Here is a 72,089-nt window from a genome sequence, read left to right as displayed (position 1 = left end):
TCTTAGAATGAATGAATATCATCAACCTCAACCTAGAAGAACTAGAAAGGAAAACCCAAAGGAGACTAGGGTAGACTTACCTCATTTTTATGGGAAGGAAAATGTTGAAACATATCTAGAATGGGAGATGAAGGTGGAACAACTTTTTGCTTGCCACATTGTTAGTGAGAAGAGGAAAGTACGCCTAGCTACCTTAAGTTTCCAAGGGAATGCTATGTATTGGTGGACTGCCCTAAAAAGAGAGAGACATCTCCATAAGGACCATCCCATTACATATTGGAATGATCTTAGGGGAGCCTTGAGATGTCACCATATTCCCTCATACAATAGGAAGTTTATGGACAAGCTCCAAAGACTTCATCAAAAAATCTAAGTGTAGAAGAATATTGGCAAAAGATGGTGTTATATATAATTAGGGCACGGATTAAAGAAAAAATTAATATGACCATATCAAGGTTCTTAAGTGATCTTAATCGTGAGATAAGAAACAAAGTTGAACTTTTACCTTATAAAGATTTAAATGACATGATTCAACTTAGCATTAAAGTTGAAAAACAAATTTTGAGAAAACAATCAAGTCAAAAACAAAGTTCATACTATGTATCTTATGACAAGGATGAGTTCCAAAGAGGGGAAGAGCATATAAAAGAAACATCTCTAGAACCTTCCCAATACCTATCCAAATATGAGCATATCTCACACACTCGAGCTAGATAAATTCAATGTTTTAAATGTCTTGGTAAGTGTCATTTAGCATCTCAATGTCCCAATGAAAGAATATGATCTTAAGGGACAAAGATGAATACAATAGCCAAGAAGAAGAAACTAGTGAGAGTGAAGAAAATGAGAAAAAAAAATAGAAAATCAAGAGAAAGTCCTTAGGGACCAAGCTAAGGTGTGGGAGAAGAGTGTTCCTTCACACAAGGTCATTCAGAAAGAAGAAAAATTTGAAAATAAAATTGAAAATATACTTCTATCTGAACAACCTTCAGGCCTCCTTCTTTGTAAAGGAACACTTATGCACTACCACACTTGCTGAAGTTTGTGAACTACCTCCTCAAGTTAAAATACTTTTAAAAGAATTTGGTGATGCATTCCCTAAGGAAGGCCCCCGTTGGACTTCCACCTTTTAGGGGTATAGAACATCAAATAGATTTAGTTACGGGAGCTAGTCTACCCAATAGACTAGCTTATAGAACTAATCCTGAGGAGACTAAGGAGATAGAATCACAAGATCAGAAATTGTTGGAGAAGGGTTGGGTTCAAAAGAGTCTAAGTCCTTGTGTTGTACCTGTTTTGTTGGTGCCTGAGAAAGATGGCAAGTGGAGAATGTGTTGTGATTGTAGAGCCATCAACAATATCACAATCAAATACAGGCATCCAATTCCTAGACTTGATGATATGTTGGATGAATTGCATGGGTCCATTATATTTTCCAAGATTGATCTCAAAAGTGGATATCACCAAATAAGAATTAAAGAGGGTGATGAGTGGAAAAATTCTTTTAGGACTAAGTTTGGACTATATGAGTGGTTAGTGATGCCTTTTGGACTCACTAATGCACCTAACACTTTCATGAGACTTATGAATCATGCCCCTAGGAAATTCATAGGTAAATATGCAGTAGTTTATTTTGATTATATGCTAAGATCTCAGCAACAAGTGAAGGTCGAGTTATCTGTAGGCATCTATAAAGATAAAATTTTATGTGATGTAGTGCCTATGGAAACTTGTCATGTCTTATTGAGACCACCATGGCAATTTGCTAAAAACTCCATGCATAATGGTCGTACCAATGAGATTACCTTCACACATGAAAAAAATAAATATATTTTTTATCCTTTAACACCTTCTTAGGTGTTAGATGGTCAAATAAGATTAAAACTGAAAATAAAAACTGAAAAATCACTAGCTCTTCTAGAACAAAAGGTAGTGTCTCTAGTAATAAAAGTCTAGAGCAAGGGAGGAAAAACTTAGAAAAGAAAATTATGTACTCCTCTCTAAAGAAATCTTGTGAAAGGTTGCCAAAAGCAGTAGAAAAATAAGAGGAATGGCAACTTAATAAGACTGATTTTTATACAATTGTTGAAACTAACTCATTTGATTTGTTTGATGACTCCAACATTTGATCCTGGAGGACGAGCATAGTTTTCAAACCAGGAATAAGGTTGTTGTTCGAGATCAACCCTGTAGATCTGAGGACATATCCTCTTAAGAAGGAGGAGATGATGGCAGAGCCCCCAGCCACACACAACCACATAATAAGGAGGATGAAGACCTATAGGTTTTTTATTGATTTATTTGCAAATATGGGTCTAATTGGGCTTTTGTTTATTTTTCTAGGCCCAATCAAGAGGACAACTCCAACGTGAAGGAAGGCAGTTTCGTCCTGCACCCCTACATTTTTCTCCTACACCCCCACAATGTTATGCAAAGACCAAACAGTCCCTATTATTTTTTAAAAAACCCTAAAATGCACTTGAACTGTATTTATTTTTTTGCATTCTGGATTATGGAATCCAGAAAAATTTTGGATTGGCACTTCCGGTTAAATTTCGGATCCACCAATCCATAATTCAAAATATGCATTTCACATTTAAAAATCCATCATTCAAAAAAAACATTCTGGATCCACCAATCCGTAAAATAAATATGCACTCCGAATTCAGAAATCCATAATTCAAAAAAAAGCATTATGGATCCACCAATCCCTAACAGAATTAGGCTTCTGGATTCAGCAATCAGGAAATCAATAATTTATGCAAAATTTGCTTCCAGAACACCCCCTCATCCGGAAAAAAAAATGATTCAGTTTCAGATTGATGAATCTATAGCACACTCCTAGATCCCTATTTTCGGTAACCACGGTGCCCTTTTTCAAATAAAAGGTCAAGGCCAATTTCAGGATTTAGAAAATTGTGGGGGTGCAGCAAGAAAAACATAAGGGTGCAGCAAGAAGAAGTTGTGAAGGAATGTACAAACATATCCAAGAAGACTACCAACTCATCAAAACATAAACTAGAGTTTTGGTCAAAAGACACAAGAAGACTGAGTTTTTGTTGACTAGTCAACATTATTTGTGGGTCAAGCTTTAACATAAATAAATGGTAGTTTCTTCTTGCACCTCTACATTTTTCTTACTCCACCCCCACAATGTTGTGCAAAGACAAAATCGTCCCTATAAATAACCTGTACATTTTTTTTGCATTCCGGATTATGAAATCTGGTAAATTTTTCAGATTGACACTTCTAGTAAAATTTTGGATTGGCGCGTTTGGTAACCTCCCAAATTGGTGCTTCTAGTAGTACATGAATGGATCCATAATTAAAATAATCATTCCAAATTCGTCAATCCGTAATTCAAAATATGTATTCTGGATTCAGAAATCCATAAAAAATCATTCCAGATCCACCAATCCGTAATAGAAATTATGCTTCCAGATTCAACAATCCATAAATCAACAATTTATGCAAACTTTGCATCTGGAATACCCCATCATTCGGAAAGCAACATGATTCACTTTCGCATTGATGAATCCGTAGCACACTCCCAGATTCCTATTTCAAATAAAAGGTGAAGGCCAAGTTTGGGATTTACAAAATTGTGGGGTGCAGGAAGAAAAATGTAGGGGTGCGAAACTGCCTAAATAAATTGTATAAATTTGTTTAGGATTTCATGGACCATGTATTGGGCCTAGTAGCATAAAATAATTGAACCAAATATTTGGGTCAAGTAGCATAGGTTTTTTGGCTTGTATTTGGGTCAATAGTAAAATAGGTCTAGTTAGGGTTAAAAGTGACTAGTTGAGGTAACAATTGGGCTTCTTTGAGCCCAATGTAAACCTAAAACGTCTAGGGTATATTGGAGGACAAAAATTACCTTGGCATGGAGCACATGGACGTCCACATGGCAGCCTAGAAGTGAAGAGGATTTAGCATGGAACGTGTGAGCTCAACATGGAAAGCATGGCACCTTCTCATTAAAGAGTTTTATTTTGAATTTTCAAATTTTGGCTCCAAAATATTCAGCCCTCTCTCCTATAAATTGAGGTGTTTATCTCTGATTTTGTAAAACTTTTTTTTTTACATTTCAAAATATATTATGTAGAAAATTTTATTTTTTGAATATTTCTAAAGGTACTTTTCGAAACATGAAAATGAAGATAGTGTTCCGACAAATACTTGCTGAGATGTAGAGTGTTTTAAAACGTACTCCTCTAAACACTTCTCTCTTTCACATTTTTTAGAACATGAAACAAAACAAAAAAGATAAAGTGAAAGTAAATATATCATTTTAAATAAATAAAAAAATAAAAGAGGTTCATTTTGTGGAATATGGAATTGTAAATAGCAGGAACCTAATAAGTATTAGGTCACGTGCCCAAACCATGCTTAGGCCCATGCTACACCGCTGAAACTCTATTGGTTTAAGGCTACCTGTATATTTTCAAATAATAACATTGCCCTTATGCTCTTATAAAAGAATAAAGATTCTTTCATAGCAGAAATAGTCATCCACTTTCATGTGACAATCCGTTATAATAATATAATAATATTTTAAATTAAAAAATAAATAAATATAATTAAAATATTAATTTAGTGAATTTTTAAATAAATATTAAAAATTAATTAAATGAAAATTAATTTAAAAATAATAATTAATTATTATATTAACTAAATTAAATATTATTTTAAAAATTAAAATATTTATTAATATTTAAAATATTTTCTGTTATTAATAAATAATTTTTAAATTAATATTTAGTTAAGTATTAAGATTTTAATTATTATTATTTTCATTTTAAATTTGATTATTAAAAATTGTTAATTAGATATTAATTTTAAAATTATTTTTAATTTTTAATTTTTAATTTAATTAATATAAAAATATAAAAATTAATTATTTTTATTTATAAAATTAGTTTTTAGTTAATAATTTCATTGTGGTGAAATGTTATTAATTTTTAGTTAATAATTTTTTTACCGTCTGAAAAGTATAAAAAGCTTGAGGGGTACACATGGTTTAACTAGTTGGGGGAATTGTTGACTAGTAACTGTGGCACGTGGTGGTTCGCGTCGGAAGGAATTTTTTTTGTATGAATGGCCTAAAAATATCTAATGTAGGTTGGTCGTGCTCAAAAATGGTTTTAGAATACAAAGTGTGGGAGTATAAAATATTTGACACTATATTTTCTCTTAAATCCATTTAACAACTACATATAATAACAAAATATTAAATTAAGTTATTTAATTAAAATATTAAATTAAGTTATTTAATTAAAATATAAATTAAATTCTTATATAAAAAAATAATAAAAGTAGTTGTTAGATGAGAGTATAAGTTATAAAAGTTTCAAAGTATATATTATGTCCCACGCTTAATATCCTTCTAACAAAAATTATTAAACAAGCATCTTTTAAACTATAAATTATGAGTTCCAAGAGTATATTGGTGTTAAATATTTTTTTGTCAATAATATTAGAGTTCGGTGATTTATTTTTATATCTGAGTTATATGACTACTGAATAATTTTATTTTTGTAAATTTTTTATATCGAAAGTCTTTCTAACATGAATTTCATACAAGTGTTTTCTATTATAGTAAATGGAGATATAAGTACGAGTCATAATTGAAGTATTTGTGGTTAAGAAATATTTCGCTCTCAAGAGAGAACGCACCAATCATACAAAGTCAGCAAGGTGTGCCACGACCTATGCTTTTACGCTAAAAAGAAAAAAAAAATACTTGCCCAGACATGATAAGTCATATTGTAGAACCCAAACTCATTTAATGTTGTATGAAGAACATTTAATGCATCTTCATGCTTGAATGCGAACATACGCAAGGGAAAAAGATGAATGGTGAATAACCTCACAACGACTCAAAAAGGATGTAGAACAACTCTTTTCTTCTCAACTCTATATAAAGAAGATCTTTGTGAAGAAAAAAGGTGGATAAAATTCTTACAAAGGAAATGGCAACAAATTCTTGTAATCTTAAACAAACCTTAGTCTTTGTTTTTGTGAAGAAGAATATTTTTTGTCTTCATAGCAATCTAGAAGAATGTACTCAAAGTTGTATCTGTCTTAAGATGTTATTCTCTTTTACTGAGTAAAATATGTTATTGTTTAGATCATAACTATTAGAGATCCCAGATCTACTAAGAATAAAGTTGAATTATAATTTATAAGAGGGGTGTAATCTTCACCTTACAAGTTGATTTTGAAGTTGAGTTAAGCATAAAATCACTTACTAAGATAGTATCAAAATCATTCAAAAAACAATCCTAGTAAAGTTCTTTGGCATTATTATAGCATTGTTATTCAACTCTTGCTAAATCATCCATAAATATCTAATTGATGTACATTCCTCAGCGTGATGGGTGTGTTGGAGATCCTAAATCGGCTATAAAAAAAAGCTAATTTCTACCTTACAAACCAATTTTATGAAGTTGAGTTAGACATAAACCCACCTACTAAGAATAGCATTTGTTTATTAAAGTGTTTTAGTCAAGAGTGATCGGGTCCAAACAATAGTTGTACTAAGCCAGAATCTTTATGGTGTTGATCAAGAGTTGAACGTAGTTTAGATTTGTCATATGAACCAGTCTAAAAATAATATGTCTAAATCTTTCTAATCTCTTATATTTTAATATTGCATGTTATTTATTTGCATCTAATCAAAGAATCAAAGTTTTGCAACAAATAGTTTTTCAAAGCATTTTTTTACTATGTATTGAAGTTGCATTTAACGAAATTTGTCAAACTCATTTTTGAATAAAAATAGCTTGACGATGCGTTTGCCTACTTAAACTTTGTTTATTCAAAATTATCAAACATTATTTTACAAAAAGAAATACACAAATAATCATTCTCTTTATGTATTTTTCCTATTTTCACAATTTGATACCAAATATCCCTAATGTATTCTCACTCAAATGAAATTAAGAGATATGTCACGCTTAGCCACCAAAAACCCCACTGAACCTCACAACCAATCCTGCAAAAAGAATACCACTAAATTCAGCACCTTAGGAACCAATCCTCACGGATTCCTATGTAAGAAAATAATATATGGCTCAACTAAATCAAGAAGGGGTGAATTGATTTTGAAACATTTTCAAAAGATTTGTCGTTTCTTCAAGTTCTTTTAAAATTGATTAAATTTGAAAAACAAAATGCAATTAATTTAGGAATCAAAATTGATAAAAGATTAGTTAACAATGATATAAAGAAGATAAGGAAAGAGAAAAATTGCACAAAAATCTATTTTGGATTTAGATCACAAATGAACACTTAGTCTCAGTTATTTGAACTTAGAATAATTGAATACCACTATATTCAAATGGTTGTAAAAACACTCACAACAACAAAAGACAACAAAACACCACAATATCAACTCTTAAACACACTCAATATGATATGTTCAACCCTTAGGACACATCAATAGGATAAAAAAATCAACTCTTCATGACACAAGAGGATATTCATTGAAACACATTCCAACCACTAGGAAAATGAAAAAAAAAAAACATATTAGAATTCACAATAAAAACAAAAACACAAGGTTTACTCAATGAGCACGACACAACCTTTTTTGTTCTTAAACTTTAAAATACTATTGTCAGTTGAAAGTAATTCAAATAATCTCAAAAGAATGGATTTCAAAGTGGTATGAGTTTTTCAAAAGATTGACACCAAGCTTCTACTTATAGAATTAAAAAACATTTATTTAAAGAAAATTCAAATGCATTTAATCAATTATTTCATGTTGATAGATGATTATTGTCACTGAAACTTGAAAAATAGTTACAGCATTTTCTTTTTTAATCGATTATGATATGTGTTAATCGATTAATTTTTTTTTAATTAATTCATAAAAAGAAGTTAATCGATTATGCAATATTTTAATTAGTTAATTTCTGAATTTGACCTCTGGTTTAATCGGTTAACTGAACTGAAAAACTGATTATGATGTTTTACAACCTCTCATGAATAATGTAATCGATTTCTTAAACACTTGATCAATTAATAAAGTCATGAAATATTTTTCTTACATTTTTAATTTTAAAAAACAATTTTCTTTTAATTGATATTAGTATAGGGTATGTGTTTAATTTAAAATCTTGTAAATACCTTTTATGAAAAACGTGAAAGCTTAAAAACTCTCAAAAACATCTTCATGAGCATGTTGATCACAACATCTTCATTGAATGTTTCTACTCTTCAAATCCAACATCCTCTTCTTACCTTTGAGCTATTCAACAAAACTCCAACCTATACTTTTAACAAAATTCAAGAAATCATTTTACTTGCCTCACACATACCCTCTTCCTTATTAACATCCAACTAGAGTTCAAGAAACCTTTAAGAACACAAATTTTTATATTATATAATCAATAAACTTTATATTCATCAAAGTTGATATAATATATAATTCCTAAAACATATAAAATAAGACTAATTGAATTATCGTCTTATTGTTGTTCTTTTTTTTTCAAAATCTGAAATGTACAATAAAAATTATAACTCAACTATTATACTCTAGAAAGATATCGAATATATAATAATTAGCGTAAATCACACTGATTTCTTTTGATTTCTCCTTCATATATATTATATTTTTAATAAAATGATACACTAATATTATCTCTCTTATAATTTTTTTAAAGGAACATTGTCATCCTCATTTTGTTTAAAAGTATCAAATGAACTAAAATTTAAATAAAGATTATAAATTTAAAAATTAAGTTTTAAAATATAATCGTTCTATAAAAAATAGAACATTTAAATTATATAGAAAATACTTTCATATTTTTAAGACGAGACAAAAAAATGTAATAACATTTTATAAATAATTTATTTTTTATTTATAATTAATTCTTTAATTTATATATTTTAGAAATTTAATTTTTAATTCTCATAATTTTTAATGAAAAAATTATTTATAAATAAAATATAATAAAAAATATTTTTATTAAAAGATAAATATTTATTTTAAAAAATTAAAAGGAACATTTTATCAAAAACATACTCTTACACATTTAAATCCAATTGCGGGCTAGAAGCAATCTGTTTTCTTCTTGTTGGGCCTGGATGTAATAGTTGGCTACACAGTGTTGGATTGATAACCAATTATTGTGTTACAATAATATTACTAGTCTAAATATTGGGTCTGCTAATGTTTTCCTTAATCTGCTAAGAATAAATAGGCAAATTCATCCTCCACCTCCATACATTTTTGGTGATCTATATATCATTGTGAAAAGTAAATTGATTTTAATTTTTTTAAAATTTAAATAATCTTAAAATGAAATATAATTTCACCTTTTTAAATAATGTCAGTTGCACTTCCATACTCTCCTACTTTTCTTTCAGTCGCATACTTCTCTTGTAATCAAAACACTTTTATTCTTATCCGGTCACAGTGTTTGAAAGAATGGTTTCATTTTTTGAACGCATGTAAAAGGATTGCCGACAAGATTCGTTGCATTTGGCGTCAATTTTTTTTTTTAATTTTGTATTTCATTTTTGCACTTGTGATTTTTTTTTTTTACCTTCCAAAAAAGTGAAACAAAATAAGTGAACAAAAATACAGTTACCACCACTAAAAACACCATAAATCTTATCTCAATCACTAACATTCATTGCCACCACTTGAAAATAAAGAAGGTACCATACTCACAAAAATATGGTTAAACTTTAAAAGAAGTACGGTGGTTTAAGTAAAATTTTCTAAATAAATAATATAAAATGAAACATTTAAGAGATATTTCAATTGATTTAATCATGTTAAAAATAAATTGTTATCCCTCTCGTCATCGTATTTAGGTTCGATAGTTTTCTCTAACTAAAAATACATGAAAAAAATGTATCCTCATAACATATTATTTAAGTTCTTAATTTGAGTTTTGAACTCTAATGCGTATTTTCATTTAATATTTAAGAACACCAACTTATTTCACTCCAATACTAAAACTCATCTTAAATTCTTAATTTAATTTTACTGCGTTCCATTTTATCCTTTTACTATCAGAACTCGCATTTTAACTTTAAAAGATTTTTTCAATACTTAACCAACCTTCATTATAATTGCTTCCATAATAAACTCTTATCAGAAAATCTACGAGGAAACGTTTGCTTCTATGCAATTTTTACGTGCTTAGCTTAACTTAAATAAACTTACTCTTACTCATTTGTTTACAATAATTTGTACAACTTTCAGTGACATGAAATCAACATATTTAAAAACTTATCATTTACAAATATAAAAACTACATTTTTTATTTTATTTACATAAATCGGAAACATGTTTAAGAACATATAAGAGGAAAGCTTTCTAACTTTTCACCACAAAGATGTGTATTGAACTAGAGTTGTGAATTCAATTAGACAAAGACAATTTTCTAAGGCTTAAAATATTTATGCAACCATTTTTTCAAATAATTTTATTAATATAAATGATCAAAATAATATTTATGTTTAAGATAAGGCTCAATATTTTTAAGATACATACATTAGCTACTTACGGGGAATTTTGAACTTATATAATCGGGAATGAATATTTGATATGATATATTTTTATTTTGTCAATGGTGCAATAAGATCACGCAATATAAAGTATGCATAAAAATGTTGTTATACATCGAAAGGCCTTTTAAATTATTTTTAAAAATATAAGGAAATTGATTTTGCATCTGCATTAGAATCTACTAAAGGAATGACTATTTAATTGGATAATAGAGTCCAAATTCAATGAAAAATGTTCATATGAAAAAAATTATTTTGATAAAACTATTAATATGAGATAGCTCGTTTAGTTGAAGGTTGTTTTAGTATTCATTATATTTTGTATATATTATATGAACTAATTTATTTTGTTGAGTCAACATTCAAAGAATTTTTAAAATATGAAAACATGTTTAATTTTTTTTATTTGATTTAAACAAATTTAAAATTTTAGAGTAAGATAAAAATTTAAAAATATTGTTTTAATCTTAAAAATATATTTTGAGTTTTATAATTATTCTTACGTTAATGGTCTTGATTTATTTTCGTAATTAAAAAACTTAAATAAAATATGAACATATAAAGTTAAGGTATCATTACAAATATTAAATTTTATTCATAGCCTTTTGATTATTTTTCTAAAAAAAATTTATCAATAATAAAAAATTAATAAATAAAATAAGACATCAGGTAATTGTTTAAACCTTTTTATAAAATATATACTATTTAAGCTTAACAGATACAGAATTGGGCTACATACAAACAAGTTGATGTTAGAATACCCAACCAGCATAACATAATCCATATTCAAACTATTTTACTACATCAACAAACAACAAAATTAAAATTTTTTTACAAGTCCATATTAAAATAACATATTTCTTCATAATTGGCGTACCAAAGAAGCAATAAATTATTTTCCAAATATATTTATTTCAAAAGTTGAAATTTATGAAATCATATATGGCAGCAAGTATACATAAGTAAATTGAGTTAATTCAATATATTACTTTAAATTACCTATAGAAAGCGACATGTGTAGAATTATTTGATTAGAAAAGCCTAATAAATAATTATATAGTTTATAGTATTAAAGCAATAAAATAGAAAAGTGTTAATCTGTGGGTGGAACCTTTAATCGAACATGTGGAGGAAGAGTAGTGGAACGTTATGTGAACTCTCAAGTAAAGTGAGTGGCACTGTAATAGTAACTCAACATGCAGACTAAAATTATTTTAGTGTGAATGCTTATAGAGGCCTCGCGTTCCTCGCAAGTAATAAAAAATAGAAAAAGCATTTTTGTAAAACGTGTTTGAAGTAAGTGTGAGAATGGCCATATAAGGAAGAGCCCATATAGCGGTGGATCTGTGTGGCTTCACTGCAACCAATGGCAACCTTGATCGGTTGCCAATATTACTATCTCTTGTTCCTTCTCTGGTTTCTCTCAAGTTTAACCTTCTTTTTGGACACTCACGTTATGCTTCTACGTATGAAAGTAGTCCTATTTTGTAACAGACCAATGTCGCCTTCACTGGGGATTCATGCAGACTTCCCCACAGCACACATGCTTGCTCTTGCTTTTAATTCATAGTTCTTATTTCATATCATACCACCTTCTTCAACTCTTGTTAGGGAGTGTTGTGAGGCCTAGCTTCTTCTCAAATCCAATGTTTTTCTCAACTTTAGAAGAACTCAGCCTCTGCTTATGGACTTCTTCTGTAATCTAGTTTTACTCTTTCCTACATTCTGTTGCTTACTTTTATTACTCTTTGCTACGTTGTAATAATAATAATAATAGTTGTGTAAATGACAACATTTCCTCAAATTTGAGAGAAACCCAAGTTTGATGACATTTTTACATTACTTGTCACCAACGATTTGATAAGGATATTCTCATGATAGTCTCATAACGCAACGTTAATAAGTGGATTTCAAACTTAACATTATAAAATTAATTTATAAAATCGATTTATAATATATTTAACATAAGTGGATTTCAAACTTTTTCAAACTTAACATTATAAAATTAATTTATAAAATCGATTTATAATATATGAAGAGGTTTACATCGCTTATATATAATATATAATATATAATGAATGGTCGCTTATATATAATATATAATATATAATGAATGGTCGACGTGGGATAGATTTCCAAACACCTGCGATTTGAAAATTTTAAAGCCAAGTTGAATCATAATAATAATAATTAAAAGCACTCTGTTCTCTTATTTTTATCACATGATGGGGAATTATATTGTTTCTACCAGATCTAGTGCCCACTCCAAAGTAAAAAATCATTCAACAATTGTTCTTGGATTAGCTATAAACATCCATTTGTAATATAAAATTATGAAGAAATCAAGAGAAAAACTGTTTTTTTTTTCAGAAAATAATTATCGATGCAACCCAGGTGTTCGCAAGATGCACTGACTAAAAGACAAGACGAAATGATGTATTTTATGATGGTACCATGTGGCATATTAACATGCTCCCTCATAAATAGTGAGACAATAACTGGTGATATTTGCTTCAAAGGGTATGGTTCCAATTCCATGTAATTTTATAAAAGAAATGAGATTATTCTCTTACTTGAAACTATTACACGCAAAGTTGGAATGTTTACGCCAATTGTGAAATATTACACCAAATTTACTCCTAGAATTAGATTTTTTTAAAATTACATAAGAAAGTCGTGCTCAGTGTGTTCAAAACAGCTAAATAAGTTATAATTTTAACATGTTCAATAGTCTCGCACTAATTAACTTATTGGATAGTCTTACTCTATTAAACATTTTAGAGGCTCTTTGCTTGTTAAATCGTATTTGTGGAACTCAATTGAGTGATGATCTCAAGGAACAGAACATGTTTGATGGTCCAGGCTTCTTATACATATTAGACGATCTAGTTTTTATCATTATTATTATTTTAGACGATCTCGTCTTTGTTTTTGTGGTCTGCTGTATCAAGAAGTTTTTAAACTCAATTTTTATGTTTTGAATTTTTTTTCAATAATCTTGAATGATTTTGAAACTTGTAATAATGCTATTAATTCATATAAATAAAAGTTTTGGCTAAACATTTTGATTAAGCTTTTCAGGAATTCAAAACTAAAACAGAGGCTCTTGAAAACTGAATATTTTTGTATTCTCGATGTTTTTTAATGAAATGTATCTTCTAAATGAAATTTATCCTATTTCAGATACTGATACGCAACAACATTCTAACATATTTCAAGATAGAAAGGTTTCTGAAAACATAGTTTTAAACCGTAAAGATTTTGAAAATAGAGAGACAAATTTGATTCAATTTTGAAATTATGATTTGATAAATTAAATCTCAGATAAAGTTTGATACACTTCAACATTTACCAGTAACTTTTTGAAAGGAAACTTTTTGAAACAATATTACCAGTAGATGTTTGATATAAAAGTTTTTCATAAATGATTATGCTTCTAAATTTAATTGATTCTACTCGATTCTAATTGATCTGTTTTGATTAGACTATAACTCAAGTCACAATTGAGTTATTTTAAAAAGTAGTTTCAGCATTTATAATCTGCAGAAGATATAAAAGCATAAGTTTTAGTGTCTAATGGAGAAATGAATGTGCTACAGTGCAAAATTTGCATAGACTTCGGCTATAGCATATTCAAGTTTCAATATTTCTTGCGTTTAAAATATGAAATACCAATCTCGTCAGACAATCTAATTTGTCGATTTGTTAGACGATTGTCCATTAGTAGGATTAATGGTTGCAATTTTCTCTTGTTGCATAAATTCATTTGTGTTTTACATGGTATTTTACAAACTAATATTGTTTCAATTCGATTTTATATTCACGCATTGCTTTCACTTAGTATAGTTTTATTTTCAGTTATTTTCTATTTCATAAATTTTATTGTTTTTTGTAATTTTCTATCTTCTCCCTTAGTTTTAATTTGATTAATGAGGATATAAAGCAGTAAAAATATAATATACAAGATGCGTATTTGAGAATTCAACCTAGGTTAGTCTTGTATTACATTTGGAGAAGTTTAGTTTTTTTTGAAAAACTATACGCGATAAGTGGTTATCAGTCTACTATACAAAGCTTACATCTAGGTCTTAGGTTCGTTTAGAAAGTAAGCTAAACAAACCCGAACCTCTGCTTCACCATCAACAGAACCATAAATTGGATCTTTTATCTGTGCTTCAACTTCTGAGGCAAGAATTTTTCACTGCATCCTCCCTTTTGTGAGGTTGGAATTTATTCAAATTGACTGAAGTCGTCACATCCCTAACGACTTCAACTTTTACAAAACAAAACTTAAACACCAATTAACATTAAACAAACTCGTTACCATTACTTCTTCAGTCTTCTTCATTGAACCAAAGTCGTGTGTTACCATTAAGATTTATGTGAAAATTTTGTATTGAATTGAAATCATATTCGTAAATAACGACTTCTTAAGAATGAAATCGTATTATTCGTCTTTATGTAACTTTTTTTAAATCTACTCATTCTCGTAAATTTAGTACAAAATTGTAATATTTGAATAAAAAATCATGCAAAATTGATATATGAAAAGTGTGGATTTTACATTAGGCATACCATAGCAATTAATTTGCTTGACCTAAACTCCATAAAATTAAATCATAAAAACTGAAAAAAAAGTTATGAGAGAATTTAAAAAATGATGATCTTAAATTACTAAAACATGCTTAGATATTTTTCTATTAACATTATTATAAAATTTTAGTTTGTACATGTATCTAGAGGAGAAAAATAAAAATTAAAAAATTAAATTTTCATAAATTATTAATTTAAATGAATTAAAACATTAAAATAATTAGATGGAAAGACATCTATAAACTAAAAAATATAGAAAAATAGAAACTAATTTTAAAAAGAAAAAATAATTAATAATTATATTAACTAAATTAGATATTATTTTATGAACTAAAAAATTATTGATATCTAAAATAATTTTTATTATTAATAAAAAAATATAAATTAACTGTTAAATTAGTATTTAGATATCAATATTTTAGTTATGAAGTTGTAAATATCAATTAATTTAGATTCTAAAAGTTAATAACTAAAATTAATTTTTATTTAATAATTTTTTTATAATAATATATCTTTATTTATGTTATCAATTAAAAATAATTGAGGTGTTTGTAGGGGCATGTACCATAGTCATTCTGAAAACTATTTAAACTTTTTATACTTTTATGAATTCATGTATAATATTTTAAAAGATAAGATAACTATAAAAATGTTTTGTAAGTATTAGCACAGAACACGTAAAGGGACAAAAAAAAATTCAGTATGAAAAGATTTAAAATAGATGAAAATGAGTATTTTTCTTATTTTAAATTAAATTATCTATAATATATAGTGAAGATTATCCTCATAATTATTCTGTAACTGTTATCATCTTTTTATCAATTTTATTCTTGAAAAAAATAACAACAGTTTAATCTATAACAGTATATATAAGAAGATTATGGTACCTGTATCGATATTGGGGGCTGAGTAATGTTGATCCACGTCGATACAAGGTATCTACTTCACTCTTGATTGTCCTATTCTTCTAGTCTCCTTCCTCTTCGCGTGCCTCGGTCGGCCGGCGGGGGTACCTACGATTGCACTCCGACGCTCAAGTCAGCGATGGTGCTCAAGTGAGAATTCTCTGATAGTAGAAAAACGTACCTTTTTCCCCCTCAGAAGTCCCTTTAGTAGGTTGACTTGGACCTTGGTCATGTGGGTCAAGCAGTTGATGGTCAGAGACATGTTTAGTGGTTTCTGGGTCGTGCTTGATGGTGTCCTGAAAATTAGGGGAGTGATCCAGAGAACGTGCTTCGACTTAGTCAATGGTCGTTGTAACTGCTTTTCACTTCACGCGAAACAATCGTAGTGGATTTAATTGGATTTAATTAGATTTATTCGACGTAAACCACTCGGTCGTTCGGCGCCGACCGGTACAGATGGTGTTTAGGGTTTAGGGTTTAGGGTTTATGGTTTAGGGTTTATGGTTTAGGGTCCTGAAAATTAGGGGAGTGATCCAGAGAACGTGCTTCGACTTAGTTAATGGTCGTTGTAACTGCTTTTCACTTCACGCGAAACAATCGTAGTGGATTTAATTGGATTTAATTAGATTTATCCGACGTAAACAACTCGGTCGTTCGGCGCCGACCGATACACTTGCCCCCCAGGCTCGAGGGCATGGATGACCGAAGAGTCGTATAAGACGCACGACACTTTTGGGGTGGTGCTCGCTAGCTGGCATTATTAAATGCGTGGCAGAGATGTGACGCATGGCAGGGTTGCGATTTCGAGAGGCTGTCCCATCGTGATGCTTTCAACGGTGAGGAACTCGTGTCGTTTCATATGCCGAATGCGTTTAGCCGTTGGATTGGGTTTGATCTGACGGTGCTGGACGAGTGTTGGGGTTTTCTTCTCTCACTTCTCACCCTATAAATACCGCTTCATTTGAACTTTTGAGGGTTTCTAAACTTCACTTGCTCTCAGTCTTACATTGTTTGTTCCGATCGCCGAGTGCTGAGTTTGTTGCCCGTGTCATTTTCTTCATTCAAGGTTAGTCATGCCTTCTTCTATAGAGTCTTCGAATGTTGTAGATTCGTCGATGACTCGTACTGCTTCTAGCGGTGCGAGTCAGTCGTCGGACGGCCCAAGCTATGATTGGGTTGATCCGTCTGTCCTTCAAATCCCTAGTAAAATAAAGTCTTCGAACGACTTAGATGAGTTTCTTGTTGTCCATAAGAATTTTCTAGCACCAGACTGTCCGACCGAGGTGCTGGGTGTTGATATATGTGGTGTGACCGACCGTGTCTGTCACGGTCGGGAGAATGCTCCTCATGACTTTCTGTGTATAGTACTTTCTTTTCCCACTTGCATATGAGTTTTCCCTTTGATGACTTCACTCTCCTAATTTTCAGGACACCATCTGTACCGGTCGACGCCGAACGACCGAGTGGTTTACGTCGAATAAATCTAATTAAATCCAATTAAATCCACTACGATTGTTTCGCGTGAAGTGAAAAGCAGTTACAACGACCATTGACTAAGTCGAAGCACGTTCTCTGGATCACTCCCCTAATTTTTGGGACACCATCAAGCACGACCCAGAAACCACTAAACATGTCTCTAACCATCAACTGCTTGGCCCACATGACCAAGGCCCAAGTCAACCTACTAAAGGGACTTCTGAGGGGGGAAAAGGTACGTTTTTCTACTATCAGAGAATTCTCACTTGAGCACCATCGTTGACTTGAGTGTCGGAGTGCAATCACAGGTACCCCCGCCGGCTGACCGAGGCACGCGAAGAGGAAGGAGACTAGAAGAATCGGACAATCAAGAGTGAAGTAGATACCTTGTATCGACGTGGATCAACATTACTCAGCCCCCAATATCCATACAGGCACATAATCTATGCCAAGCAACAGGAACTTGCATTGCCCTTTTCCGGGTGTGAAGGGTCCGATAATATTCATTCCCCATTTCACAAATGGCCAGGGGGATAGGATGTAGTGCAGATGTTTTGGTTTTTGGTGTGATAGGGTGCCGAACTCCTGACACTTCACACATTTTTGAACGTATTCGGTGCAGTCTCCTTGCACGGTCGGCCAGTAGTATCCAGCTCTTAAATTTTTTGCAGACATAGTCCGTGCTCCTGAATGGGTTCCGCATATCCCTTCATGTAATTCGGTCATTACATAGGTGACTTGCTATGGACTAAGGCACTTTAGGAGAGGACGGGCGTATCCTCTCCTGTAGAGGTCTTGGCCAATGAGTATGTATCGGGCGGCCTGTAGTTTCATTGTTTTCTCCAAGTGTGGATCGCATACTCCTTCGGTCAAATATTGCTTTGTGGGAGTCATCCAATTAGGTTGAGTGTCGGTCGTCATGCATTCTTCGGTACTAACACTAGGCTGAGCAAGGGTTACATGTATGACCGACCGATGGACTCCTTTCTTTTTTAGGGTGGCCAATCTTGATAGCGCGTCCGCCCGAGTGTTATTTTCTCTTCGTACGTGTTGGAACGAGATTTCCTTGAACCTGCTTACGAGATTTTTTACAAAATGAAAATATTGTTGAAGCAACGTTTCTCTTACCTCGTACTCCTCTGTGAGTTGTCCGATGACTAGACGGGAGTCACTTTTACAAGTTATGTTTGTTATCTCTAACTCGATTGCTAGATGTAAACCTGCGATAATTGCTTCATACTCGGCCTGGTTATTTGAAGTTTTAAATTCGAACTTCATGGCTTGTTCGATAACAATTTCTCCCGGACCTTCGAGTACGACTCCCGCTCCGCACGAACGATTGTTCGAAGATCCGTCTACGTATAGCGTCCACCGGGGTGTTTTTTCTTCGGTCGAATGAGGAGCGAGCTCTGCTGTGAAGTCAGCAAGGGCTTGGGATTTAATGGCCCCCCTAGGCTGGTATTCGATATGGAATTCAGACAGTTCGACTGCCTAATCTATCATTCGTCCAGCCAGGTCAGGCTTGGTGAGGATCTTCATAATGGGATAGTTAGTCTTAACTATGACCTTATGATTTTGAAAATACATCCGCATCCGTCGTGCGGTGACGACCAAAGCCAGTGCTACTTTTTCCACCATCTGATACCGAATCTCCGCGCCATGCAAGACTCGGCTGACAAAGTATACCGGTCGTTCTTCTGCTTCAATTTCCTACACTAGTACAGAACTTACTGCTTCATTGGAAACAGCCAGGTAGACTACAATTGCCTCACGCGCGTTCGGTTTCTGGATGACCGGTGGGGAAGCTAAGAATGCCTTTAGCTGTTGGAAGTTCTGTTCACATTCATCCGTCCACTCGAATTTAGTGGTTTTCTTCAGAAGTTTAATAATAGGTCTCGTTCGTTCGGCAAGTTTAGGGACGAACCGCGACAGCGACGTAAGACGACCCATTAATCGTTGGATTTCTTTGAGTCCGCTTGGACTTCTCATTTCCGTGATGGCCTTACATTTTTCTGGGTTGGCTTCTATGCCCCGATGGGTAAGCATGAAGCCTAAGAACTTGCCGCCCTCTATACCGAACGCACATTTTTCTGGATTTAATTGCATGCGGTATCGACGTAAGGCTTGAAAAACCTCTTTCAAATCGGACATGTGTTGTGCGCATGAATCCGATTTCACGACAATGTCGTCGACATATACTTCTACGTTCCGACCGATCATGTCGTGAAAAACATGGTCCATTAGTCGCTGATAGGTGGCTCCGGCATTCTTGAGACCAAACGGCATGACTTCGTAGAAGAAGTTATCAGAATCTGTTCTGAATGCAGTCTTTTCTCTGTCACGGTGGTACATCTGTATTTGATTGTATCCCGAATAAGCGTCAAGGAAACTTAGGATTTGATGACCGGCCGCACCGTCGACCAGTCGGTCGATTGTAGGCAATGGATACGAGTCCTTTGGGCATGCTTTGTTAAGATCTGTGTAATCTACACACATTCTACATTTACCATTCGCCTTTTTGACCATCACCACATTAGCTAACCACGTTGTGTAGTGGGCTTTCTGAATAAAACCAGCTTGAACTAGTTTATCTGTTTCCTCCCGTGCGGCTTTGCGTCGCTCCTCACCAAACTTTCTTTTCTTTTGAGCGATAGGCCTAGCCTCTCTGTAGACAGATAACCGATGGGTGATAACATCTGACTTTACACCTGGCATATCTGCAGCGGTCCAAGCGAAAAGATCAGCGTTTTTCGTTAATGTCTTACCGATCATGTCTCGGTCGTCCAGCTTGAGAGATGTTCCCATGTATGTTTTGCGGTCTTTGTCGCGGAGGAATATGGGTTGAAGATCTTCCCCCGCTTCCATTCGAGGATCATCCAGCCAGGGATCGAGATCGACTAAGGCGACTAAGTGTCTCCTAGATTCTCTTCCTTTAGAACGTCTTTCTGGTGACCGGCCTCTCCGCTCTGTGGTTCGGTCGGCCAACGTGGTATAAAGCCTTCGGGTTGGCTCCACCTTCAGGCTAGCTACATAGCACTCTCGTGCTATTTTCTGATCTACATGTACGGTTGCTATATCTCCATTGACCGAGGGGAACTTCATAGCTAAATGAGGGGTTGAGACAATGGCTTTCAACCTGTTGATAGATGGACGACCGAGCAGAATATTGTACGATGTGTTGGCGTTGACGAGTAGGTATCGTATGTTGATGGTCTTACTGAGGTAGTCGTCGCCGAATGTAGTGTATAAATCAATAAATCCTCTCGTATCTACTCTTTCTCCTGAGAAACCAACTATCTGTTCGTTGTAGGATTGTATCTCTGCCTCTGAGATTTTCATCTTCTTAAATGTTTCCCAGTAAAGGATGTCGACCGAGCTACCTTGATCTACTAGGACTTTTGCGATTTTGAATTTGTCTATCTCCACCGTTATTACCATGGGGTCATCTTGAGCTGGATCAATTGCTGTGAAATCATCGTCGGTGAAAGTAATTGGTGGTATGTGCGGTCGGCGTTGTGTGGAGGTCGAATGAACGGATTGAACTGCTCTCAAATGTTTCTTCCTTGCGGAATTAGAACATCCTCCACCTGCAAAACCACCTGCAATGTAGTTAATCTCTTGAGGGGGCTGGCTGAGTGATACTGGTCCAGCAATTGTATTGATGACCGCACGAACTTTCTGCTTAGTTCGAATCCTACGCTCAGGGCTTTCGCTTTTAGGTCTCGTTCGTCTAACCGGACTTTTGTTTCTTTTCCTTCTGTTTGAACGATAGTGATCGTCGCGGGTCCGGTCGTCTCTTCGTCCCGAACGTTCTCGGGGATCATGATCACCCTGGGGTGACCTGGGTGCAGTAATGGTAGTCTTCACGAACTTGCAGAGATGACCGGCATGGACGAGCTCTTCAATTTTATCTTTCAGGGCTTGGCATCCTTCGGTCGTGTGGTCGTAGTTACGATGGTACTGGCAACGTTTACTGGTATCAGCATTGGGGGGAGTTTGCGACTGCTTTAGTGCCGGAATCAATTCAATCTGTAGTGCTTCGTCTAGAACTTTACCCCTTGGTACAATCAATAGGGTGTTGTTGTGGAAGCGGGGACCCCTATTGGGGCGATACCGATCCCGGTCGGTCGGCACTATGGGGGGACGAATCCCTTTACCTCTGTCCGTGTTTTCAACATGCGTCTTTCGATGATAATCAATGTGTTCTTCTATCTGCATGAACTTTGTCGCTCTTGTTCTTAATTCATCCATATTGCACGGAGGTCGTTTGATAAGACTTTCAGTAAACCTTCTAGGTAGTATAGTCGAGACCAAATGATGCATGGCTATGTCTGGATTAAGGTTACGAATGCTCGTGCACACTTTGCTAAATCTGTCCATAAATGTTCGTAAGGATTCTCCCCTTTCTTGTTTGACATTTAGGAGGGACATGGAGGATGTCCGATGAGGTCTACTTGTGGCATACTGTGTAGTGAATTTCAATTCTAAAGTGTCGAAGCTTGTAATGGAATTGGGTGGAAGGTCAGAGAACCATCCGAGGGGGCCTTCCCTGAGAGAGGTGGGGAAGACCTTACACCACACCGTCCGATCAGTCGTGTAAAGGGTCATTTGTGTTCTGAATATATTCAGATGTTCGTCCGGGTCTGTGGATCCGTCGTAAAGGTTTATCGTTAGGCCTCTCCATTTTTCAGGGAGAGGGGTGGCTATGATATCGTCGGTGAACAGATGGCCTCTCGGATTTGTTACCCTGTTTGGGGTTACCTGCTTCACACTCTGATGGGTGTGCTGAACGAGTGATGTGGGAGGCATAGTTTGGGCTATTGTTTGGGCTATTGTCTTTGTTCCTTACTGATGTGGTGGTGGAGAAGGCGCACACGAATGCCCTTCACGTTCAGATTGCTCGAGTCTCTCCATCAATCTTTTGTTCTGCTCTTTTAACTGAGTTATCTCTTCCGCATGCCGCTGGCGTTCCTCCTCCTGTCTCTTCTTCTCTTCGTCTTGACGTAGTTGATCGGCGACTCCCTTCTGGAGCAACTCCTGCATCTGAACCTGGAGGGTTTGGAGTATCATCATGTGTTCTTCTGTTGCAGTATCATTGTTGTTGTTCGCCGTTGAACCCATCCTCGAGCGTTGGTACCTCTAGGTCTGGGAATAGTGATTACTTGCCCCACGGTGGGCGCCAATTGTACCTGTATGTGGATATTGGGGGCTGAGTAATGTTGATCCACGTCGATACAAGGTATCTACTTCACTCTTGATTGTCCTAGTCTTCTAGTCTCCTTCCTCTTCGCGTGCCTCGGTCGGCCGGCGGGGGTACCTGCGATTGCCATCCGACGCTCAAGTCAGCGATGGTGCTCAAGTGAGAATTCTCTGATAGTAGAAAAACGTACCTTTTTCCCCCTCAGAAGTCCCTTTAGTAGGTTGACTTGGGCCTTGGTCATGTGGGCCAAGCAGTTGATGGTCAGAGACATGTTAAGTGGTTTCTGGGTCGTGCTTGATGGTGTCCTGAAAATTAGGGGAGTGATCCAGAGAACGTGCTTCGACTTAGTCAATGGTCGTTGTAACTGCTTTTCACTTCACGCGAAACAATCGTAGTGGATTTAATTGGATTTAATTAGATTTATTCGACGTAAACCACTCGGTCGTTCGGCGTCGACCGGTACAGATGGTGTCCTGAAAATTAGGGGAGTGATCCAGAGAACGTGCTTCGACTTAGTCAATGATCGTTGTAACTGCTTTTCACTTCACGCGAAACAATCGTAGTGAATTTAATTGGATTTAATTAGATTTATTCGACGTAAACCACTCGGTCGTTCGGCACCGACCGATACAATTCTCATCATTATTCTCGTGTAAAGATTCTATTTTATTTTATTTGAGTGTACATGTTTTGTGCTCACATTTTTTTCCACTTTTATCCTTTATATATAATATTAAAATATGAAGAACTTCAAAGTTACTTATTTGAAATCAGAAATTTGACCTTGTGATTGAAGTGTGTGATTATAGAGGGAAGAGAAGGACTTGACAAGAAGAGTTCTGTCACAAGAATCAGTATCTTTCTATCTGCTTTTTTTATTTCTGAAATTCTGATTTCACCTTTATCTTCTAAAATTGTAATTAAAACATGTGAAATGAAAAGGACTGAACAACACATGCTACATGAAAAAGCGCTTTCATTTTGGAGTTCTGAAGAAAAAGAATTAGCACACATGAGACCAAGGAAATGAAGAAAAGGCCCAATGGAAAATGCTGATTTTTATATTCTATTGTGTGACAGTAGAATTACATCACTATTTGAAAGTCTTTAATCATATCATAGAAAAAATAAAATAAAAAATTATGAAGGTGTAACATTTTTGGGGATCAATTTTTCAGCCATTTTAATTTTGAAGTTTTTTTGCACTTGCCTTCTTCTTCTTCATTTTTTATTTTCATTCTAATTCAGTTCTTCTGCTTAGTCCTTTTGTTATTATTTTTGGCAACTCTTAAATTTACACTTTATAATCTCCAATCAAAATACACTTTTTATACAATTTTTACAAATTTTAAAATCTATAATCAATTTTTTATTAGTACAAAAGTAATAAAAATATGTTTATAATCTCTCTGTTTTTTTGCAATTTTCTCCTTAAACTGTGTTTCTGCTTTTTGGCATTTACGTCAAGATTTTCTTATCATAATACAAAATTATTATTATAATAATAATAAAAATTATAAAGGATTTTGAATGAAGAAAAAGAAGTTAATATGTCCCTTGTTAATATTAATTAAAATAAAAAAATTATTAAACTATAAGAGAATTTCAAACTAATACTGACCTAAATATTAAAAACAAATTAAAATAAACATAATTATTATAAATTTATCATGTAATAATATTATATTAATATTTAAAATATGTGAACAGCCAGAGTTTACTATTTCTGTTTCTTTCTTTTTATTCACTCCTAAAAAAATTGTTTCTTATTTAGATATATGAATAAGAAAATTGGGAGTGGAGTTGTCTGTGTTCTTTAAAAAAATTGTGTATTTACCTTTTTTATACTAACAAAAATTAAATATTTAATTTTATAATAAATATTACTAGATTTATAAAAGAATAACTTCATAAATTATAATTATAAAATAAATAAATAATTTTTTTTTAGTATTTTATCCATAACTATACCTATAATCCATAATCATATATAAAGATGACACACATCTTTTTTTATACAAAATTTCTTACAATTTTAACCTTTAAATAATTACTTCTAAAATTTAAATAATTACTTCTAAAATTTAAATAATTACTCACAATAAAAAAAAATTATACAATAAAAAAGTTATCTACAATAAAATTAAATTTTTTCTTATAATTAATTTTCTTAAAAAATTATAATTTAATAATATTTTTTTTCAATGGTTATCTATAATCTATAATCTATAATAATTTTTCTTTTTATGTGCACAACATCTTACCATTTTCTGGAATAAAATTGAAAATTATTTACTTTTATAATTATTTTTAATAAAAAAATTATAATATTTATTTTTATAACTATTTTTTATAACAATATATAAAGAAAGATACACCACTTTTATATAAACAATTTCTTAGAATTTTACACTTTAAATCATTAATTTTTTAAATTCAAATAATTATTTACACTAAAAACCATCTACACAATAAAAAAAATTATCTAACAATTAAATTAAAAAGCCACTTACACAATAAAAAAAATACCTACAATAAAATTTAAAAGGTATTTATTTTATAATTATTTTTAATAAAAAATTCAATAATTTAATAATATATTTTTTATTTTAATAGTTAAAGAACTCTTTGTACACTTCTTATACACAATTTTTTATTTCTAACAATTTTACCTTTTAAATAACCACTTTTCTAAATTCAAAATTATTACTCACAATAAAAACAACATACACAATAAATTATTTACAATAAAATTTAAAAAAATTATTAAAAAAATTATTTTTACAATTTAATAATACATTTTTACTTCAATAATTATATAATCTATAACAATTCCTCTACACTATTTCATACAAATATATCCTTTAAATATTTTTTTCTTAAATTAAACAAGTATTTACACTAAGAAATCATCTACATAATAAAAAAATTACCTAAAATAATTTTTATTTTTATAATTACTTTTGATAAAAAAATATTATAATTAATATTATATCTTTATTTTAATATTTATTATAATAATATTTTTTTTGTCAAAGAAAAAATCTACAATATTTAGATTATTTATATTTTAATAAATGAAAAATAATTTATTTATTTATTTAATAAAATAAATAATTTCGTAATTTCTCTTTATTTCAAAATAATTAAATAAATTTTCTTTATTTCAAAATAATTAAATAAATTTTCTTTATTTCAAAACAATTAAAAAAAATCTTTTTTAAAAATAACAGCAATATATATAATCATTTACTTTGTAGAATGTGAATAAAAATATATAGTAAAATTTGTAATGATATTTATAAGTTTAACATATATAAATTCAAGCAAATTATAATTATTATAAATATATAATGTAATATGTATATAAAGGTAACACAAATAAATGTTTAAAGATATTTATAAATCCTCATTTCTTTGCCCTGAAATTAAGCAGTTTTATTATACTATACTTGATTATACATCTTGGACTATTGCTACAGGTTCTTTTATTAATTTCTGAAATTGATAAATTGTGTTCTACTACTTCTTTAGCACATATTGCAGGGATATCTGATAGTTCTAGCATTCCAGATACAGTTTCTCAGTTTTGGACAGGTTGTGATTGGAATATTGCATTGTCTTTACAGCAGATGCCTCATCTTTTTAGTCATATCATAGTCAGGGTGGAACATGATAATCCTAATTGGATTTTAGATGAGTCTAGTCGTTTCACTCTTAAATCGGCTAGGACTTGGTTCTTGGAACCAGGAGTTCCCTAAGGTTGGGGTCAATTAATTTGGTCTTCATTTATTCTGCCTTCCAAATCTCTTGTACTTTAAAAAGTTTTTCATGGGCGGCTTCCTACAGATTAGCATATTCATAATAAAGGTTTGTATATTTGTTCTATGTGTACACTTTGTGAAAGCACGAAGAATCTATTCCGCATTTATTTTTTGAATGCTCTAATTCTTTGGGTATTTGGAGTTAGGTTCGGAAGATTTTTTCTACTTCTCATTCTTTAATAAGGATGATGTTCTTTCTTTTATTAAGAGTGATGGTAGTCCTTTGGTTAAATTCATTAAGCTTGATGTGATAACTTTTTCTATTTGGATGATATGGCGTATGAGGAATTTTGTTCGTTTTCAGGATAAGATTGAGATTTCTCGGCCTATTTCGGTTATTAAAGAATTAACTTGTCTGGTGGGTAACTCGTCTAAAGCTCCTATGAAAAATGATATGTTGGATTTCAACATGATCAAGTTTTTTGGTATTAATACTCGTACTGGTAAAGTTCTTCGCCCTCTTCCTATGAGATGAGAGTTTTCTTCACCGGACTGGGTTAAAGTTAACACTTATGGGGCTGCTAGGGGATATCCTCCTGGTCTTGCTACTTGTGGAGGTACTTTTCGTGAGAGTATGGAGGAATTTATTGGAGCTTTCTCTGCGTTCTTTGAAGTTCAGACTGCTCTAGTTGCTGAGTTTTATGGGGTTATACATGCTATGGAGGCTTACTAATGTTTAGTTGGAATGTGATTCTGCTTTGGTTTGTGCTGCGTTTACTGCTAGGAGAAATGTTCCTTGGATGCTTCAGAATCGATGAAATACTTGTCTTAATTACTGTGGTAAAATCAGGTTTAGGGTTACTCATATCTTTCGTGAAGGGAATGTGTGTGCTGATAAGTTAGCTAATTTATAATATTTATAGATAATCATTTCATTGGTATAATAGGCTTCCATCTACTTTGTTCTTAGAATTCTTTATGAATATGTATAATCTACCTATGTATCGTTTTTGTTAACATATGAGTTTTGACCTATTCCCCCATATTTTTGTATTTTTTTTAATAATAATTTTTTCATGTGATGGCAGGTGATGCCTAATATGAAAGCATTTATATATGAAATAAAAATAAAAAATTTATTATTATTTTGGTAATTTTTCTAAGAAAATAATTTAAAGGCCTGCAAATTTAAGTTTTTTTTCTTCTATGATAAAAGTTATTTCTTGGATGGAAGGAGAAAATAGGTGAGGAATGTGTTGGAGATCCCACATCGAAGAGCTCTGATACCATATTACGAAGTGAACTTTAAGCCTAACTCAACCCCATAAAACCGGCTCATAGGGTTGAGGTTTGCACCCACTTATATACAATGAAAGACTCTAATCTCTAGTCGATGTGGGATCTCCAACAGAATGTTTTAGGCAAATATGGAGCTGAAATGGTAAAGGATTTTGGAAACAATAGTCCAAGTTTCTACCATTGAGATTGAAATCTATGGAGCTCTGGAGATGAGTATGATTACACCTAGTTTGAGTCTTGCAGATCATGCAACGGATAACTTTCCAGAGAAAAGTGTTTCATCAATAAAATGGAGGGGTTGATGGAAAAAGAACCAGAGATAATGTATAAAAAAAATGTAAATAGCAACTACAAAATTATTAGTGAGATGTGTGGTGTCATGTATTATTCCGGATAAAAGTCTCTTAGCATTGGGTCTATGGTTTCCAAATTATATAAAGACACTCCAACAAATAAGCTTACCAAGAAGTATCATAGAAATTTCATTGATGTCTTATTAGAAGAAAATTTATAGAGAAAATAAAGTGTTATAAAGATAATTCGAACATTTAATAATAAATAAAAACTTAAAAGATGACTGAATAGAAGGAAAAATGAAATCGGAAAGTAGCATATAAAAGAAAATCATAGGTAGAGTAAAAACAGAAAGAAAAAAAAAACTAAACTGAAAATCCATTATTTCTAATTACTTTGAGTGTTATAGTTGAGATTCATCTTTCTTAACTACTTCAAGATAAAATATTGTTTTTACTTTCAACCTATTATTATCAATAGTAAGTTTCCATTCCACTACCTTTATCAATTAAGTCAGTTTTCTTATTTATCAATTTAACAAAGCAACATTAAAAAGTAGTAAATTGATTTTTTATCTCATATATAATTTTAGATGACACATCAACAATATATTTATCACATCATTATATTTTTTTTTTACCGATTCTTCATTACATGTAAAATAATGAAGTTTTTTTTAATATAAAATAAGTATGGTAGAATAAACGCATAAAATTTCTTTTAAAATTTTATTCCATTAATAAATAAAAATATTATTTAATAATTAAAATAAATAAACATGCTACTGTTTTAATGTAGCAAAACTTAAAAAATAAATTATATATAATTACGTTATTTATAGAAAATAACAAATATATTATTTAATTAAATTAAGTACTAAAAAAATAATTCTATTTTTTAAAGAGCAGGACATGATGATAACATGATGAAGCTTCATGCCATCACTTACATGAGAGAGTTAACCATGATTTTTTTATTCTGCTAGATTCCATTTTTATTTATTTATTTTGGTTCCTGTTTATTTTAAATATTCACGATCGATCTTTCTATTAAAGAATAGTTTGTTTGTCTGATCAAGATCCAGCAATGCATACACATGTGAGATGACACTATTAAAGGTTGTAATTTAAAATTTTATAGAATTAAGCAACTCACATGAATTCTTAGTGTTTTGACACATATGATGCTTCCTCTTCCACAATGGGAATATTCATCACTCTCTGTACATTTATCTTATGTCGAAAATAAATAAACAACTTCTGAGTTCGAATAAGTTTCTAGACTTTCTTTGCCCAGAAACAGTCCAAAATACATATACACATAGTTTACAACAATCAATTGTGAAAATAGATCTTCATCAAGCAAACACAACTTGTAAATATTTTAACTAAAACAGAGATCTAAAGGAAAAAGAATACATACTCTTTTTGTTTTATGAAAAAACATATTTGATACATGTGTGCTAAAATAAAAATCATAAGCTAAGGAACTAGAAAATTGTTTAAAAGTAAAAAATAATATAATTAAAAAAGTATGAATATTTTATTATTTATTAAAAAATAGAAATAGAAAAAGTTAACTAATCAAATGACATCTCTCTAAAACTTTTTTTCTTATCTTTCTAACTTCTCTTTATATTTATGCCCAAAATTGTTAAAGAAAATTCTATTAACAATTGTTTTAAGGTAAGTTCCTCTCAACCCTTTTTCTTGAGATGATTTTGAGGAGTTTTGCATCCATGGGAGGAAAGAGTTCGCATGTGAGGTTTATAGAGTCAAAATAAGTCTCTATTAGTCCATGATCATAAGGTATGTTCAAATCGTTGATCAGAACTTTATGTGTTTATGTTTAACCTTCTTGTGAGTTTTGTGGAGTAAGAACTTGATTTTGTGTTTAACAAGCTAAACAAGTAAGGGAAGCTAGTTAAGTTTTTAATAGTACTTTAGGATTGATGATCTAGATGTAAAGATAATGTGATCACCTTGTATTGAATTTTTGCAAGGATTGTGTTTTGATTGATTTGAGCTTGAAATGAACTTTTTTTATAAAATAAATTGAATTTTTGTATGATTTTATGATTTTTAAATTAGAATACTAAATAGGAACAATGAGTTAAAGTTGTGGTTAGTTGGAAGTAATTGATATTAATGTTAATGGAAAAAAAATTAGAAACACATTCTTGAACCATATTGAATCTGTGTAATATTTTTGCACAAAATCCTTCTTTTCATGCACACTTATTTAGTGAGTTAAGTGTTGGTTGAGCAAATTATTTGAATTAAAAATCCAAGAACTTTGGTCGTTGGACGAGATGTTCAGTAGAAGCTCCTAGTAGATTGGTTGTTGGGTGATTTGTTGAGACGAAATTCATTAAATTAAAAACCTGAGACTTTTGGTCATTGGATGAGCATATCTTAAGTGGGGACCTTTATAAATAAAAATTCTCATTGATTTGGTTGTTGAGCGAGATATTTTAATGAAAAACTCCCAATTGTATAGTGTCTCAGCGAATAGTTTAGTCGTTAGCAAATTAAAAGATTTATAGGTGTGCTAACACCTTTGGTTGGGCGAGAAAAATGATGAGTGGACCAATTATAACATGTGATTAATTCGTTGGGAAAACATTGTGTTGGCTAAGCGAGATGATGTTTTCTAAACTTTGAAGATTTTTTTTAAAAAACAATTCTAAATGCTAAAATTTGTTTATCTTTCACTATTTTCTTATTTAACTAATAAATTATGAAATTCAATTTATTAACATTTGAATTAAGTTGAAATTATATAAATAATTATAATTATATAAGGTATGATGTAAACAAAGTCATTTATAAGGAGGAATATTATGTTGAAGTATATATGTGTCTGAGTGTGTTTGTGTGTGAGAGAGAGAGAGTGTGTGTGTGTGAACATGCATGGATGAATTTGTGTGTGTTTATGTACGTGTGTGTCTACATCTGTATGCAAGTGGTTGTGCATGCGTTTGTATATAAAACTTCTGTCATTAATTAAATATAAAAAAAATACTTTATGAGAACCAAAATAAAGTACAAGTAGAACAAAACTTGTTTTTGATCAATAATGTTTTATAACAGACTATATTCTTTAATAAAAACTAATAGTTAACAAAATCATTAAACATGCACTCTTAACCTTTTAAAATAATTATAAAAACTAAAGATTTACTTTTGAATTATACAAATTTTCTTTTTTTTTATTTAATTCTAGTGACCAAATATTCATATAAAAAATATTCACTCTTTTGAACTCATCACTTGTCATTTAAGGAATATGATTTGAAAACCATAAATTGATCAAAGGTATTAATACTTATATATAAGTATACTTTTTAATAATCGCATATATGTATCATTAATCAACATGATCTTTATTGAACAAGGTAATTTATAATTATTAAGATGGATCAATCCCACATGCAACAATGCAGTTATCACTACATTATATATTGACTTCAAAGATTTAATATATAATTATACAAACATATGTTAGAGATAATCGATCATGTAAGAGTTTAATAAATTATAAAAGAATGAATTATTTTCTCATATTTATGTTTACTCCAAAATAATCAATTAACTTATTTCTTAATCGATTATTTCGTACATATGTGATATTTTTCATATTTTCTTTCTAGCACATGCTATGTAACATGATTTTGTGGGTTTATTTATATTATAATTTGTGGGTTTGTATGTTGGCTCGAGTATGAATATGTACTTAATTTTTTAAATGAACTTAGAATTTTCTTTGGGCTCCTACTCTTGGTTTGTTTGTTTGTTTTGATTTTCCTTGTATCTTAAGCAGGGGGAGCATGGACAAAAGCTAAGTTCACATAGTAAGGTAGAGTTCCTTGTTATGTCTTTTGAATCTTGTGTGATTTGAAAACTCCAATGAAAAATTGTGGCATCATCTCCAATGCATCAGATGTGGATCATCATAAAAAAAAGGGAAAGATTGTTGGTCTTGAAGAAAGCTTCAAGCCTCAAGTGATGATGTTTTGATGATGAATATTAAAGATGAAAATGTTGTAGATGCTTTAGAGTGTTTTTGGCTTTCATTGTAATTATTGTTTGGATTTTTCACCACAAATGTATTCACAAAATCAACACATAACCATTTTAAAATGCATTAAAATGTATTTAAAAAGGAAAAAAACTGTTTTGAAAGGTTTTAAGAATAAAATAATCGATTATATATTTTATTAATTGATCAAATTATTCGTTATCAGTTCATAATAGTATAATTGATTATTTGTAGTTTAATTGATTAAATTAGAAAGTTGGAAAATCTGGTCTTAATGGTTTAATTGATTAAAATTATCTTAATCGATTAAAGCAAAAAAGTTTTTAATTAATTTTCAAAAGATATTCAATTAACAAGTGGTTTAATTGATTAAAAAACCTTTTTATTATTGATATTCATAAGATAATCAATTAACATCTTATATAATAGATTAAAAGCGTTAGTTTTAGTTTCTAAATATTTTTTTCAAAACTCTATAAACAAAGTACTATTTTCATTATTTTCATAACCAAGTAGTATTAACTGAGCTTTCTATTCATTTGTGCTCTCAAGATTTTCAAATTAAGCATGTGCATCTACTAAATCTTATATGCTTCTTGTGTGAAATTGTGGTAATATTTTTCTATACTTTCTTGTTGTAACAATCCAATAATTTTGTACTTGGATTAAGAGTAGATAAGTCATACGTCTCTTTTATATTGTAAGAGTTTATAGAGTTTTAGGTTGGCATGTATCTTTATTTTGTTGGATGTTGATTTTGAGGGTTGGTGGGTTGGTTGTTGGTTTATGTGGTTAAGGTTTGTTGTTTTGTTGTTCCTTGATATGTTTGAAGTGTGTTTTACTGGGTATGTAGTGTTAGATTATTTTTCGTTCTTTCCTTGTGTTGGAATGGGGCTCTGAGAATATGTATTTTAATTTATAGGTATGTATAAGGGTTGAACCACCCCTAAAGTAGTTCTAGTTATTAAATCTTTATTGCTGATAAAAAAAAGAGTTTATAGAGTTGATATTCTTTTGGTATCAAGATTTATAGTTTGATATCATTTTAAAATTGTAGTTAATTCTTTTGTAATAACTTCGTAAAAGTTAATGGAATCAACAATTCTAAAGTTGAATTGGATGACACTAGTTGAATTGAGTGACACTAGATGTATAATCTTATTGATCTAAACCAATATAAAATCTTTTATGCAATCTTTTCTTCATTATCTTCCTTTAATTGTTTCAATTCATTCTTGTATTCATGTTGTTTCAAATATAATTGCATTCAGTTGTTCAATCTTACAAGACTTTTAAAAAGACTTTCAAAAGAAAAAACTAAAAAATATTTAAAAAACAATACATCCTTTTTTTTCTTTTAAACAAGAGTTATTCATTTTTTTCATCACTTTAATATTAAAACAAATATGTTATAAGTGAGAATAGTGATACTAAATTCGATTAGAGAGATTAACTAATAACATAGTTAAAAATTATATTTTAAAAACATTATTTTGAAAAATATTATGTTTTTTTAATATACATAATTATTGACTAGTATTTCTTTTACAAATATATATAATCTTTCTTGATTTTTTTTATTACTTTTCGTTCTTAGAATTTCAGAAAAAGAATTCAGTATTTTAAACCCATCCCTTGTCACTATAATATTAAAGACTTAAGAATGATTGAAAACTATTGATGCTTAGATTTACCTGTACTTTTTATAAATCTCATTCATCTTTCAAAATGTACACTTAAAAAATAAATAATATGTAGTAAAATGCTATTTAGTAATAAAATGTATACAATATAGTTATGTATGAAAACAATTTGTAATTATTATAAAAATAATTAAATATTATTTTTAAATTATAAGTACTGAATAAATTACCTTGAATTTAGGGGAAAAAATGGAACTTCCTTCCAACTTTAAAAAAGTAACTAAGAATGCATTTAAACACTATTGGATTAAAAATATAGTAGGTTATTATTCGTCTAAACAATCATTGGATTATGTAAATTATTTTAATCTTAAATTAATGACAAGTATTTAAAACATTAAATTTCTCAACAAAAATTATGATACATTTTGTAATAAAAAAAAAAACAGCTCAATCGTTATTTAATGCCTTCCGTGTTCCATTATTAACACGGTTTTGAAAACAGTCACACTAGAGACACTTCAGAAAAGGATAAAATTTGAAATTTCTGAAAATGAGAACCAAAAGCGGTTGCACACCGTTGCCCCAACGTCATTTAAGAAGAAATGGGAATTTTTTTAGTAGCCACGTAAACATTCCTTCGTTTCAGCTTCTATAGAATTAACTTTTTAACTTCTATTCAACATTAAATTTGTTTCACATTCCTTTTAAGCTCAATCAAAAACAAAATTTACTTCAATCTCATTGATTTAAAAATTATAATAAAGTTTTACTCTTAACATAATTCCAAATTCCAAAACAAAATCAAAAACCACAGATTACAGTTAAAAGCATAATATTTTTATTATTTTTCCCCTTTTAATTCAATTTCAATTATTTCATCTGTTAGTTAGCTAATGTAGTTGGAATTAACAGATCAGTTAGACGTTATAATATTCGTTATAAATGTTACCAATCTCATAAATTTAACAAAGCCATTTGGCAAAATGGGCCAAACAAACGTCAGTTTCTGAATGATAAAAGAAAATGGATAACAAAATGCAAGAAAATTGAAAGCAATGGGAAGAAATTGAAGCCAAAAAAGAATCAATACACTTCCTGAGCAGTTCAACCAATGGTACAATGGTGAAACCCCCAAATCAGGAGATATGGAAAATATGTACAGAGACTGGGACTTACAACTACACCTACAACACCGACCCAATACCATCAAAGAATGATGGAACGAACAAGGGAGCATGCTATTTATCAACACTGCTCAAAACAAGCTCTAAGTTCTAACAAAGAAGTTAGATCAAACTATAAAGAATATCCTTCTTGCACCTTCGAGAAGAAGATCCAATCTAAAGCAAACAGAAAACACTGTTGCGCGAACCAACCAAGTGGAGTAAAATGACTCTAATACCCTGTTTTGCTTCTGTATAATCCAATCCCAGCCTGTCACAATCGGAATCCAAAATGCAGAAATTTGAAAATTCACCTCATGGACATCAAAGTGCGCACCCTTTTTTCTCTCTCTGCTTTCTTCGCACTGGGAGTTCGCTTGAGCTTCTTCAACTCTTCAAGCACGGCCTCCTGAACCTGGTCAATGTTGTTCAAAAGCTTCTTCTGGGGTGTGAGGGTTTCGGATTCCCCTTCGGGTAAATCAGAAATGTCGAGGTAGATCTTGGGCACTTTGCAGCCCAGAGGCGTTCGAAGCTTAACGCCGACAGACTTCGGAGATTTCGAGGAAGAGGCAGCAGAGGCAGAAGCAGCCTCGGAAGGTTCTAGAACTACTTGGTCGGCTGTAGAAACAGTGCTTTCAGTTCGCTGGCCTTCGACTTCCCCTAACCTAGCTCTCCTTCTCTCAATCGCCTGAACCACAACGCATAAAGAAAATATTTAACAAAAGATTCAAACATAGAAAACGACGCCGCATAGAGTTTTCACTTACCCGAGCGATGGCAGTGATGTCACGCAGTGGTGTCCGAGGGTACCAAGCGGGTAGCAGAGAGCGTGAGGGAACGCGCGCCCTTGAGCGTCGCGCGGAGGGAGGAGTGTTCTCGGAGCCGAGAAAAGCACGAGAGCGTCCCCTGGGGAGAGTTCTTGGAGGGGTTCGGTGCGGCGGCGGGTCGTTGTAGATGAAGAATGCGCGGTTGCGAGCGAAGGAGGCGGCGAGGTCGACGGGGGTTACGCGACGGTCACGTGATTGGGGCATGGCTGGAGGGGGACGGAGGGAGAAGGTGGTGCCGTGGTGGTGGGAGGAGGAGGAGGAGGTAGGGTTTTGAGAGCAAATAAGAAGAGAAGAGTAAGGGTTTGGGAGAAGATCGATTTGGCAAATTTTGAAATTGAAAAAAGGCGCACTTATATCTCCCCAAAACTCTGAAACTCAATCAAATCAAATTCAATTCCTGGGTACTTTCTCTCTCCTCCCTGCCCAAAAATGAAACGGCTCATTTTGAATTTCAAATCCCGCGATGCGCGGGACCAACGTAGATTCACTTTCACTTTCAATATTCCACATTTCAAATTCTTGGGCTTTTTTCTTGGGCCTTAAGCCTTTTCGCCCTTTCAATTCTTAACATTACACAAACTCAAACATTTTATTTTATGCTTACAAAATAAACCACCTAGTTAGAGACACTATATTCTAATAAATAACCATACAACCTTACTTCATTTAAACTGTATTCTATTGTTACACTATTTGAGTTCTTCTTTTACGACTAATTAATAAAACTATTTTCTGACCACCAATATTATCTTAATATCAATAAAAATAATACATAAATATTAGCTACTCCTATCTTTTAACTAAGTGATTTGATGCATTATGCAACTTTATGTGGGATAAATCATGATTTTTGAAAAATGTGTACTGTGATAAACAATATTAACCATTGCTTTTGATGAATAATTGTGTCACTACCATATCATAGTTAGAAAATTAAAATATAGTATCTACAAAAAAAGGGTAAAATTATAATAAATATATTTAAAACAATAACTATTTCCGATGGATAACTGTACTAATATCATAGTTTAAAAAAATATCTGCAACAAAAATTATAATAATAACTGTTACAAATACATTTAAATTGTTATATTAATTAATTAATATTTAATTAGACGTTTATATTTAGGATTTGTTCCATTCTATAATAAAATCCTTTGGCAATCCTAGTAATTAAATTATTCAGCAATCAATTTATTTACTTATTAATTATTGTTTGAAGTGATGAATAATGTGTATCAACATCATGATTACTAAAATATCCGACAAACTTTTTGGAGCAAGAATCTCACTCACTGACGTGCATCTAGTAGTAACTGAACCAAGAAGTTCCCCACTAAGATGAAAATTTTCAAACAAACAAATGCAACTAGCTAGCAACATTCAATAAAACCACACAATTAATTCCACTTATTTGATTTATAAGACTTATTAATCACTCTTTCTTCTTCAAAATTTACTGATTTCGTTTTTGTAATTTTTTAATTGTTTTTAAATCATATAAATTGAATTAACTAAATTCATTTTTTTTGTTTGGTCTTAAAGTATTCATTCAGTCCAAAATCCATTTGCTTCACTTTTAATTTTTCTTAAATGAGTTTTGACTTTTTTCGAATTGTTCAATACTCTCTTTCCGTAATTCATTATTCAGAATATATATTTTTAATTATCTAATAAAACACTTAATGAAAGTAGACTCTCTTTTCTTCAATTTCAAAATATTTTCTATAACCAAACATAAATCTTTTGATTCATTTAGCTCTCACTCAATTATTTATCATAAATTTACAATTTTTTTTATGTAAATAAGTCTATTCTCCTTTCTCTATTCAAAGTGAAAACAATTACCAATATAAGACTAGAATATTCAGAAGACTCTTTTGACAAAATAAATATATGTCAACAAAGTTTTTTTATTCAAATTTAAAGACTTATTTTAAATGTATACATAGGCCATTACGCATTATACAAATAGTAGGTTTAAGTTAACCTATTTTTTATTTTTCATTGTAAATAAAATTCAAGTCATTTTATCGACATGAGTGTTTTATATCCAAAAAAAAATTTAAGAATTTGATTGAAACTGCTTCCTCTTTGTATTAACATAGTGGTAAAAAGAGTATTGCATTGTGTCTAGACTTCAAACTATTTTCAACCATAGTCCAAAATTTTTTGTTAAGAGAGAACCAATGAAGGTGAAATGTTGTAGTTCTTTAAGATTTTTCTTAAATTATACAAAAAAAAATGAATTCATAAGTAATTTATGGGATGCAACACATTTTCTTAATTAGAACTAAACTAAAAAAGTGCAGTTTGTTTGAATCCAATTTATTCTTTGAAAGAAACAACTCCCACACATTCCTTTTCCAAAAAGAACTAGTACACCTAACACTATAATAAGATTTATTGCTAAAATATTATTATTAAACAAGAAACTTCCGATAGACAGTCAAAATTCATACAAAAGAAAGAATCAGTTATATTTTTCATATAAATCAGTTATATTTTTCATATGATCTCATTTCCTCTTATGAATAGACCAACTATCTTTCTAAGATTTCTATTAAATATAGAATAACCTAATTGGAATATTTAATTATAGAATTTGATATAATTTAGATTGTTCAAGTTACAAAATCTATATAGTTTTAACACTTTCAAAAAATTATTTGAAAATAAAAAGAATGGGAGCAAGTATGTAAATACAGTTTCAATTAGTCTTTATACTATGTTATTATATGAACGAAAAAAGAATTGTAAGAATAAAATATTCATATAATTTGGAAAAAGGAAGTCGACATATGTAATTCTATCTATTTAAGATTGGATTAAAGAAAAGGATTAACTAATGCCTACCACCAACCCCTAAATTGTTCAAGCTTTTCATAAATTGTTAAAGCTTACATAAAAGCTAGACTAAGTAATAAGTTGTGGAATAATAGTTTTTTTTTTAATAAGACATTCTACAGTTCCTTATTACGTTAATATACAATTCTTAATGTTTAAATTCATTATCAATACACATTAAGGCTTAAGGGTGGGTATTGCCTTTCTTTTTATCTTTCAAACAATTAAAAATATTGTATTTAGAATAGTGTTGGGTTTAATTAATATTTTTTTCAAAGCATATTAGGGGTGATGAGTAGTATCTTTGCATTTATTTGTTTTAGCAAAATATAACTTATCTGGTCTTAGTAAGGTAATATCCATTAAAAATACTATAAACTCACAAACATATTATAAAATCTTTAAATAATTGTATTGATTAGTTAATATTTAATTATACGTTATATTTGGGATTTGTTATAATAAATTCATTTAACAATAGTAGTAATTAGGTAAATGATTACTGAATTTAATTAGTGGGCTGTAATTATAAAAAAAATATTTTTCATTTTTAAATTTTCAAATGTCTACCGATTAAGAAATGTATAATTTCTTAATTTTGTACATAGAAATAAATTTCTCTCAACAATGTAAATTTAACTTAATAAATTTATGGATTTTGTGTTGATTCAATGGCTTCAAATTAGTACATTCAAGTGAAAGATATATTTATAGGTTCTAAAACAGAGTTAATTAAAATAAATAAACTAAACTTATTTTTAGAACACAGTAGAGAAAAAAGATGTTGAGAAATCGATTAATGAATTTCTCTGGGGAATTTTTTTTACAAAATGACATTCTGAGAGATCAGTTTTTCACCAATCCATTTTGAAAGATTAGTTTTCTTATGATTCGATTATCAAACTAGTACTTCTTCATGTAAATTAAATTGTAAATAATTTTTTATGAATATTATGATTAAAAATTAAATAGTCTAATGTTTATTTATCTTTTATGTTAATTAAAGTCATGTCCTTTTATAGCGGGTAAGGAGGTTATTGAAGAAAAGTTGTAATCTAAACCTAACCCTAAATTAGTAATGAAATTTCATTTCATTACAATTATAGTTCCAAGTACATGATACGTAATTTACGTATCCCTCCCAAATCCAATTTGCCCTTCTATATTAAAATGCAAATTGAAACCAAACATAAAATAAATAGCCGCCAAAACGGAATGGAATCAATTCATGTGTGATAACCCATTTTTTATCAACTAACATGTGCCATTTACTTATTAGTTGTAGTTATTATGAAGTTAGTTTATTTGCAATTTAGGCTTATGAAATAAATTTCTTAAGCTAAGTTTCAACTCATTTTAGCATTGACTATTTCTTGCTAGTATTAAAAGTTACATCCCTCATTTGAAAAAAAAAACACACACATTTGAATTCGTTCAAAAATTTAAATTGGCTAAATTATTAATTTGATCTGTCAATTTATTTAATTAGATCATTTTGGTCTTTCAACTATTAAAACTTCAATCTCCCTTTTAATTTTTAAAAGTAATGCAATGTTGCATTTTCTATAATAATGTTTAAATTTTCTAGCGAATGGGTCCTATATGATGACTACATATAATTTTCCATATTGTCGCAAACACAAGAAGTCAACGTTGTTTATCGCAATTGGATGAAATAATTACAATTACATCAATTTTAAAATTTCATAATCCAAATTCAACCATGTAATAACTGAGAAACCAAATTAAATATCTAAATTTTATTTTAATTTCAATTTAAAAAAATGATCATTTTCATAGTATCAACATTGCTTTGTCTGCTCTAACATCACGAATTAAGACGATTAGTTAGAAGTTATGAATTGAACATGATGAGTTGAAGGTAATTTTTGAGAAATTATGAAACTAAGTTAGAACATGTATATAGCATGTGATATAATGAAGAAAAAACAAAATAGTTAATTCCATATCTTTCCAAAGTGTGTTGTAATCTCAAAGGTACCCACACAATGTGATGAACTCAAATACATGTATATTGCCTAAAAGGATTTTCATATAAACATGCCTTAAAATATTATCATTTTGTCAAATTCTTTCTAAATTAAAGATTGAAGTGTGGTTTTAGGTATCCCACTTATTTATTACCAGTCTTCACTGTCTTCAATACCGAACACATTAAACTAGTTCATTATATATGCAAATAATATATATATATATATATATATATATATTGTATACTTTTTAGAATAAAAATAACATGGTTAATAAAAATACCATGATAATGTCAACAAAGTCTAGGTCTTCCTTATAATTGTCCTTTGTACTTAATTTTTAAGATTACTTTTAGATATATAATTTGACATTTATTATACTTTTTAAACTTTAATTGTTATCATTTTAATTTAATTTTGGATAAATAGATCTTTCAAGTTTAATTTAATTGGGCTTTCTCTTGCATTTATTTTTACTATTTTTTTAAAGGTATTGATTGAATGATCAAAAATTTGAAGGAAATTAGGAGTTTTTACGAACATCAAAGTAGAGAAAATGAAGCTTATTATTTGGATTTAAGCAATATCAGATCAGATAACATAAGCTTATCAAATTCGAAATGTGTGTATACAACAAACTTTGAAACCTTAATTTTACATACTTAAATATTTTGAAACGAGAAAAAAAACTCTTCTTGTATCAAGGATTCTTTCTACATAGTTATGAATAGTTTTTTTTCTTCTTTTATTAGCATGTAATGTATTTAGATATACTTTTATGTGGTCGTTACTCTTTTTATTCAATTAAAATTTATTAATTATTATTCTTTTATATGTTTAATATTAGTGTTGCTCTAATTATTTTTCTACAAAATGGAAAGGACAATCAATTATACTTATGCCTAGAAATAAAATAAAGATGATTGGTTATAATTAAAAAAAAATAAAGGCAGATATCTTAGGTATAATTCAAGATTGATACTAAAATAAATGAACTTAAGTTCTTTCACTTAAGAGATTAATGATTTAATATTTATATGGGTAGGTGATAACATAATATTGATCAAATAGAGACGAGTAATAATTGTATATTATGTTATAAAAAATAGTTTGTGACCTAAGGTTACTATTTATCGGTTTTGTTCAATATCAAGCACGAGACTTTTTGGTAAAACAAAATTTTGCATTGTTGTGTCATTAAGAAACACTTTTTGGTCTATCTACTTAATCCCAAACTTTTTAAAACTTGTTTGCCTAATATTATTATTATTATTAAAGGCATGTATGCTTTAAATGATTTAATGATTTGTGTGGAAGAGATCATGAGTAGAAAGTGAGAAATCTCCTCACATTAGGCAACCATGTGTGGAAGAGCTTTATTATAAAAAAAATGGTAAAAAGTGAAAAAAAAAAAGAAATGGAGAAGGGAAATCTTATTATGAAGAAAGCCAAGGAATAAATAAGGAGTCAAAATTAGACATTTGTGTCCTCATCAAGCAAGACAGAACACTTAAAAAATAAGAGAATTTATATTCAAAAGAAGTAATAAATCACTCTTCTAGCATTTTTGTGAGTGTGAAATATAGAAGAGAAGTTAGTGATTCATCCATGGTAAGAGAAACTTAGACACAGAAGTGAGCTAGAATGTATTCATGTTTTTCTTGAAAACTAAAATATACCAGTTTTATAAGCAAAATTCCATCTTATTTCACTTGACTACCACCTTGAAGTTTCTAATAAAAGAATTGAAGTATCATATATATTCCTCAATAAAAAAAAAGCTAGTAATTGATATTCAAGGGTTTCTTTTTAGATAGACCATTCTTTTTTTAAATAATAGAATGAAATGCCCTATTATGAGAGACTACAAACTACCAAGTTCATGAAAACATACTTCTCTATAACAGGTGTTAGCTTCTTTCTGGATAAAATTTGTCAAACATATTCATAGTACAAACTAACTGTCTGTCCAAAACAATCTGCAATAAAAACGATCCATTGGAAGCAAATTGCACTTAGTATTGAGGAGTTTCATTTCGGATATTATATAAGGGTCCTTTAATCGACACGACTTTGTTACGATACAAACAAGTTTGGACTGATGCTAATAATAATATTTGCTCCTGCCATTCATGAAACAGACCCCTAAACTTCCAAATTTAAATCATTTTCTTTTTAGAAAATGGAATCCTTTTAACTTACTTTATTTTTGTCTTCATCTTTCACCTGTTAATTTCAACCTATTTTCCTATTTCCTATTTTGAGTGTAAGTGACAACCTTTTGCAACAGATTTTCTAACCTTATCTTTTCATCTCTACAAGGATCCAAAGGGGGAGTGAGGTCATACTTTGCTATTTTCTACTGACAAAAAAATGTATTGTATTCATTTATAATGCGTGAATTCAATAATAATTAAGCAACTAATAGGGGAAAAAGAATAACATTAAAACCAATTCATTACAATTTGTGTATAAAAAAATACAAATTAAACTATTTGATTTATTGTGTGATTCATCACGTCAAAATATAATACCCGGCTCCTATCCCGCATCCATGTTTGCATAGTTCCTTTCATCACCTGTACAAAAGAAACTCAAGCAATTTTATCTGTTTCTGATTTCTGCATCTTTATACATTTGCATTTAGCCCGTCTTTCGCTCAGAGTCTGCAGAAAGGTATTCAAAATGTTAAAGAATCAATAAGTGCATGGCCATGACTATGGGATTCTAACCAACTTCTCCCTTTGAGTACCTTGAATTGATTCTGAAGATTTTTTATGTAGTCTACAGCCAAGTCCAACATCTCTGCTGTGCTGGTTTGCTGCCAATAACTCAAGAATGTTAACATTCCAAAAACAAAACAATCCAAGGACAAATCAACTTGTGTTATAATTCTGACCTTTTCCATGTTTGGAACAAGCTCTTGCAATTTTCTTATTCGTTCACTGATCCTAGTTCTTCTCACCTGAGAGCAAGTGCTTGTTAGAATAAGCTTTTAACATAATCACTTCTTATAGTTTTGGGAAAGGAAGGACTAGTGTTATAGAATTCAATTTTAATTGGTACAACTTCACCGTACCAAATGTTGGTAAAAACAAGTTTTGGCACATGTAGATAACATGATATTCTCTTACCCTTTCGGCAATGCTTCGAGGATGAGTAGCGAAGCCTCTCTTTGCTCTGATTTTACAAGGAACAGAATCATTAAACTGAAGCAAGTTGTCCATAGCAAACATGTCCGAGGATGTTCGTGGCAAACTCAAATGATGCGAAAGAGAATGAACTTGATTTCCCAGCTCTCCATTCTGAGTGTATGACAGCATATTTGTATTAAGAACAGGAAATTTTTTTGGAACAATACATTGAGAAAATGGAAAATTCAGTATACCTGATCTCCAGAAAGCAACTCATCATTACTATTTCGCTGTCTTTTGGGGTTTGGCGTCTCATTCCAAGAAGCACAAGGGAATCCAGGGCCGTAATATGTAGCATCACCATTGCTACCTCCCTGTCTACCATCCTCAGGGCTAGTTACCCTAAGACCCTCCGAGCCCATTTTAGAGGTTGGTGATAAAATTCCCAAGGAAGGACTCCTTGGTGAGAAGCTAATGTGATTCTTCATCCTGTTCATAGATATTCTAAGCTCACCATCATTGCCATTAACACCACCAAAGTTTTCAACACCTTTCATAGCATCATACCCTGCAATTTTGAACATAAAATGAAACTACTTCAGTAACAACTAGGTTATCTTCATATAAAATTTGGAAACTTGTTTTCAAAATTTTAATGCATATCTCCAATTTTGGATACACGAAATGAGCAAGGAAGAATGTATGGGATGTGTAGATTAAAATTTGTAACCTTAAATTTGGATTAAAATTAAGTTCATAAGTAAAAACAAACCAAATCTCACTTTGACATGATCAAGTTCACAACACAAATCCAAATCTTACTCTTACAAACAAGGTTTTTAGACAAAAATTTAAAACAGAAGCATATTTTTGGAGATAATAAAATGTTACGAGATTGAATTTATTCTCCAAACTCAATATCTCTTCAAGTTGAAAAACAACCATAACATGCGTTGTTTTGCGGGTAAAGATATTTTGAACACTCTAACCAAGTTCTGAGAATTAAGAGGTTCTTCTTTACAAGATCATGTCAATGTGTATGTAAAGGTTGAAGTCCTCAAACTGAAGTTGCTATAAAAAGTATGAAAAGACAAGCTTAAAGTTCCAATATTGACATATGTTGTTCCGTACAAAAATCACAGCTTTAGAAAGTTATATAAGCGCTTTGTTGACATTAAATGTTTATGGAAGTCTTCCAAAATCAAATATTACGTTGGGAATCATAAATAAATCTTATACGTCTAACGACTCCACCAACATATTGCTGTCTAATTTCAAAAGTCAGAACACGCAATTGCAGTTGAATAAGCTACCACCACCACCACCATCTTGAATAAATTTGTTTCATTCGGAATAAAGAATTTCCATTTGGTGCTAAAAAAACGTACGAACACCCTAAAATCAGTGCCATAAAAAGTAGTAAAGAAAAACTGAATACAGAACAAGTACAGTACCGTTGTGAAAGGAGATGTTGTTAGAGAAATTGCCAGAAGGGAAGCTACTCTGCCTGAGAAGATTGGGATTAAAGCTTTTTCCGCTCTGATCCATTCCCATAGAACCCATCATCATAGATGAAGTAACAGTTACAGTAGAATCATGCCTCGGGTACCCAGAGGGTAACACAGAAGTACTATAACCTTGCTGGGAATTCATGCGACTCAGAGGTGATAATGATGAGGAGGAGGATGATATTGTTGACTCCTGCGGTTGTTTATTATCATTAGAAACCTTGTTATCCACGAACTCTCGTAAGGTAGGGGACGTGGTATCTAGGGTGTCGCCGGAATTGAAGAATCTCAAAAGTGGTTCAGAGCCCTCCCAGGGGTTGGCGTTAATGGAAGCTTCGGCTTGTTTGAAATTGGCGAGAACTTGAGTGGGGGCAGAGCGAAAGCGAAGTAACCCAGAATTGGGTTGGTGTTGTTGCTGAAGTTGGTAACGGGAATTGGAATCCATGCTTTGTTGAAAAAGAAGGAGTGAGGTGATACTGATATGAGAGGCTACAGAATCATGATGATGGAAATCGAAAAGGTTGTAGAAGTAACCCAAATGGGAAGGAAAAAGGAAAGCTTGGTGGCTCAAAATTCAAGGAGGGGTTTAAAGGGAAGGTTGAGAGGTCGGTGTTGTGCAGAAGCGTAACAGATAAACATAGAAGCAGTGAAAAGGACAAGGAGAGAGATATGTAGGCGTGGAGAAAGATAAAAAGATACGAGTTAGTGCAGTTTCAGAAATCTGATTATTTTGCTTTTTGAAAAAAGAGAGCAAGAGCAAGCCAAATCCTGTGAATGAACTACAGAGAGAGAGAGAGAGAGAAAAAAAACACAGAGGAGAGAGAAAGTGTATGCAGAGACAGAGAGAGAGAAAGAGAAGAAACTCATTCAGATATTTTTTTTACAAACAAAACAAATTGTAAAATGAAGATGAAAAAATAACATTAACGAAATTTAATAAGAATAATTAATTTGATGTTTGTAGTATATGGAGGCAGCTGAGCCAATGAGAGATTGGAGGAGTACATCAACAAGCGTCACAGGACCGGATACTGTTTGTCTGTTCTTAGATTGCTTGATAATTCCAAACACCAGAAAATATTACTTTAATTCACTGCGATATAAAATTTATTTGGTGGTACATTTTTTATGATTATTTTTTAGGTTGGTAAAATTAGGGTTTTTTTAAGTGCATAACAACCCTTGAAAACATTACTAAACCTATCACTCACCACTACTTGTTCAATCTTGACTTATATTAAAATACTAAAGAAGAAGGGTACATGAACCAATACTCCAGCGCCAATGGTTTACACTTTAACTGCAAAAATGAAAAATCCATGGAACCAAAATAAAAAAGACATGCTAATTAATAAGAAAACATGGTCCTTAAAAGTCCTAATCATAACCTCAATTTTGTTGTTTGAGAACAAAAATGGTGAGTTTGGAAATATGAGAATATAGTATGCAGTTTTATTTATGGAAAGACGGCGCGTGTGAGCGTAAGCTGAAAGGAAGGAGAAGAAAAAACGACGTGGCAACGCTGCTTGTCACGGTTCACAAGACAAAATCCATCTTATATCTCTCACCACGTCACTCTAACCCATATATATAGATACACCTTTTAATAAGTGTTTTTCTTTATGTAAATAATTTTCTTACAATTTTATTTTTAATATTATAATAATTTTTTTTCTTCTAAAAACTGTTTTTATTATTGTGAAAAATGTAGACATCTATGCACGACAGCCCGTGTATTTCTAAGGGTATTTATTTTTAAAAGAGCTTCCATTTTTTTCTTTTATCTTTTAGTTGGTATTTTACGGGTATTTAAGGTAGAAAAAAAATGAGCATTTAAATAGATTTTAAGCGACATGAGAAATGAAAAAAAATGAGAATTATTAAGAAGATGTACGAGTTTTTGTTTTGTATTAATGAGATGAAAATGATTTTTAATGAATGATATTGATTAAGATGTATGATACTTACGGTTTTATATTTTCATTTCAAAGTGCTATATCACGACACTGCTGTGGATTAATTACAAAAAAATAATAGTTTAATATTTCAATTCTTTTTTTTTTTTCATTTATTGTCTTACCAAAGAATGTTTTCATGCATTTTAAAATTTTTGGTAGGTAAGAGTTGTGAGTTTTAAAGGCTTGGTCCACATTTTGTTTTAAATTTCTTTTTCATTTTTCTCCCTTCAATCACATATTTTCTCTTTAAGAATTGGACTTGATTTTTATTTCTTTTCCAAATCGTATCATATTACATAGTAAGTTATGTATGCTAAAGCGTTTGTACTCTATTAGAATTCAATTTGGTATCAGTCTAAAATTTACTTTAATATTTTTAATTTCTTAGTTTATGAACGTTTGACTTTTTTTGGTTAAAGGGATTGAGAAAAATAATTCTCTCCCCCAGTTTATCTTTTGCCTAAATTTTGAAATTGCTTGAAATTGTTTCTCTAAGTCTCTAGTATTTCTTATGTCATTAACTATTTTTTACTTATTGTTTAAATAATAAGTGACTCTCTAAGTTAGGTAGATTTAAGTTATAATTGATTTTTTAATCTATATTTGTTAGTATTTGATATTGAAATTGTATTTGCATGTTAGGTGGAGTTGTATTATATGAATAAAAATACATAATATAGAAGTAGTTTAAGATACATCTTTAGGATGATGTATTAATTAATTTGTTATTGTAGGTATTAAATACATATTCCTATGATTTAATATAGATCTGAATGTTTTACGGGTATTTGAAGTGTATATTAAGATAACAGGTGGTTAATTGTTGAGGGAGACTTTTTTTTTTCACATTATGATATTTGTAGATGTATGAAATTAGGATACATGGAACTTATTTTTATAATTGATTATGTGATTCATTTGTCAATCTAAAGCATAACACTGAATAAGATATTAATTTTTACTAAAATATATTCAATATAAGTCTTTTGAAAAGCATGTATGTTATTCTCAATTTTTTTGTTCATTTGTGTTTAGGTTTATTGTATACATGTACAGTATGAAAATGGTTCAAAAAGAGTTAGTTTGATAAATGATGTATACTTTGAAATACATTAAAATATAATTGTGGTATTGAAATAAAATGGTGCATTGATTCTTATTTCTAATGGTGACTTGCCCTTTTTTATGTATTGTATGAAATTTCAGGGTTTAGGGTTTGATACATGAAAGAAGATGGAGTTAAATATTTATGAGCTAAATTGAAAGGTCATACTTTTTTCTATAACACTAAAAATGGAAACTTATCAAAATTTCATGTATGAAAAACATATTTTATCTTAAAATGTTATACATAATTATATATTTATTTAAATTTAAGACTAGCAACGAAATTATTTGTATAAGTTAATATGTGGATATTAATTAACTTTTAAAAGTTTATTGTAGATTCAAGAGAATACTATAACAATCACAATCACATTATTATTACTAAAAAAACACTTACTAATATATATGTACTTACGTGTCAACACATGGTCAATCATATGTATCAAATATGTTAATAAATCATAAATAAACAAATCATATGAAACACATATTTCCTGCCTCCCAAATACATCATGTAATTAAATAAAATATTTTCAAAGTTAAATGACTTTTCAACAACAATATTAAGTTAAAATATGTGAAACTAATACTTATAATATTTTCATTATAATTGAATTGTCTTATAATTTTGTTCTCAACTAGAATTCACATACAATGACATTATACTAAAGAGGTCAATATAATCTTGGATTTTTATTTGTAATTTTTTTGTGTGTTTTTAATTAACTGGGTTGAACTATTATCGACATGGGATATTGAAAATTACCATATAAAATGGATTATTCATGTTTTTATAGTGGAAGATAACAATGCTTATAGAGTGAATTAAAGGCAACACTAGTGAAAGTTAACTACTAGTAAAAATAATATTAGTGAGAGTTAATTGCTAATGAATATTAAAAATTACTTAGTGAGAAATAATTATAAACTTAGTGGGATTATTATGGTTTGTTGGAGTGACACATAAAATTAACATACAAAAGAGTAAAATTAGCATGCAAAGGAAATTGAAATTAAAATTTATTTTTGTGGAAGGTTTATGGAGTTGAGTTACAAGAACCTAAATATGAATCTTATCATCAACCTCATGACTTTTTACTCACTTTCTCTTCCTTTTAAGTGTGACATCAATATCATTTTCCAAATTAAATATCAAAATGATCTTGTCTCGTTTTCATATCATATGATTGGGTATTTCATTTCACACTCATATAGTTCCAAGTAATTTTGAACCGTATAAAATAGATAATAGGAACTCTTATCGACTTTTCAACATTTGATATATTCATTGAGATGATGTATTACTAAAAGCCTATATATCCCATCCATACTTTGTGTAACTCAATACTTACATAATTCTCATGTTGCAAAGTAGTATTACTACAAAAAAAAAATCATTAAATAGAAATTAGTTTTAGAGACCAAAATAATTTATTACTATTTGACTAAATTAGAGACCATTTTATAAATTAAAAAAATTATTAGAATCTAAAGTCGTTTCTTTTATTAATAAAAATTTATAAAATAGTTTCTAAATTGGTATCTAACCATTAGTTACAAAAGTTTTAGTTACTTACTACTTTGTATTTTAAATTAGTCTCTATTAGTCTTTTGAAACTAATTTAGAATATAAAATATTAGTAGTTAAAACCTTGGTAGCTAATTTAGATACCAATTTAGAAATCATTTTATAATTTTTTATTAATAATAGAAACCATTTTAGATATAACTAATTTTTTAACATCTAAAATAATATTTAATTTAATCAATATAGCGATTAATTATTTTTTGTCACTAATTTTAGTTACTATATAATAATTTTGTTGTAGTATATTACTTCCAAGTAACTACCTCTTACATACATCATATAAAATATTACCATCTCTCTTCAAATTCCAAACATGTTATTATCATATACCAAAGAGTTTTGATAACCAACACACTTATTTAAGTAAAATAAAACATTTTAAATACAAAATACAACATTGAATACATTGTAGAAGACTTAAAACTTTAAACTAAGTTAACCAAATAAAACGTTCCGTGTATAGTAGGATAATGACACACTTGATTGACATTATTTAATTTAAAATTAATGCTCTTGAGTGGTCATTTCATTCAAATGCTCTTGTGTGAGACATTTGTTCTAAAGCAAGAAGTTGCAAATATGAAACACTACTTTCAATTCCACATATTACTTAAGCTAGATACCCGACCATAAATTATGCCATAAAACCAGTTTCAAATCACATTATTATATTGAATCACATACATAACCAACAAAAAAACTGCTACTAAAATCAATTTTAAGATCCCTTTTTTTTTATCCTAACAACGAGTTAAAATATATTCCTAATTACCTTCACAACACATGAATCCATGTTAAATCACTACAGGAAAATTAACTATTAATTGATATAAAAAATTTATAGATAATACAAGAAATTCATTGGTGAAACAAAGTTACTTACAAATTTCCTACGAAATAAAATCTATTGATAAATTATGCGTAGGTAATTTATATCCACAAATTTATCCGTATGTAAAGTTCGTAGATAATTACATATAGATTTAACCGTAGGTAACTATTGCATTTGTTAGTGCCAAAGCTACCCATATAATGAGGGGAACCACAACAAATCAAGTGAAAACGTTACACTCAACAACAATTCATAATATTTGTTATGATTACATTAATTGTAAATTTGGTTAATGTCTAAGAAACTTTTATTTTTTGGATCATGATAAAAAATAAATATCATGATCTAAGTTTTATATTTTGTTGACCCCTCTTCTATGATTTCTCAATAGAAAAAACTTGATAGAAAATACAACAGTTAAAATTTTTCTTCATAATTTAAGAGTACCACGAACATTTCATCTTCTAATGTGATCAAGACAACTCTATCTAACCAATTAAGCATACATGGCTCTACCAACTAAAGAAATTCTTTGACTGTTATAATCTTAAGTTATACGAATTTGATAAATTTCAATCATATCAACTACACATTCCCGGTCATAATTCAAGAATCATATTATTATTAAAAAGTTATAGAATTCAATCCAAGTGCTATTAGAAAGTTATGTAAATTAACATTATAATATGACTAATGTGAAATAGATTTTAGGTCTTGAGTCTTGCATGTGATTTAGTAGCATATTGGTTAATTTGAAAAGTTATACATATATGTATACATATATATGTATATATATATATGTATATATATATATATATGTGTATATATATATATATGTATATATATATATATGTATATGTATATATATTATGAAATATGATAAAAACAAAATTTGATGGAGATTGGAAAACATCAAGAGAATAGGATTTTGTCTTTGCATGTTGTCTAAGTGTTGGCCATAAAAAATGAGTGTGACAAGAAAAGAATAAGAAATAGATTGAGGAAAAGTGATTGAAGAAAATATTTCATTAGAAACTATCATAGATCAAAATGTCTCAGTAATTATCTTTATTATAACTTAATTAAATGTATGAGAGAGTGGAAATAATATATTATAAAATCCTTATGATATGGATTTTTGTTCATTATTATAAACTTTGATTTTACAATTACATATGCTCATAATGTAATTTTTAAAATTATATTTTTTTTCATCATGCATTATTAACCAAATATTATAATTATACAGTTTAAAATGAAGTAGTTTCTTTTAACTATTATATCTCCTTTATACTTTAAGAAAATTAAAATTTGTAAGATTAGGGAATAACTTTTTAATCACCTCTAAAAAACAATCCATACTCGTCAAATACTTCAAATATAGACTCAAATTCATAAAAATATATCTTTCCTTATCAAACTCCAAACATATATGAATGAAAATATAAAAAAAAAAATCGAAATTAAAGAGTGGAGGATGATAACTTTGTCGCAAAGAAGAAGAAAGTGTAGTTTTTAACTTGAAAGGGAAGAATGAAACAAAGCAGAAGAAAAATAAAAGAAAGAATGGATGATTTGTTTTATATTCATCTATCTACAACTCATGCTTACAAACTTCACCTTCCATTCCATTTCTTCTTTAAGAAAACCCAAAGAAAAAAAGTTTGTTTACTATTTTTTTTCTCCCATAATTACTATTCTCATCCCTTCCCACTTAAACACACTTACCCTTTCAAAAAAAAAATATATAAACTGATTAAAAAATATAATTTATATATTTAATAGAATGCGATTTTGAAGATATTTTGCTTACAGTGCAAGAGAAAAGAGAAAGAAGAATTTTTCTAGCTTCGTTCCCTTTTCTTTTATTGGGCAACACTAAAGCAGAACATTACATAACGCATAAATCCAATTCCATCTCTATCTGTCTCATCATGGATGAATATTGGCAATCATGTGTGTGTGGAGTCAATTATGGAACAAATTCTCAGGGTACCAAAAATCGTATACAACCCAAAAGAGCAAAAAATAAATTCATTGATTCCCAAATAAAATCCCAAAGAATTTGAATAGGTTGAAGAAAGACAAGTTTGGAAAGAATCCAATCCCTACTTTATAGCTTTACACTAATCATTATTATTTGGTTTTTACTTGGATTAGATTTTATAATTAAGAAGCCGCCAAAGTCACAAGAAGGGCATGAAAAAATGTGTATTAATTGATTAGAAGGATAAAGGGAAGCATTATTTTTGGCTTTCACATTCTTTATTGTTCTTGTGATGTTTTTGGCAATAACTTGAGTTTTAGTGGTGGAAGCTAGAAATGGTGGTGGTGGTGTCTCTTTCTACCGTGGTACCTCGTGTGATGATAAAGATAAAGAGGGAAAAAGAAAGCAGAAAAGGCCAAGAAAAGAAGAAAAGGTTGAGAGGTACATAACAGGGGCACGCATTCAATTCAAATCTCTCCAAAATTAAAGTTATGTTAAAAAGTACTCTCTCTATCTGTGGAGTGAAACAAACACACGTGACCACTCAATACATTTTTCTTTTCTTAACTTTACTTATTTATTCTTTTTTTTACACTTTTTTTATTCAAAATTAGGTAACTTCTCTTTTTTAAAATGGATTTTATTGCCACAAAACCCTACTCACCAACCTACGCCTTATCTAAATAAATATTAGATGGACCTCTCCCAAATAACTTGTTATTTTAATTTATATCAATCAAGCTTTTAACAGCTACTAAATTTTATTCATGTAATTATTTTTCTTCTTTTATCTCTCTATTACACCACCGACTGCTTCTATATATAATACTTTCTTTTTCATCTCTATTTATTTACAATACAAATTTATTTAAGAATAATATATTTTAAAAAACGCAGTGCGTTGGAATGACAGGCCCAAAACTTTACTAGTCAGACTGTCCATAATTATTTGAGAGATTTCTTTTTTCACCCTATAATTTACTTCTGCACTCTCATATATGAAAATTTTCATTTTATCCTTATAAAAATATTATTCTTTTCACTGTGTAATTTGAAAGTATTTTTTGAATGGAAAAAAGTTTTCAGATTGCATACTTTAAAATTAAGAAATAACTTTGAGATAGTGGAATGCATAAGTAAAAAATAACTTTTACTTATACAATTTGAATATTTTTTTACTTGTTAATTATCTAATTCAAAAGTTTCTTTTTACTCTCAGTGCAATCTAAAAGTTATTTTTTCATTAAAAAAACTTCAGATTATACTCTTCAAAAGCTTTTTTTACTTTTAGATTACGTAATTCTAAAGCCATTTTGCATGAAAAAAATTTCAAATTACATAATTCAAAAATAATTTTTTCATAAGAAAAACTTCTGTGTAATTCAAAAATTTCTTCCAAATTTCACAATCTATAAGTTTTTTATAAAAAAAATACTTATAGATTGCACAATCCAAAAAAAAAATATATAAAAAATGAATTAGAAATTTCACAATCTAAAAACATAAAACTTTTTTATGCAAAAATTAAATTTTGGCGGCAAAAGAGGACAATTTAATCACCATATCACTATAAAACTATGGAAGTGCAGAAAGAAATAACCATGTATTTATATTACACTTACTGATAGGCCCATAAAGAAAAAGATCACCATCAATTCATGGGCATGTTATATCTCTGTTTAATTAATTTAGTCTTCAACCCAATATTTGGAGTAATTCTACCTGTTTAAAAAAGAAGTCAAGGATAAACTTTCCGGCCATTACATGGTATCAAAAGTTAACAAAATTAATCTAAGAAGTCTTTTTGAATTTTACATTAAAAAATTAAAAAAAACATTTAAAAATAATAATTTAACTATTTTTTAAAGTACAGGAATATAGGGAAAAAACCATGAAGGTGTATAAAGAAATCACTAAGGACCCTTTTCAAACATATATTTTTGGTAAAAAAATGCTTACACATCCTAAAATAGAACTCCGATCAAAAGGAAAAGAAAAAGGTAGACAATGACAAAACTTATTTTGAAGCTTAAATAAAATCATATGCTTTATAGATTGATTTACCTGCCTTTTACTTTGACTAAAAGAAAACATTTAATAGTACTTTAAGTTTGATTTGACGTTTCCAAAGTTCATAAATTACAATAAAATGTCATGCACATAATATGTTTTGGCGTACATAAACTAATATTTTAAAATAATACTAAGGTTATCTTTTACTCGAGTGGAGTACATGAGTGTAGCATAGTGTAGAAGAGAAAATATCACTTACTTTTAATATTTTCTGATTAAATAAAAGAGAAAAAACACATTAGTGCATGTCCAAACGATGCATTATTTGAGGTAAAATTTACCAAAAATACAAAATTTGCAATATTGATCCCTAATTTTTTTTATGCAATTCTAATATTTTTATTTTAATTACTCGTAATTTTATTCAATTTTTCAGTTTTAAAAATATAAAAAATCATTGTCTAATTATATTTTGTAATAAGTTTCTATAGTTACCATTTTCAATCACGTAAAAAGTTCACAGGTAGGTAGATATTCCCATATATGTCACATCCAAATAAAAAAAAAGTTATAAATAATTAATAACTAAGAGATTAAAAGTATGTAAAACAGAACTTGGAAATCAAAATTACATGCAATTAAAATTATGGGGAAAAAATTAAGAAACATAAGTTACGGATTTTATAAAACATAGACATCAAAACTACATTTGAGGCTACATTTTGTTATGATCTGGTGCCCAATTTGAAAGCTATTGAAAAGTGGAAATAAAGAATGAAAGACATTGCATTAAGAATGTGTCCCAATTTATAAAACTTGTGAGCATATATCCTAGAAATAACTTTTCAGCTTCAAGCCATGCCATGATACAAGTTTAAGCTTTTTCCCATTGTGTGGTGGTGAGAAATATTTGGTGAGTTTGGTGGGGTGCATCCTCAACTTGATGTCTTCAACCAACTATTCATTAATCACCTTTCCTTCTTTACTCTGTTTCTCATATACCAACTATTCAAGATAAGACCAGTTGTTGTGAACTAGATTATTGAAAGGCTAATCATTGGCTCTAAACCATTGGGCAATGCAATGATTTGAACATTTTTCAAATTCTTTTGTGAATGAAACTAATTTCAAATTAAACACATACCTGTGAGAGTTTTTTTTTTTGTATGTGATAATGTTAACTAAATCACCTATATTTACTTTCTTAATCAATACTTTGTTTATTAAAATAGTTGAATGTTTTGCAGGAGACAACATTACACTCAACATAATTCTTCCTTTTCTTGTATATTATTTGAATTTCAGAGCTCTAAAATTACCAAGGTTTACTTTGTGCATGGTGTTCAAATGCCAGGAGCTGTAGGATTTTGTATTTCGAAGTAAAGAAGGAAAATGTCTAAAACATGTATCAAAATGGGCTGTTTCATGATTTCCCTTGAAAACGAAAGGAACATTTTCTATTGAGACATGGAAGAAAGAGAATACATCTACTTGGCTTTTGAGTTACAAAACCAACCTCTCTAAACACATCAAAGAAAGAAAAAGAAAAGATTCTAGCACAAGAAGCAGCCCAGAACTATACATAGTTTTCTTGTTTTTCACTGTATTTGATGTTATCAAGGCTCTCAGACACGGTTTTCATTCTTGGTCGCAACTCTGGATCGAGTTCAGTGCAGTTCAGAGCAATATAGAATGCAGCAATGACTTGCTTTTTAGCATAAACTTCAGGGATGAGTGCTTGGTCAATGATATCAGACAGTGGCTGCTCCTCCTTGAATGCTTTCCTAACAAAACTCTCCAGCACCTTGTCATCATTTTCTGCTCCAAAATCTGGCATCCTACCCGTCAAAAGTTCCAAAAGGACAATGCCAAATGAATACACATCACATTTCTGAGTGAACTTGCCACCAGCCATGCGCACCTCAGGTGCCAGGTAGTGGTAAAAGGAAGTTGCAACCTTTGAACTCATTGCAGTGGTTATAGAGGATTGGTTCAAGCTGTTCCGTTTTGGAGCCATTGTAGTAGACTTTGGCGGGCCCAAACCAAGCCGAGAAAGTCCAAAACCTGACACGTATGCATGGAGCTCATCGTCTAGTAAGATTTTTGCTGACTTAATGTTGCCGTGGATATATTTGCGACCACTGAACTCGTGTATATACATCAAGCCCTTGGCTGCTTCTTGAGCAATTTTTAACCGTGCTGTCCATGATAATGGTGGCAATGAATTGGAAGGCCCACCTGCAACCATAGAGCACCAAATACAAAGAAGAAAATGATTGAAAGAAGCCCTAAGAAGCAGAAAGTGGAAACTGAAAGTGAACTCACAAACGCCAGTATGAGATCAAAAAAAGGGAAGCAAAGCATCAATAATCATGTGAGATTACGAATGTTATGTCGCAAACAATGCCAATGATCTTACCTAGATCACACTGCAAATGCTATAGTGAGTCAAAATAAATCCATTCTTTAACATCAAATTTGATGGATATGGAGTTCATGGTTATAATGTTCAACACATATTATAGGTAAACAAAACTCTTTTTACTTTGAGGACCACCACACTACATGCAAGGAAGTAACCAATCCTGGGGATGCAGCCTAGAATCGCTAGAAGACAATGATCACCAGTAGCGCACTTAATCTACAGTGGCAAATCACTGAGTATGAAAAGCACTGCATTGGGACCGTGGTCCATGGGATTTTCAATCACCCAAATGGCGTCATGGGAAAATATAAAGCATAATTACTTTTTTGCAGCTATCACTATTGGCACAAACTATGACCGTGAAGATATCATGGAAGAATTTAATTGAATGTCCACAAGAAATCCTAGAACAACACTAAGCTGATACAGTACATCAACTAAGAAATTGTAGGAAGAGAAAACCAGCAACACTTTTTCCAATTTACTCTTTTATTATTGATTCAAATTTAGTTTAGGCAGTAAAATGGGGAAAGGGACCCGCCTTAGACAATGGGCCATGCAAAAATTATAACCACCGATGGAAAGTGTGTCGCCAGCATCACTCATAGCTATGATAACAAGCATTCATTAGCATAAAGCTATAGCTCATCACAGACAAAATACACAAAGAAGGGATTTTGGTTCTCAAGAGCAGAGACACAATTCACAAAGGACGCGATGACCATGGCCCCCAAAATATGTAGTGGAAATACGGAACAACACTTAAAGGTAGAAAAAGAGAAAACACATGTGAAAGTAAAAAGTAGGAACAGGTGAGTGTTTCATCCACCAGCTCCTGCATATGTCCCACTACAACCATCATGATGCTAATCATGATCAAAAAATTGACATTCGGAAAGGAGGAAAAAATTAGAATTTAAACTCATCATCACACAGTGGCCATCGTCAATTCAGAGTCGCATTCTCAAAATAAGCTGCATGTTATGATGTTAAGCATTTGCCTTGTGCAACTACAATGCAGCAAATTTAAGCAGACATAGCGGTTCCATTTTAAGAACAACAAGAAACGCCATAAAATTTCACGTGAGTTCCACAACAAAGCATCGAATAACGTCATATATGATAATTAATCGCAGAATTAAACCACCCCAAATGAATTTGAAAAAGAAAGACAGAATTGTTACCGTGCAAAGCAGTGTGCAAGCTTCCATTGCGAATGAAATCGGTGATGAGCAGCTTCTCATCATGCGCATAATAATAAGCTCTCAACGGAACAACATTGGGGTGACGAACCCTTGCTATGGCCTCCACTTCAGACTCAAACTCCTTAAATCGCCACGTGGCATCACCCTCACTGAGTCGCCGTACAGCCACCGCATTCGCCGCCAAGGAAGACCCTCTTCCGACCCCGACAACCTTGTACACAATGCCACTCCTACTCTTCCCAACAACATACGCAGACGCCCTAAGCAAATCCTCCAACTCTAACTCAAACCCTTCATCCACCACAACAAATTTACCATCTTGACCCTCTCCCGCATCCACCTCGCTCTCCAACTTCTGCCCCCCCAATTTCGCCTCCTCGCCGCTTCCCCACCGTCGCCGGAAAACCCACAGCGAGAGAGAAACCGCTCCAACCGCGACGGAAAGCCCAGAGATGACAAGAACCGCGACGGAGCCACCACCGTGCGGTTTCAGTCTCTGGTCTGAGCCTTCGGGGTGAAGCGCATTGGGGTTCTGAGGGAATCCCTCTTCAGGGTTGGCGAAAATCCCAGGCTTTTGCGCTTCGGGACACGCAGTTTGCAAGGGGAAGCCACAGAGTCCAGGGTTGCCAGAAAACGCGGTGGGACCCTGATTTAGCAGGGACCCCACCTGGGGGATTTTTCCGGTGAGGTTGTTGTTGCGGAGGTCGAGGCTCACAGCCACAGGCAGGTTAGAAAGGGTGGCCGGAATCCCGCCGGAAAAGAGGTTGAAAGAAAGATTGAGAGTTCCGGTGAGAGAAGTGAGATCGGAGAGGGTAGAAGGGAGGGAACCGTTGAGATAGTTGGAGGAGAGGTCCAAATGGCGAAGGAGCTTTAGGGAGAGAAAGTGTGAGGGAAGGGAACCACAGAGCGAGTTGTGAGAGAGGTCAAGGACAATGAGGGTGGTGGCGTTGAAGAGAGAGGGAGGAATGGCGTTGGAGAACTTGTTGTGTGGAAGACTCAGTCTTTTGAGGGAGGTGAGAAATCCCAGTTCGGAGGGAATGTAACCGCTGAGGTTCTTGTCAGGGAGAGAGAGTTGGGTAACTCTGTCGCCGGCGCAGGAGACGCCGGGCCAGTGGCATGCAGTGGCGTCGTTTTCCGACCAGGAGCTGAGAACGGCGGTGGGGTCGGAGTCGACGGCCGCTTTGAGGGCGAGGAGGGAGAGGCCGTCTGAGTTGAGAGAGGTAGTTGGAGGAAGGACGAAGAAGAGAAGGAGTGATATAAGAAGATGATGCATTGGCATTGTTGTTGGTTAGTGAAAGAGCATTACTTGTTTAGTAGAGAAGAAGAAGAAGAAGAAGAAGAAGAAGGTGAAGAAGAATGAGAATGATAATGGTGAAGTTTTTGAAATTGGTTTACTTCTCGAGGTGGAGTTTGAATTTCTCTGACCGTCCTTGCTTCTACTTTAAATACTACTACTGTATACGTCCTACTATTGTTAAATACTTGAATAAATACTTGCGAAAGTGAAAATTTTGTGGCACCATTATGTTCCAAGTGGGTTCATTCAACTTTAGTCAATCTTGGTTCACAGTTCAGAACAAGATAACTGACTTCCATCCAAAAAAAACCATGCCACATTTGTTCTGTAAGATACTTACAATGTGGTCTGTTTACAATTGTGTTTGAAATGAAACTGAGTAGGTGCTACTGTGTTTGAACTTTCCTTCAAAACAACCTCAAATTTTGAAATGAATTACAAATATTTGCTTGTAATTTGGCATATTGTTTGGCATATTGTTTGGCCTTTTGTGATATGAGAAAAATAAGTGATGATGAGTTATGCGTTTGTAGTTTAGTGTATTTTTTTTATCTGGTGTCAGAAAATAGTTTCGTATAAACAAGGACACCACGCCTGTGACCCTTCTTTCACTTTTTGCAGTTGTGCTGCTACCTGCATAGATCCCGCAAATCATTCAAACTGCTATACTACGCGATTAACATTTTTTTAACTTTCTCTCTGTCCTTCAAGTCAATTTAATTAACCTAAAATCAAAATCTGCTTCCTCACACTGCTATAACCAACCGCGTGTCTAAGTAGAAATTATTATTATTTTGATTATTCTCTCACTTTTGTTACCAGATTGATTTAATAAGTCCATTTTTAAAATAATTAAATGAAATTGACTAAATTTCATCATTTAATTAATAACAATAGCTTAAATTAAGTTTTATTTTTTTTATTAAATTTAACAATTTTTAATTGAATCTTTATTTAAGAAAATTATTTTATTAAATATCTAAATTTTTTAATTGAATACAAATTATTTTATTTAGTCATTAACTATTGTGGCATGATTGATGTTTTGCATCATCGTCTTCACATAGAAATTAAAAACCCAACTTAATTTTAAATTACTTGTAAATTTGAGTATTTTTACTAAGTTTTTATTAAAAAGAAACTGTTTATTGAACATAACAAAATTTATATTTTTTAATTAAATTTTTTCATCAATTAAGTTTATTTTTTTAACATCACTAACTTAAACAATAAAAAAATAATGTTTTAAAATTCTAATTATATTTATAAAAATAACGTTGTTTCTTTCTATAAATTAAATACTCAAGTAAAAATAAAATATATCATGTGAAGACACAAAACAATCATATTTAGTAAACATATTGCAATTCTAGAATTTCATTTCTTTAAGTATTGAAATTGGTGATGTTATGATTGAGAATATAAGATAAAATGTTTATATCATCCTAATTATGATATCTAGTAAAAAATATAGATTTTTGACATTCAATATAAAAAAGTTTATTATCAGTCAAAAAATACTCAAATTAAAAAAATAAATCGTCTTTTAATTTTTTTTATGTGAAAATACATAAGAAATGAAGATGCAAAATAAGAATTATATGATCCAACTAATGACAAAATCAAATAGTAAGACTTAATTAAGAAAACATAAAAATTTTGTATACTCAATAAACCAAAATTAAAAAAAAAAAACTCAATTAAAAATATTTAAACTAATAAAGACTTAAAACTTATTTAAACATTACAATAATGTAATATATTTAGTTCATCCTTAATATATATATTCAAATCCATCGGAATACTCAATTCTCATTAACATAAGTTTTCTTTCCTTGCCATTTGAGAACAAGTATAATTTAAATAATTAATTATTGAATAATTTAATGTAATTTCAAGTATTTTACGCTGTTTTTTCAATTATAATTAATTTATTTATCAATAATGCAAATTGCAAGCATGAAATTTGAATTATAGTTAAAAAGAACACATTAAACTCTTGTAGGTATATGCAGCTAAGTTTTTGTCATTCATTACATGGGCCAAGCTGTGAATTAGGTGCTTAGTGGACCACATAAAATAATTGGTAATTGGTAGGCTAAAAAATATGGGTTTGAACACCACTAGACTGGCCCACTAATATTTTTTAAATTCAAGGATTTATTATTATTTTTATTTTTATTTTTTTTTTAAATTCAAGGATGTTTATAGTAGAAAAGAGATTTACCTGAGAATCATGATTTATTAAAAGATGACTGATTAATCATAAATATTATTGAATGTCTTTATATGTGTGTTTAGGAACTTTTTATGATGAATTTCAATACTGTTCTAAAAAATATCATTATTTTATAAATTATTTAAAAGGATATATTCACTTAGAAAAAGTGTTTAGGAACCAATTGCGGAAAGAAGGTTCCGTGGGAAAAAATATAAGATACATATAGACAATAATTATATTATATAAATAAAAATTAAAAGCATAATAACATCACACTAAATTTACTTTTTTTCCTAAAAGTCTATAATTAGGAGAATTTCTTTCATCTTTTCTAGAACCCTTTTTTTTCTCTTTTTATGTACAGTAAAACTCTCACTCTTCAATTTTTTTAACTATTGTTTTCAACCAATTTTTATATCATCTATGCCTTTTTAACATAAGGAATGGCATAAAAATTATCTTTCTTTTACTTTTTTTTTTTTTTTATATTTTTGTTTATAGATGTACGATACGTGATCGAGACTCTGTCGACCACAAACAACTAGGTTACACAAATTTTATTCGGACGAAATGATTAACTTTTACAGTGATTATAATACGATCAAGAAGAATTTATTCTTAAATTTGATGTTATTGTTAGAATTTTTAAACATAATATAATATTTAGTTATGATTATTTTTTCAATATTTTTATATTTTTTAAGTTATTTATTTATATATATTATATTTCTTTCGACGGCAATGTTTTTGATATAACTCGTTATGATTTTTCTTATAATTCTATAAAAAAAAATTTTGATTTTCGATATGATTCGTTATCCGATATCGATAACACTGGACACCTTACGAGGTGTTAGAATAACATTAATACTTAGAGCATATTTTAGAATTCATTTTTTCGCTGTGTTTAACGAGGTGTACTGGAAGATTCTCGGTACAATTTCCCTAGGTTTGTTTGATGGTTGAGGTTTGTCAATGTCTCATTTTCTTTGAGCTTTTTAGGTCTGATTTTGACTCGTACTTGACTTTAGAACTCATAGATTTTTTCTAGCTGCATGAACTTTATGTATCTTCGCCTTAACTCATCTAGGTCGATGACTGGTTTCTTGTAGAGACTATCTGCGAAGGGTTCTAGTTTAAGGTTTATCACCATTTGATGGAGGTCCACTTTCGGGCTAAGGTTTTGGATATTCAAAGCGACTTTCTCAAACCTCTCAATGAAAAGGCTCAATGACTCTCCCTTCTCTTATCGTATGTTGACAAAGGTAATTAATGTTAGGTGGTGTGACGACTATTGTGTTCCAAATTTGGCTACTAAGGTTTCAAAGCAGTCAATAGAGAAGAGTGAAAGGCGGATAAACCAACTCAATGTTGCCCTTTTTAGAGATGTAGGGAAAACCCAATAGAGTATCACTTCATTCGAAGTGTAAAGGCTCATCTGGGTCACATACACATCAACATGTTCATCAAAATTAGTTGTACCGTCATATTGGTCATTCTTCAAACCTTTTTAACTCTTGGGGAGTTCGACATTCATTATTCTTTCAACAAAAGGGTGTCGTCGAACACTTTCCAATGTTATCAAAGTGTTCACCGATGGTTGATATTGTGATTCTACCTCCAACAACGTATGGGTTACCACAGTTGGAGGTGCTTCGAATTGCAAGAATATTGTTATATTTTTATTCATTTTCTGGTTAGAGGATTTGATTTCTTCAACATTCTTTTTCTTCATTTTGACCATTTCCTTCTAAAGAGTGAGAAATAGAGCCATTTGTTCGGTCTCGATTACTCTTACGTCTATTGATTTTTTTAGTTGTATTCCTTATGGGTGTCATCGAAATGTGTCTTCACCTTTACCTTGTTGATCTGATTGTTCTAATTATCAATTTATTCTTGAATCTTGGTTGGAGTTAGGAGTACTGCAAAATGTTCTCTAATGCTTAAGTCAGTATTTAGTGGTTGAAGTATTTAATGTTATACATACATTTTACTTAATGATGACAATCTCTTTATAGAAGTAAGTAAGAATATATTTTGAATGGAATCTGAATTAACATGACTCTCAAAATTAATATTAATTTAATATAAAAATACAAATTAATTAGCATATTGTAATGGATTTTAATTATTGTGGTTTGTCATTTTATTTTATGTCCCCAATTGATCTAACAAAATCCTCACGTAAAAATTAACACAATTTTTTTATTATATGAAATGTTGTCACAAAGTTTGATTGTCTAGCCTTTTAAGCTGGTGTAGGTCGGTATCATAAATTGTTATTTGAGTTGTTTCTCATCTGTAATATGTGGCTAACTTTATTAATAAAGTGTTTCTTATAATATTGCCGAAATTTTTTGTTATTAATATTATAATGTTGCTATGTCAATACAAAATGTTGAAATTGATTAGTTTTGCGGTGTTCGTACCTAACTATTTGTTTAATGATAATTAGTTGAGCTAAGATGAAGAATGACGAAGCCCGAGCACCATTAATGGTTGAAAATCTGAAAGTACAAACCTCAGTAAGAATTAACATAGGTTCGAATTGGATTAGCCTTGAGTTGCGAATTTTCTTGATCTGATTTTGTGATCTATATGAAGGCCAAAATATTGTTTATATCTATTTTTTTCAACTATTTAAATCTGTTCGTACACGAGTAGAAAAACCAAAAAAATCATTGAAATGTGTAAGATATCTATCTACTCTTTTTTGTACTTTTAAATGTAGTTTATATAATATTTTATTAAAACATTTTTAAATTACTGAATCAGTACTATTTAGATACTCACAATTTTAGTAGGAAAAGAAGAGTAATGAAAAATTGATGATTTAGGTTTTGGACAAAAATTATTCATCTACAAACGACTGACTCATCATATCCTGCTAGAGAAATGATGTTTAAAAAATTGTAACTAAAGCAAACAGGTAATGTGCAAGTTGTCGTGCGGAGAGGCTTCACCACCTCGTCCGTGTTCAGTGTTCCAACAAGGCAACAACTCAAACGTTGTCAACTGTTTGTTGAGGTTTCACCTCCTTCCTCCAATCAATATACTCTACCTCTCTCTCTCTCTGCTTCTCTGTTAATTAATAATGGGTTTGGAGTTGTTCTTTTGGCTTATCATTTGTTTCCCTTTCCACATCGCTTTTTTAGCCTCAACGTTCTACCAGGTATTCATTCAACTTTCTTTTTCTTCGCCTAAGCTCGTTATTTTGTTCCAGTATGATTGAACTGTAAGAGAGGATTCACTTTCAGATTTATTTTTAGCTTCGATGAATCTAAAAATGTTTATATCTTTCTTTTTTGGGTTGAAGGTTTTGATGCTGTCTGACTTAGAAGCCGACTTTATCAACCCATATGATGCTTCATCAAGGATTAATTACTTCATCGTTCCTGAGTTTATTGGGCAGGGATTATTGTGCGCTTTTTGCCTTTTAACAGGTCACTGGATCATGTTTTTGATGACGGTTCCTGTTACATGCTACCATATGATGCTGTAAGTACTAAATTTTACACAGAAGATGAACAATGTGCTGCTCAAGTTACATGAAAGCATAACATGGTTTCTCCCCTTTTCTAATTATGATCCCCTTTCGTATAAATTTGCTAAAGTGGGTTTTTTTTGGTGGGGGTAGTCTAAGATTAATGTCTTTCTTGCTGTGAGAATCTTCCACCTAATAGTCTAGTCTTTTGGTTTAAAGAAAGTTATATGCAACAATTTTTCATTTGAGAATATGGGTCAACTTAACTTCGTTTCCTACTACATAAATTGATATTAAAAAATTGCAAATTCTAAAAACATGGCAGCAGCCATTCATGCTGTCGATTACTGATTTTATTTCAGCATCGTGATTAATAGTGATTTTTGACTGCCCCCCCAAGTAGCTTTAACTTAATGGTTCATCTTCTCTTTATTGCCATCTGGATATTTGTTTGTTTATGTTGAGGGTTATTGTTCAATTATTTGGCATTACCAGATTGTGTTCTTGAGGTTTGAATTTGTTATAGGCTATATGGTTGTGCCAATAAAAGGAACTTGTGGTCACTAGTTTTGTGTTTGAACATTCTGACTTATATTGTATATTTACAATTACTGTGAATATATTTTGGTCGCAATAAATATTGAACCATTATGCACATATTTTGTCCTGAACTCCCCATACAAGGCTTAGAACATGAACTTGTATGTTCTGTTTTCAGTTCATTTTGTTCCATTTCAATGATTCAGGTACATGAAACAGCAGCATCTCATCGATGTTACTGAAGTGTTTAGAGTACTTAACTCTGAGAAGAAATTTCGCTTAGCCAAACTTGCTTATTACTTAACAATCATCATAATAATTGTCTTCAGGTTAGTTTGTGCTGCCCTTAAAATAGCATATGCTTATCTACCATGTTTAGTGTTTTACATTCTCACCGCTTAATATTATGTCTATTTATTTTTCTGATTATTGGGATTGTGTTAGGGTTTCTGTTGCTGTTAGCTGAGGTGTTAGAGTTAATTATTATTGTTGAGAGAAGATTGGAGGTATTCTGTTATTAATGACTGGATAGTTTAAGATAATGAGAGAAGATTGAAGGTGTTCTGTTTAGTTTGTGATCGGGTTTTGGAGTGAAGGATCTCAGGCTTTCAAAATCCTTACAGGAACTACTTGTATTCATTATTTCTTTTCATAAACTGGGGTTTACAGTCATCCAAAGCTAAGGGAGATCTCATCTTTTCGTTAGTAATTTCTCTGATCTCCGAACCAGTAATTATCAGATTTCATAATTCAGAAAGTTTATTATTTTACAATTCTAAGGATGAAAAATTAGGTATATGGGCCACTGTTCCAGTATTCAGTAAACATATTGTAGCAAAAAACTTTTCCATAATGCATTCTTGGAGCAAGTAACAAATTTTACTTATGCCCTAAATGCGTTGAGGGGTTAGTCCCTAGTTTGTACTTAGTAAAGTTTAAGCAACTAATATGTTATGGGGGAGGGAACCTCTCCATTCATAAAATAAAAATAGCCTGGCAGCATTCAGTAGGTCTCATAAAGACCGCAACTGCTTGAAGTACAAGTAATGGAGTTGGAACTTGCTGTTAATGTTTTCCTATGCAGTAATTCATTTTGCCTTTTTCGAGTTACCTTATAAAGACTCAGCCCATCATCCATCGTTACCATCCTATGTTATACATCTACTCTGGTTTGAAACGATACTTGTCAAGACCGATTATCTGACTATAGCCGGGTTTAAGTTTAATACTTGATTTGGGGACATACATGATATAGCCGTCCTTGTGAAGTGGTATTGTTCATATCTTGAGTTTTGGTATCTGATATCAAGTAACCACCAATTGTGTCTGCTATCCATTAAAACCTTAAATCCTAAACCTTAAAACCTTCTCTACATAGATGCAGTTCTGGAGCAAATAGGGTGTACTGATTTTAGGGTTAATTAAAGCTATTTTTCAGTCTTACGTGAATTCACAAATTTTGTTCCTTATGTGAACCTCCTTCAACTAAAATAACTTCCATACTTGCCATCACATGGCAGAATTGCTACTAGCAGTTGATGCTTGATGAGGATGGATCCTTGAACAGGTTCATGATATTCCTTCCAAGTCATACCAATGGTAATGTCTCATGATTGTAGTTAGTTTAGATTGTTATGAAACACCTTGGATGCTGCAATGGATTTCATCATACACAATTGGGAACTCCTATTTTGGATCTTTAAGCGTATGTTTTCATTTAGGTGATCATACGAGAACCTTGAACTTTGCTTCCTAGTGTATTCCACTTCTGAAACTAAGATTTAGGATTGACTAAAATTAGAGTTTGTACTATATTAAAGTATGTGCTTATACACCATTAACTGAGTGGAACTTAATGATCTTTGCTGCCATATTAATGTGTTGGTGAGCAAAGGATTCTTTTAGGAAAGTTAAGTGAGCTGTGTTAGATTGGAGAATATGAACAGTAATATACCTCTATTATAATTTATAACCATTCCAGGCTCTGAAGTATTGGGTTGCAAGGAAAGTACCTAGCCTGTTCACTTGCCTTTTTTTTTCAAATTTGACTAGTGTTCTTTCCCTTTTATCTTATCACAAAATAAAATGAATGTTTTGCTCTGGGCATGTGAATTGTTTTTGATGTTGGATTTGGTAGGGGATGGTAGGAAATAAAAATATTTTATTTTCAAATTAAAAAAACTTATTTATAAAAAAAAAGAGATTAACACAAAGTTTATGTTAATCTATCATTTTATTTATTTTATTTTAAAAATGATCAAATAAAAAAATATTAATTAGAAATGAAAAATTTGTCCTCCCTTCCATCATCATCCAAAACATATATATACCCTTAAGCAACATTTTTCGTGACTCTATTTATCATTTTCTTCAAGGAACCTGAAGCAAAATTTTATCTCAACTTTCCATTTGCAGGCTTGTATTGATGCTTGTCTACTATTTAGATTCTGAAGATGAATGAAGTGGACAAGCCTTTTGATTCCCACTACGACTTGTGCACTGTGGTTTAAGGTGGTGCTTCTTTTTCGTTTTATCCTTCTTTTCATTAATTCTTTCATGAAGGAGTGATTGAGTTCTATAGCATAGGATTTAGAACTAAATTCACAGCTCTAAGAAACAGAAATCCGTCACTAATTTGAACGAGTATTGCCAACTCAGGTATATAAGTTATTTGACTCTTGTTAGTCATTTTCTCCTAAATAGCTTTTTATGGTAACTAATAATTATGGGATTAGAAGATGGTATTTGACGAGCCTGATTTGAACATTGTATATTATTTCCTATGAATGTTACAACTTGTTATAAAATACCAAGTGTTAATTTAGCATGAACATCCACGTTTATTTTTTATTTGAAAAGGCTAATTATCTATTTATGTAGAAAATACAACTTAGTTATTTTAATTACAAGGAGGTATAGAATTAGTGTGAGGAGAGATGTACATTGAATTTCAACTTCATGATTGTGCCGCTTGAGATATGCTCGTTACTAATCTAAAGATCTTTGAACCTTTTTGGCATTCAAGGAAGAGAATAATGTGTTGGCTGTGAACACAATCACATAATGTTATGCTAAAAAACTCATTCTTTTTAATAGATTTAAATGTGTTTTTAGACCCTAAATTTGATATACTAATTTTGTCCTCAAAAAAATTGTAGAAATTAGTCTACCATTGGTTTTAGTTTTTCAAATATATCTACAAAAATAGTCCTCAAAAATTGGTTAGTGAGGGAGTGTGAAAATCATGTCATGTGTTGATTGGGTTGTTTATGTAATGGGCCGTGAGTTTTTCTGGTTTAACAAGTAAGAATGTAAGTTTTTTGAGGACTAAATTTTCATATATTTGCTTTAAAAGGATTAAACAAAGCAATCGAGTAAAATAGAAAAAATAAAATATAATTAAATATTTTTATTATAACCATAAATTAGTAAATATATTTTTCATCATGATCTGTGATGAAAACAGTACAGTGTTGAAGGCAACATGCAGCTAATGCTGGTGTTTTTGGAATTGAGATATACGTGCTATGGCTGAGCCCAAAAATTGGTTTGCTGAGTTAGGGCTATTTCTTACCGCACCTCCATTATTTTATTCTGCACCTCCATACTTCCAAAAATACCGAACTTACTCTTTGACATTGGTTTACTTTCTTGGTTAGTTTTTCATTGAATTTTTTTTAAGATTCTAAAATATAGAATATGGAGATTTCACATATTATAGAATTTAGATGTTAAAGTTTATTATAAAATACAAAATTTATATTATGAAATACAAAATTCGTATTTTGGAATATGTAATCCAAAATAGAAATTTTGTATATAATTCAAAATATATATTTTTTATTCTAGATTGTACAAAATACAATTTGTATTTCAAATAATATGAATATGAATTTGTAATATGAATTTTAAAAGTTAAAATAAGTTTTTATTTTGTAACCACCTTAGCTTAGGCACACTTAAAGCTTTCTCAAACTCACCCATTAAGTTTATGGCTTTTTTTCTTGCATACCACATCTCCATGGTTTTTAAAATGACGATGTTATCCTACTTTAAAGTGATTCTTGGATTATTCATTCCATAACTTTTTCAAAACACACTTTTTTTCTAAATGAGATTTTTAGAATTTTCAGCGAGATTTTCAAAATATTTCCGGAATGAGATTTCCATAATAGGATTTATAAAACAAAATTTTCTAAACATATAAAATAATTACTAAATAAATTCTGGAATAGAATTTCTGGAACAAGTTTTTCAGAATATATAAAACATTCTCTACAATGTGTTTTCTGGAATGAGTTTTCTAGAATAAAACTTTTTTTCACAACGCATTATCTGTCTCTTCTTCTTTCTCTGCAGCGTTCTTCCTCTCTTTTTCTTGTACAGAGGTGATAAGTTTATAGTTTGCAAACCTTCAATGTGCTTCTTTTGTTCATGATTTGTTAAGAAAAGTTGGGAGTAGAAGTGAGTTGTATTGGTGTGGAGCTGAAAAAGAAGAAAAAAAGCAAGAATATGTTGGATATGAAGTGGGTTTGAGAGTATTAAATAGGAAAATAATATATTCACAATCCAAATTTTTTATTCAACTTCTAATATTATTATTTTAATATTATTTTATATTATTTAATTTGAAACTTATTCTTTATTATATTTTTATTTTTAAACTTATAACGTTAAAAATTATATATAATTCTAATGTTTTGAAACTAGTATTTTCCTATTAAATATGTGAAGATTGTGGAAGAGGAAAGAAAGAAAAGGTTGAAAATGAGTGAAGGCAATAAGCATCTTGGTTTTAGCAGGTTGTGTTGTGATAACATTATTCATTCATCATTGTTAACAAAGTTTTAATTGATCTCTTGACCCTACACAATTCCTCTGTCAGCTTCAGCAAAATGTTCGGTCATTTTCGCCTCTGCCAGTTTTCCGATGTGGGACCTTTCCCATCAATCTCCACCCATTTATTCTTGATAGCTAAGTTTAGGGCTTTCAGGTAAATTCACCACACCACACCCCATCATCATCATTCAACCTCTGCACTTCTATTTCATCTTCAACTTTAACATCAAACTGCAATACTAAATAACAAATATATGCTTGCAGCAATTTCCTTTAACATTTCTTAATTTTCATTTTACTTTTTAAATCAATATTTATCTCTATTATGTTTCCATACTCAAATTATTCTCCTACTTTTATTTTATTTTATTAATAAACATATACAACAACTCATTCTTTAAAGTCTTCTTTTTTCTCTTTTAAAACTCAAATGTTTTGAAAAACTAATTCCTATTTGTATACTGTTTTTAAAATTTAAGATAATATTTTTTATTCTTATTTTTCGCTTAATGTTTAATTGATTTACGCAGTTACATAAAAGCGAAAACGAAAAAACAACTGATATATCTTTATTTTATGTGAAAAAATAATGAATATTGTTTTACACATTTACCTAAAAGTGAAAATGGAAAAAACTAATATTTTTATTTTACCTGGAAAAATATAAATTAAGAAATTTTATATTTTATGAAAAACTAAAAAATATAATTCTTTTAATTTTAGAAAAAAACGTTTAACAAATACTTAAAAGAGTTAAAAATAATAAGAGAGGTGAGTATTTTTCTAAAATTGTATTTAAGAAAAGCATTTTTTTTCCAAAATTCTATTAAGTGTGTTTGAATATAAATTTTCGTAAAATTAAAAAAAAGGTTAAATTTAAAAAAACAAAATTTTAGCAAAATTATACTAAAAATATTAGACGAACTTATGCATAAACTAATTTTAATTTATGAAGAAATTTAGCTTATATATTTTAAAATCTAATAGAAAAATTGTTCAAACATATCATTATCATTTTATGATAAATTTAGAGAGGTTAATCTTTGTAACCGTCTAATATGAAAAGAAGGCCTGAACCTTAGAGCATTTTTAATATTTAATGTGAAATTCTTTATTATTAAATATATTATTTCTGTACAGACTATGTAGTTAAGATGACACTGTTTATAGATCAAAATTCTGAAATTTCAAATTCTGACTTTTCAATAGTAGATTACTTTATTTGGAGAAATAAAGTTTGAGGAGGTCTATTTGTGTAACTTTTTTAGATAAATAAGTTTATTACTTTAAGAAATTTATATTTATAAAACTCATAATAAAATAATATTTTATTGATAAAAAAGCTATAATAAATTTTTGTTGTTGAAAATGGTGT

The 72,089-nt window shown here is 30.6% G+C and overlaps 5 protein-coding genes across 6 annotated transcripts; 1 reads left to right on the top strand and 4 right to left on the bottom strand.

Annotated features, from left to right (window-relative positions):
- Window positions 1-19,214: 19,214 nt before the first annotated feature.
- On the bottom strand, window positions 19,215-22,313 carry LOC137816006 (uncharacterized). The gene has a single exon (XM_068619111.1). The coding sequence runs from the start codon at window positions 22,311-22,313 to the stop codon at window positions 19,215-19,217; it is 3,099 nt and encodes a 1,032-aa protein (XP_068475212.1).
- Window positions 22,314-34,814: 12,501 nt separating this feature from the next.
- On the bottom strand, window positions 34,815-36,095 carry LOC137814101 (protein POLYCHOME). Its single transcript, XM_068616673.1, has 2 exons — window positions 35,679-36,095; window positions 34,815-35,599 (listed from the first exon to the last, which is right to left on the bottom strand). The coding sequence occupies exons 1-2, from the start codon at window positions 35,940-35,942 to the stop codon at window positions 35,222-35,224; spliced, it is 642 nt and encodes a 213-aa protein (XP_068472774.1). The 5' UTR covers window positions 35,943-36,095; the 3' UTR covers window positions 34,815-35,221.
- Window positions 36,096-43,001: 6,906 nt separating this feature from the next.
- On the bottom strand, window positions 43,002-46,248 carry LOC137814100 (transcription factor bHLH130). Its single transcript, XM_068616672.2, has 6 exons — window positions 45,165-46,248; window positions 43,965-44,278; window positions 43,711-43,881; window positions 43,476-43,541; window positions 43,329-43,397; window positions 43,002-43,242 (listed from the first exon to the last, which is right to left on the bottom strand). The coding sequence occupies exons 1-6, from the start codon at window positions 45,661-45,663 to the stop codon at window positions 43,171-43,173; spliced, it is 1,191 nt and encodes a 396-aa protein (XP_068472773.1). The 5' UTR covers window positions 45,664-46,248; the 3' UTR covers window positions 43,002-43,170.
- A 9,861-nt stretch (window positions 46,249-56,109) lies between these two features.
- Window positions 56,110-60,011, bottom strand: LOC137814099 (receptor protein kinase-like protein ZAR1). The gene is made up of 2 exons (XM_068616671.2): window positions 58,313-60,011; window positions 56,110-56,941 (listed from the first exon to the last, which is right to left on the bottom strand). Exons 1-2 carry the CDS (start codon window positions 59,610-59,612, stop codon window positions 56,280-56,282), a joined length of 1,962 nt encoding a protein of 653 aa, XP_068472772.1. The 5' UTR covers window positions 59,613-60,011; the 3' UTR covers window positions 56,110-56,279.
- A 4,649-nt stretch (window positions 60,012-64,660) lies between these two features.
- On the top strand, window positions 64,661-68,706 carry LOC137814097 (protein cornichon homolog 1). Of its 2 annotated transcripts, XM_068616669.2 has the most exons (5): window positions 64,752-64,878; window positions 65,007-65,023; window positions 65,168-65,349; window positions 66,082-66,204; window positions 68,291-68,706. In XM_068616669.2, the coding sequence occupies exons 3-5, from the start codon at window positions 65,174-65,176 to the stop codon at window positions 68,334-68,336; spliced, it is 345 nt and encodes a 114-aa protein (XP_068472770.1). In that variant the 5' UTR covers window positions 64,752-64,878; window positions 65,007-65,023; window positions 65,168-65,173; the 3' UTR covers window positions 68,337-68,706. The 2 variants fall into 2 exon arrangements, with proteins under 2 accessions (XP_068472769.1, XP_068472770.1); XM_068616668.1 differs by having other exon boundaries at window positions 64,661-65,023.
- Window positions 68,707-72,089: the final 3,383 nt, after the last annotated feature.

The sequence above is a fragment of the Phaseolus vulgaris genome, chromosome 1 (assembly GCF_051622355.1).
Source record: "Phaseolus vulgaris cultivar YP4 chromosome 1, ASM5162235v1, whole genome shotgun sequence".
Lineage (NCBI taxonomy): Eukaryota > Viridiplantae > Streptophyta > Magnoliopsida > Fabales > Fabaceae > Phaseolus > Phaseolus vulgaris.
The sequence above is the reverse complement of the archived record's forward strand: the minus strand, read 5'-3'. Positions and strand labels throughout refer to the sequence as shown.

Excerpts from the sequence above, each read along its gene's own strand:
- LOC137814100 (XM_068616672.2), bottom strand. The coding sequence starts at position 45,663 with ATGGATTCCAATTCCCGTTACCAACTTCAGCAACAACACCAACCCAAT. Across the intron at positions 44,279-45,164 it reads CAACATCTCCTTTCACAACG|GGTATGATGCTATGAAAGGT; the intron begins GTACTGTACTTG and ends TCAAAATTGCAG. Across the intron at positions 43,882-43,964 it reads AGTTGCTTTCTGGAGATCAG|AATGGAGAGCTGGGAAATCA; the intron begins GTATACTGAATT and ends TCATACACTCAG.
- LOC137814097 (XM_068616668.1), top strand. The coding sequence starts at position 64,946 with ATGGGTTTGGAGTTGTTCTTTTGGCTTATCATTTGTTTCCCTTTCCAC. Across the intron at positions 65,350-66,081 it reads ACATGCTACCATATGATGCT|GTACATGAAACAGCAGCATC; the intron begins GTAAGTACTAAA and ends TCAATGATTCAG. Across the intron at positions 66,205-68,290 it reads ATCATAATAATTGTCTTCAG|GCTTGTATTGATGCTTGTCT; the intron begins GTTAGTTTGTGC and ends TTCCATTTGCAG.
- LOC137814099 (XM_068616671.2), bottom strand. The coding sequence starts at position 59,612 with ATGCCAATGCATCATCTTCTTATATCACTCCTTCTCTTCTTCGTCCTT. Across the intron at positions 56,942-58,312 it reads CTTGCACACTGCTTTGCACG|GTGGGCCTTCCAATTCATTG; the intron begins GTAACAATTCTG and ends CTATGGTTGCAG.
- LOC137816006 (XM_068619111.1), bottom strand. The coding sequence starts at position 22,313 with ATGCCTCCCACATCACTCGTTCAGCACACCCATCAGAGTGTGAAGCAG.
- LOC137814101 (XM_068616673.1), bottom strand. The coding sequence starts at position 35,942 with ATGCCCCAATCACGTGACCGTCGCGTAACCCCCGTCGACCTCGCCGCC. Across the intron at positions 35,600-35,678 it reads ACATCACTGCCATCGCTCGG|GCGATTGAGAGAAGGAGAGC; the intron begins GTAAGTGAAAAC and ends GTTGTGGTTCAG.